The 72,089-nt window shown below is 30.1% G+C and overlaps 1 protein-coding gene and 2 long non-coding RNA genes across 3 annotated transcripts in view; 2 read left to right on the forward strand and 1 right to left on the reverse strand.

The window, feature by feature from the left end:
- Positions 1 to 528, reverse strand: part of LOC129309801 (uncharacterized) — a 1,509-nt gene extending 981 nt beyond the window's left edge. The window contains exon 1 of the long non-coding RNA XR_008592960.1: positions 1 to 528. This exon is cut by the window's left edge and continues 295 nt beyond it. This is a non-coding gene — a long non-coding RNA (uncharacterized LOC129309801).
- Positions 529 to 5,266: 4,738 nt separating this feature from the next.
- On the forward strand, positions 5,267 to 8,329 carry LOC129309922 (uncharacterized). The gene is made up of 2 exons (XM_054951681.1): positions 5,267 to 6,139; positions 8,061 to 8,329. Exons 1-2 carry the CDS (start codon positions 5,911 to 5,913, stop codon positions 8,168 to 8,170), a joined length of 339 nt encoding a protein of 112 aa, XP_054807656.1. The 5' UTR covers positions 5,267 to 5,910; the 3' UTR covers positions 8,171 to 8,329.
- A 31,206-nt stretch (positions 8,330 to 39,535) lies between these two features.
- On the forward strand, positions 39,536 to 42,773 carry LOC129307678 (uncharacterized). Its single transcript, XR_008592468.1, has 3 exons — positions 39,536 to 39,665; positions 42,217 to 42,336; positions 42,428 to 42,773. It is a non-coding gene; the product is annotated as an uncharacterized LOC129307678 (long non-coding RNA).
- Positions 42,774 to 72,089: the final 29,316 nt, after the last annotated feature.

Below are 72,089 nucleotides of genomic sequence, written 5' to 3' on the forward strand. Positions count from 1 at the left end.
AACAAGCTGCAAATTTACCATGCCAATCCAACACAAATAGTCTATACTAACGTATAAGCTATAAAATCTATACGACATGTTCTATAGACAAATACTCAGCCATTTGTATCGGAAAAACCACCATAGCTATTGAAGTCAAATTTCAAGATTATACCTTGCACTTAAAAAACAGAGAGACGAAGCTATTTTTGGTGTAAGAATAAAGTGTCTTCTTAGACGAAGCCTATCGCAAAATCCCTTGTTGTGTTCCAGCCTATCGTACAATAGTCCTGTCGTAGACGAAGAAGCTAGATCGCTCAGTCAAGATCGCATAATGACCCTGTCGCTTCTTGTTGAATGAAGATCGAGTTGAAGCTTGCATGCATCTTATTGCGTTCTGTCAAATCTCCCTAATCGCATCAGGTCCTCTTCTAGCTCGCGTGCGTTCCATCTCAAAGTTTCAGAGATAACTCTGTCTCCTCCTCTGTAAGCCCTTGTGGCGATTTTCAATTGCAGAGGGCGTAACGTGGATAACGGTAGAAAATTGAAGGAGGGAATTTTTTTTTTTTTAAATTACAGGTACCAAACTAAAATTGAGGAAAATTATAGGTATTAACAAAATGGTCTTCCCAAAACCTAGTTATAACTAAAACAACATAAAAGTAGCTTTTTCAAAACTAAGAATTAGAAAATAGTTTGACGTAATTATTATTTTTTGCCTAATATGAAAATTTAAGTTAACTTCTCCAGTTGAATTAGTAAAATTTTAAATTAGTATTTTAATTAAGTTAATAAAATATTTTATTTATAGTCAGTTTGATCATGATTTAATTACAGTTTTGATCATCAATTTTTGAATCAGTATGTTGACTGATTTAATGATCGGTTCAATTTTTAGTGCCTCAATTTTTTATAATAATTAATTATGTATTATCGACTGTCTTCCAATTTTTTCCCTCAAAATACTAAGCAAAGGCCTTGTAATTTTTCAGGTGGGATGATGGCTGGTATAGTGAAGGGAGATAAAATGTGCTCTGATTAGAAGTTTTGTGATGATAGTTGTGGCAAGTGGCGTAAGAAAAATCACAAAGATGGGCAAAGCCACTACTGCTTTAATGAGTGGGTTTGTGATTATCCCTGTGGGCCCCATTCGACAGTCCCAACATGGATTTAACTGTGGGCTTTGGGCTTTGCAATGTGTAAATTCAATCTGGATTCTCGGCTTTTGTTAAAACGACACTGCTATGACCTTTTGAAATTGTCATATGCCCTGTTATTTCCAAATAAATAACAACACTAATGATATGCAAAGTTTTCTGTTCTTGTTTGTTTGTTTGTTTTAAACAATTTTCAGTTATGACTTATGAAGTAATTTCCACGAATGCCATCAATATTTTTAGGAGTAAAAGAGACAAAGAAAATAGTCAAAAAGGCATAAATACTTATTGGTGATATATCAATGGAAATTGAAAACAATAATAATAATAATAAATATATATAAACATCGAGGTTGAGGTTAATAAGGTTTAGATTACCTAATTAGGTGTTGATACAGCACGCATGCCCAGCTCAGCTCGAAGAAAAATTGGGCATGTTTGGGCCAGGTTGGGCATTGAACTAGATATATTGCCTTGCCCAAAGTGTATGTACCTTTTCCAATATATTTACAAATTATATGTATATAATATTTATTGATACATGCCGTTTGAATCTTATGACTTATGAGACAAAGGCAAAGCGAGCTTTTAAAACAATCAAATCTTTTTCATTCCAATTATTTTATATTCAATTGTGGATATTGTGTTAAAATTTACGGTAAAATTTGTATTTCAAGCTAGAAACTTATAATTTTTTATCACATAATAATTAAAGTTAACTTTTAATTAATGATAAGAGAAATGTTTGCATTATTTTCAAAAGTTAAAAAAAAAACATTACATTATAAATAAGTTTAAATTTTAGGGTCTCACACACTTCTTTATATATAGTTTAAGAATAAAATTATTTTTACAAAAAAGTCACACTATTTGTAACTTATAGACTTCTTATTTTATATTTTGTAGTTTTCATTGTAAACAGGTATCAATATATCATACAATAGAATAAAAAGAAACCAATTATTACTGTGCGAATACTGTTTATTTAATTTGAAATTAATATTTCAATTAAACAATTGTTTATTTATACAAATATATATATATTCATTGATATATTTATAAATATTCAACAATTAATGCCTAAGATAATTTTTGTGATATGACCGAGATTCTATCATAAATTTTAATTACAATTACAATTACAATTATTTTAAAAAAAGAGACAGTGAAACAAGAAAGGAAAATATGAAAAGAAGCTTTCTAGAATCAAAGCAAAAAAGGTAATTCACAAATAATTGTGGATTTCCAAAATCCAAAACAATTAAGTCTTAATATGGAATATGAATGAATGGAATTAACCTCTCAGGGCTTTTACTTATTTAACAAAACCACGATAAAATTATATATATAGCTCATGACCAACCAGTTTCATCACAAAGTCCTAATAATTTGGCTCGGAAATTGCATATAAATGGCATCCTTTCTGAATCTTTCTCGTCTCTTCGTGCTCCTACTTCTTGTTTCAACAGGTTTGACCTTTCCTTTTACTTACTTTCAATTTATTCTGTACAAATGAAGTGATTAAACAATCTTTACACGTCATTAGTTTTGTAAAGGGATCGACATAAAACATGCAATGTTGAGTGAATTTCACTCAAATATATGTTTGAACTGTGTATGTATGTATGGATAATATGTTTTCACCTTAAACTTTGATAAGGAGCTTTCCTAAACTCTCGAGGTTGTGCATATAATCTCTTGCAGTCAATTATTTAGTTATTTCACTGACAAAGCATGTATCATTCACCATACATGTCTATTTATACTTTATCTATGTAAACTGCTTCTCATACTTTGTGTCGAAACACTAAATCTTGTGTAGAATAAAGCACTGTCATATTACATTCCATTAGTGAAATAAAGGACAGATTAACAACAGAGGAGTTATATATGTGCGCGCTCGCGTGCATAAATATACGAATATAGGTTTTTTTTTTTTTTATGGTAAACTTCTAAAAGAAAAGGAGGCTACTTCACGTAACTCAAAATTAAGAAGTTATACAACCTAAAACTTAGATCTTTTAAAAATAGGAGAGTTATCGATACACCTGGACCTAATTGAGTATGGAAACATTTAAATTTAAGGAAAAATAATAACAAAATCTCTCCGAATTATGTAAATGATATTTATTCTCTCAAAATGCCATAACACCAATGAGATTTTTAAGGGTTTCTTTATCAATAATTTTTTTTAGAGAAAATACCATTTTATTTTTATTGACAAATTATGATTTCTTGTTCAATTCTTGTAATTTTTTAAAAAAAAGTTATAATTTTTTAAATAATAGTTGTGAATAGAGTTTATTATTTTGAAAACTTATTTTTCAATAATAAAAATTACACTTAACAAATTATAATTTTTTGTTCAACTCTTACTATTTATGGAACAAAAGTTATTGTTCTTTAAATAAAAGTTGTGCTTAAGGCTTTTTTTTTTAATAACAAGAATTACACTTGATAAATTATGATTTCTAATTTAACTCTTTCAATTTACAAAATAAAAGTTCTGATTCTTTAAATAAAAGTTGTAATTGAGTCTTGTTATTTTTAATAAGGGTAAAATAATATTTTTTTAAAAAAGTTATTGACAAAGGTATTATAATATTTTAAGAGACTAAATTATTATTTATATAATTTAAAAAAATTATTGTCATTTTTTCTAAATATTAAATAATTATATATACAATCTTATTTACTGTATGTTTGGAAATTTGTTTGTTTTGGTCAAAACCTAGTTTTAACTAAAATAATGTGAAAGTAGCTTTGTCTTGAAAATTGCAAAATTTGTTCCAGCTTTGAGACTAAGAATTTGAAAACATTTCCTTCAGGCTCCTTCTTGAAAGATCCTTTAATCTTTGTATAAGATACTTGGTAGGATATAAATTATATTATTTTAATATTATCTTTATTTAAACTCATTAACTATGGGAGAGGATATAATATAAATTTAAAATTTTTTTATTTATGTGGGAATATAATTTGAAAAACTCAATGTGCTAAGTAAAAGCATTGTTATTATTTCACAGGTGGAATGATGGTAGAAATAGTGGAGGCAGATAAAATATGCTCTGATTTTATGACTGGCTGTGGTGACCCTTGTGACGAGTGGTGCAAGAAAAATCACAAAGGTGGCCAAACCCATTGTACCTCCAATGTTTGCACCTGTGCTTATCCCTGTGGGCCCCCACTTGACAGGGCTAAAATGCCTTGAACTTTGGGCTTGGGCTTGGGCTTGGGCTTGGGCTTGGGCTTGGGCATGGGCTCTGCAATCTAGATTCCGGGCTTTTCTCGCAACGACACTGCTGCCAGCTTGTGCATGCAATTGACGTACGCCAGTCAACAACAATAATGATATCCAAAGTTTTCTTTTTCTTTTTTTCTTTAACAATTCTCAGCTATTAATTAATTTCCACGAATGCCGTCGATATTTTTAGGAGGAAAACAGACAAAGAAAGAAAATAGTCAAAATGCCATCAATATTTATTATTGGAGAGATATCACAATGAAAATTGGAAACAATAATAAATGTAGATATAGATAATACTAAAAATGATATGGGAAGTTTTTTTAACACTTCACAGATATGAATTAATTTCCACGAATTATATACTTATTTTTAGGGTAAAAAAGAGAGAGAAAGAAATGCAATATCATCAACACCAATAAAGTTAAATCTAGTGAAATGAATTAATCTTTTATAATGTAATGAATTAAAATTTAAATGTATTTATATCAAATTATTAAAAAGTGTAGAACTTCAGCTCCCTAATTTATTTATTTTTATTAAAATTCTAAAGCAACCATTGTTTTTAGATAAAAGTAAAATTTTATAGTAGTAGAAGTAGTAATAATAATTTTAAAATAGGGTAATGAGTTTGGAGCAATGCCAAATTCTATAATATTCACGATAAAAATAAGATGTTAACAATAAAAAAAAAAGGTTAAGATGCATTTTGATTCTTGAATTATTCTATGATGAGCATCTAATATCATAAATTATTTGTGTCATAATAATTTTGCATTTAAAATAATTAAAATGTAGTAAAAAATGTACTTTAACTTGCATCTGCTTATTATGATATGCAGTGTTTTTGATTAAATTTCAATTCTTGTTAATATTTTTAATAGTCAATGCTGAGGTATTTAACATCAAAAGCAAATATACGATATTTTAATTATTTTAAAGATAAAATTATTACGACAAATAACTTATAATGTTGAGTTGCAAAAATAGTTTGATAAAAATGCAACTTAATCCAATAAAAAACCTTTCATTGATCCCACCATTAGAAATACAGGCAACAACCACCAGTTGGTCCTGTCAGCAATCCGCTAGGCTGCGTACTGTAACACAAATCCAACAAAGAAGGGACCACCAGAGTCTCACACGAGAAGCCGAGAACCAAATGTAGCCACAGGATTGACTCGCCGGGAAATCAATTCCCACCAGATCGATGCAAGCTTCTATTCACGAGCTTGCTTCGCCGGCAAGTCATCCTTGGCTCCATTCCACTCTCCTCCTCTTCATGAAAAACTCTGCGACCTTGTATTAACCTCAAATGGAGGTCTCTTCACCATTCTTTTCTCCTTCTCACATCTATCTCCCTGCCTCATGCTATATCTAGCTCGATTGACGCCACTGTATATATAGGCCTTGGAGCTAGTGGGAGAACATAACTGATTCTTGTGGATGGTCTGGTATCATTCTCAATTTGACTCGCTGTTCGAAAATCCGTCAGCTCGCAAGTGAGTCTTATTCCTGTAAAGGGCAATTATGAATTCTGCATTGTATCTGTTCGATGAAATGCGCCCCTTTTTGTGTGATGTGTTCGGATCTCTTACGTGTGGGTCTCCACTCTCCACCTGTCCTCTTTGTTATGGGCTTCAATGCTGGATTATATTCCTCTTTTGTGGGCATAGAATTTTTCACAGAGATGAAGAGCTGTCACCTTGGCTCGCCCATGCTTTTTTGTTTTGTGACTGTTGGCCGTGTCAAAGCTCAGGTATGATCAATCTGACTCTGGGAATTTCCTTTTCATTTGATGCATTTGCAAATGGCAGTGTTTATGATTTATTTTCTGGAGCACTACACATGAATTGTCCATGATGATATCTTAAAATGAATCTGGAATATCAAAATTCAGATGTGCTCCAGAAAGGCAATAAGGTGTAGAAGGATGGGAGACCTCTTTTATAGTAGATTGCTAAGAATGTGATACCGTTGGGAAAAAAAGGGTTGAAAGGGAGGTTCACTACGTTGCAGATTAAAACGTTTTGTCAATAAATCAATCTTTCAGAATCCTACGGCAGAACTTTAGCTTTAAATAGAAGCATCATATTTGATGCATATCTGACTCAAACATGGCCCTACACTTTAACTACACTGAAGCACTGTATCACGTTGTCATGTTGCAGTATCATGGCTGTATTGTGTCTCTAATCCGCATCAGTCTCCGTGTTTCTAAAACTTTATAATAAATTGAACGTACTGCGAGTTGAGAAATCTATTTTCATAAATAATGATCAGGACGATTATACCTGAAACGGAACGACAGCAGTGAATGGAAAAACCGGACGTCCGTTTATGTCCGTTCCGGCACCACCATTAATGAAAATAAAATGCATTTGTAACTTGCCATTTATTTCTAATTATCAGTTTAAGCATCAGAGTAGTATAAATAGGGATCCTCATTTCCTTGTAAACATCTAAGTTTGAAGCAATAAATCAGAGTTTCCTTTTTCATTCGGTTTCTGAACCAATACCTTTCTTTCATTGGGCATAGGACACGATGGTGTATTTTTACTTTCCGGGCTAATATGACTATGCGATTGAAAGTTGATCGTCAGCTCTCGGGGAATTTAGAATTGAATTTCAATGCTAATCAATATGATGAGATTTAAATCATTTAAATTTTAATTTGAATGATTCAAATTTAAAATATTATTCTATTTTATATTTATTAAAATAAAAATTATAAAATAATTTTTTTTATTTTCAATATGATATAAATTTAATTTGGAGTGTCTAATTTAACATTAAAATTTTTATAATTGTTATATTTTAACTATCCAAATATATTATGCATAGCTCATATTTAAAATCCATTAGTTAAAAGGGCAACATCGCTATAATTTTAACAAAAATTATTAAATCATTAAATTATTTTATAAATTTTATTTTAATAAATATAAAATAAAAATATAAATATTACTATAAATTTAGACCATTTAGATTAAAATTTAAATGGTTTAAATCTTATTACATGGGCGCCACCAAAGATGAGCTCGGGAATTTAATTTCCTTGACTATACTTATATATGACTTAACAGGGCCTGAACAGATAAATAATTGTCAGGATAACCAATAATCATAGCAGACCTTCAATGAATTGCATCATATTTTTAGTGAGACAGGTGGCGTATTTTTCCATCCAAGATGGAAAGGACAATATGCATTATGAAATGATGAACAAAAAGACTATTCTGTCATCTGTTAATCACTCATGTAGTTAAAGGTAAGGGCAATCTAATCTGTTCACTTTATCTGATTTTCATTTTTTCTCTACTTCTATTATACAAACATATCACGGGGTGAGATGCATACTAAACTTAATTTTCCATGTTTATTTTCTTGGTTAAAGGTTATTTTTGCCCTCACTTATTTCTACAAGAAAATTGGTTATCTTAAATTATTCATTAGGATAATGTTATTCTTTAAGTGTAAAAATTATTGCAACGTTGTCCTTTAACTAATAGATAGTAACATTGATTGTCAGCTCTAGAAAGAAAAACAGGGTACAAATATTTCACATTTTGACATATCATATTCTCTCCTGCCGAACATTTATCGGTTACTATATTTTCTTAATTCTCATCATCATCGATCATTCTTTTTGGTTTTGTTGTGATTTCATGTATTTGAAGATAGAGTTAGTGAAGTACTTTCCCTCAGGCTGCCGATATCCATGATGAGCTTCGCTCGGGTCTGCGCAATCGCAGCACCAGATTTTGAGCTTTACCTTGTTTTCAATTAAACGTTGGAGAAGTATGTAAGAACTTGGAACATGCTTCATTTGAGACTCCACAACAGCTTTTAATTTTTGTTCCATTAGAACGAAAACACAAAGAGGCATTGTTCCACTTCATTATTATATTTAATTTCCATAAGTAGGAAACATGTTCAATGTTGTCAATTTGAGAATAATATGAAGTTTATCATTTATGCATATAAAAATAAAAAATAAGAATGCTCTTTCTTGTGTTTCTGAACGTAGAAAAAACCAGACATTCCATCGTGTCTACATATTGTCAACTAATTTATAATTTTTTTAAAAATTAATTGAAACTTTAATCTTTTAAAAAATTGTATATCTTGTTAATTATATTCTAATTAAGTGTCTGATATAAGTGTTTTAGTAATGACAATTGGAATTTCCATAAATCATTCTTTCAAATAAATGAAATAGGGATATAGTTAAAAAAAAAAATCGATCTAATATCCTATATTTTGAGTCAAATGAAGTTTCTAGAAAATGTCTTTTGATAAAAGATAAAATTAAATGCACAACCAAATAAAAGGGAAGAATCGTGAAAGTTCATGATTAGTTATTCTCTACTTATTTCCTAACCAATTGTCATGCCATGTTTTCAAGAAATAAACATATTACTTCTAATCCTTATTATAAAACATCTCTAGTTACTTTAATAAAATCAATGAGATGTGGTTAATTAGTTATTAACTTTATTTGAAAATAGAATAAATTTTTAAATTTACCCCTATTTAAATAAAAAATTAAAATTTGCATTATATTCTATTTTATAATTGATAAATTTAAATAGATATAATATTAAAAAATATAATTAATATTCTATCAAGTGTTTTATATTAATAATCAAAAAATACTTATAGAAAGCATCCTATAATAAAGACAGAAGGGAGTATACATATTACGTATCTACCACAATTGATTATTCCTGATAGTCTAGCTGGTACATTCTTTCTATGTCAACAAATTGCTTTTAATTTTTTTTAAATCACATTGCTGCTAGTTATTGGATACATTATAGAACTTTATTTCTACGTGCAAGTAAAACATTCACACATCATTCTTATTCGCCAGGGTAAAGAAAAAACACCTTTAATTCCACAGCTAACAATTATATTAAAATCATTCAAATGGAAATTACAATACTATTCCATAAGTAGATTCAGTATAATTGATCCTAGCAGAAAAGACTGACCTTTTAACATCCAGGAAAATTTAAAATAATAAAAATGATACATATAATTATATAAATAAATTATAAGTTTAAAATTTGAATTTTTAGTAATTAACTTTTTATTTTAAAATTATGCATCTCTTTTATACTTATAAATTTTGTGATAATATTATGTGTTTTTTATGGCTTGTTTGACGTTTAGTAGATATATTTATTTAAGAGGATCAGATAATAGAATATTTTAATAAAATTATTAATGCTAAAATATATATGATATTTTTATGCAGTTCTTAATAATAAATAGTAATAAGTAAGTTTTTAAATGATGATGATGATGATGATGATAAAACAGCTATAAATAAATTTGTATGAGTGGTCATAAAGAGGATATTTTCTTTAAGAGAAAGACAACATTTATCACATGTGACATAATAGTAGTTTCTTTTGGGAGTAGCCAAGCCCAATTAAATGGATATTGATAAGAATGTCACATATGATGACTTATCCTTTAAAAATTCCTAACCCCTTTCTCAAGCCAACAACGCTGTATATATCCCTCACTCTTATAGTGTAAGCGCATGAATAAAAAGGAATGGGAGGAAAGAGAGAGATGGAGAGAAAGAATGTGAGAGTGAGATTAGATGATAGAGAAGAAGAGAGAGAGAGAGGAAGAAGAAAATGGCAAGAGAGATAATATTAAGAAATAAATGTAGAGAAAATGTAAGAGAATGGATAAAAAAATGATAGAAATTGAGAGAAAAACATGCTAGAAAAAAAATAAGAAAGAAAGCTTTGGATAAATATTAGAGAGAGTCAATATTATCAAATAAAAAAATTAATATAAGGTAAGATTCTTATCTTATTGAAATTTACAGTTTTTTTATTTAAATATGAATATTTTCTCCTAATTTTATTTCTAGCTAATTTATCTTAAAAATATTCTATTACTAAGTTTTATTTCTAGCTAATTATAAATGTTCTATGATTATTTATTGACATCTTAGAATGCAGTCTTTTGTATAAAATCCTTAATAGTTTTAATTTTATAGATGACATGATTTTGGGAGTTATCTACTTTTGGCAATCTAGTGCTTTTGTATTTTGTGGTCTAGTAATCATAAATTTTATTTCATTATAATCCCTTTGAACTTACAATTTCACACATAAAAAAGTTAATAGTTTTATGTAGATTTTTATTTATACTATTTATTTAGATTTATGATGCTTGAACAAATAATTCAAGCACGTTTTGAACTATCATATTTATTTAGGCTTATCATCTTTCAACATATAATTCACAAATGTTTTAAATGAGAAGTATTTCTCCAAATGTTTGGAATTTCTTTATAAGTATTTATATCCAAAAGATTTTGGTTTAATAAATTATATGGAAATATGCAAAATAAAATTATATTATTGTGTACCAATATCCTTTAGATAACCCCTATCTAAGTGAAAATGGGGTGAGATTTATTATGTGGATACACACTGGGGGACGCTCTGGTTATGCTTAATGCTATGTGTTGGATGCTTATAATTTTCAAATGCATAATCACATATAATAATCAAGGGAAGATGGTCTAATTTACTAGAATATTGTAAGATCTTTTATTAATTTTTATAAACACCTATCATGAGTACTTGAATCTATTTTTATATGAATTTCAGTATAGGCAAGAGTGAGAAAATTGTTTTCTGCACATAAGGCGGCTGGACTATTATTAGCTCAAACTTGATTTATCTTATCAAGAAATTTTGTAATTCTCACCTTGTTTTTTTTTTCATAATGTGTCCAAATGTCAATTGCCCAATGTACACTGGTACAAAAATAACTTTTTACAGCGGTTAAAAATAATTTTTTATAGCGGTTAAAGAGGCGATGTTATTTCAGAGGATGTAAAAAGTCCCATCTTTCTACATCGATTATAAATCCGATGTAAAAATTAATTTTTACATTAGTTATAAAGCCGATATTTAAAATTATATATAAGAAAATAAAAAAAATTATTTAAAATTTTAACATCGGTTGGACTTCCACTTGATGTTAAAACTAGACTTTTTACATCAGTTGGTAATCCAACTGATGTAAAAAGTATAGATTTTACATCAGTTATTATCATAATCGATGTAAAAAAATATTATATTCTACAACGGTTATGGCAATAATTGGTGTAAAAAGTATTTAATTTTTTTATACAATATTTATTTTATTAATTTTACCCATTCTTGTGCATAAAAATTGCCAAAGCCAAATCAAACAGCTCAATTAATTTACAATTATTTATCAAGTATTTATCAACTATACAAAACTATTTAACTATTAAAAAAACTAACAATTGTTTAAATTATGTTAACTATCAAAATTAAAACTTGTCTAAAACTAATAAAAAACCTCACAAGTTTTCCAAAAAATAGGTTGCCCGATGTATGCGGATGTCTTCAATTTTAGCTTTAGGAAATGCATTCGAATTGTCGAACATCTAAAATTTGATTCACAAAATAGGCATATTAATCAATCTCAAATAACATAATAAAATAAAACTTTTAAAAATATATTTACATCCTTTGTAAATTCGGTCATGTCCAATGTGATGATATTGAGCATATGTTTCATGACATATAGACCACACAAGTTCGTCCTCACCGATTGTCTATGACTCTGTATAAGAACAAATCATAAGAAATAAGTTAGAAATCTTAATAATTGAACATATTAATAAAGTATAGCATCACTTTGGCTCGATCCATGTGGGATCCTTGAGCTCATGTCCATGCTTTTGTAAGACTACATTTTGATATGTTCTCATTGCCCTATGATCAAAATCACCAAGTTAATAAATAATATATTAAAAAAATTAAATTAAATAATTTAGTAAAAGTATTCTTACAAGTTTATCATCTTCTTCATTTCTTTCCCAAGTTTGTAATAAAGGGAGCATAAAAAGACGACAATATTTTTCTTCATTGAAAGAACAAATAACTGCCAATAGTCCTTGCTAAATATGATATAAGTTAAAGTAAATCCATATTAAAAAAATCATTAATTACAAATTGATCCTAACGAGTGCACATATGGAGCCATAAAAGGTCCTTTTTGACTTCATATATTCTCTATTAAAGGTACTTAGCTCTTAACTCTGGAGTATTACCTTTCTCTATCATGTGATAAGGGCAAAGGAATCTAAACGTATCACCTTTGCCTGATGTAATGTACAAATGATGAAGGTACCTATAACAATACAATTATATTAAAGAAAAACATGCTTATATCATAAATAGTTCAATGTGTGGTGTGGTAAGCTGATTATTCGATAGAATTCAAACCAAATCTTTCCGTTCAATTGTCACTATCATGTCTTTCTTATCCACAACCTCTAGATTCATTTCTAAATTCTTGAATTTGAATGATAAATCATATGCCATTAAGATCATTCACTAATGTAAAGTTAACAAGGGTTGTGGAAGTTTTGGGAGATTCGGTGAGGAAAACTTTTACGTAATAAAAAGGTAAGAAATAGCTAATAAAAAACATATATTAGGAAGCTTCTACATAATAAAAATTCATGAAATTTCATATCATAGCTTGAACTAGATTCACAAGTCTCTGGGCCATAGGATAAAATTGCCAATAGCTTCAACCATAGTCTTTACCTCATCAGTAGAGAATGAAACTAATGCATTTAGCACTTTTAGATCTGCAACCACCATCTCACTTGATCATCTTGAATTTGCTTGTGGTGGATGGTTGACCTCAAGCTGTAGATGCTACTAAGAGCAACCAAGCGTTTATCATGATCTCCCAGAAATATCTCACATAGTTCACCAATGTTGTCACTAAAAGGACCTTCTAACACACGCTCAAGAACTACTCCCTTTTGTATTATGAAATCCAGGAGATGTATGAACTGGTTCGGTAGTTGTCTCTTATTGTGAGCTCATTATGCTCATCATCTCCTCCTTCATTTTCTCTTTTATTTATAGAAGTCGAGCTGTAAATGAAGCTTTAAACTTATCCTTAGTGTGCTGCCTCACAGTGAATATCAATGTATCAAGCTCTTTTCTAGTCACCACACCTCCTGAATTAGGACGTGCACGTGCTCCAAAGTGTCCTTAATGCCCACACTATATCTAACACCCCTTAGATGACCCGGATGCTCTGGTTTTCCTATAGCAACTGCTAAGATATCATTTCTGCCCTTTGGAATGAAGCTTCCTTGGGCTTGTTGCTCCTTAAGAGCATCCTGTAACATAAAAATAATAATATTAATTAATAATATATACAACTGTAAAGAAATTTAAATGAACAAGGAATAATAATTTTACTTACAATCCTCTCAACAATCTCATGTGCTGTCTCACTTGTATAGCCTTCTTTCTTATACTGATGTCTATATCTCCATTTCTTCTCTTGAGAGACAGGTGATGGTAGAGAAAGGAGTATGGAAGGATCAGACTTAACTTCTTCTTCTCTCTTCTTCTATTTCTCTGCCATCAATATATCATCAACTCTAATATAACCTCCACGAGATAGGGTGTGGGGGCATTGATTTTGCTAAGCAATTTTTCACTCATTAGCTCATTTTTCCTATTAATAAATTGAATTTTAGATTTTATAATTTAAGTAAATCTAAATAAAACTTAAATCAATTAAAAATCAACAGACCAAAGCTTTTTCAGAAGTCTGAATCCTGACAAATTCTTCTCAAGTATTTTCATCAAGGAACTGGTATGTATCAAGAGGATTTGGACGAGCTTGACCCTCTGGCACCTCGACAAAGATATATCTTCTAGCAAGATCAGTCTTAAAATTTGTCTAACGTGTTCCACAGTAAGAAATCAACTTGTGTCGACAATCTTGATTAGATGGAATATCGTATGTGAGCTATAATAAAGACATAAGATAATAATTAGTAACTACCCAATAATATATAACCATAAAAAAATTTTAATTTTTAATTATTTACCTAAATACTTTCTCAAATCTGTTCCTTCATACGTTTTGGCATATCAAGCCAGTCCTTAAACACAATAGGAGGCTTGGTACACGATAGGAGGCTAAGAAAACTAATAAACTTGGCTTTATGTGGCCCTATCGGATTCCATCTCTGATCAAATTGAGTTGGTAACCTATGTCCAGTACTCTTACTTAAAGTCAGATCTCTCAATCGTGTGCCACGCCTCCCTCTCCTCACAGACTGGCTCTAACTCCGCTCCTCACTAGGTGCAACATCACCAATTGATTGGCTTGTAGTGGGCTAGCTCTGAGTGTTATCACCTTGATTCTCCATATTCATATTAATTCAAAGAAATGAAGTTAATTAAAAAATAATCAAAGATAAGAATATTAAGAAAAACAATCCCACAATATAAATTTAATTGAACTAAATTAACATACTTTAATTTCAAAACTAAACTCATATAGGGATATTCTCTCATATCCCTTCATTGTGATCACTTCTTATAGCATGTTCATCATCTATTTCATTTACCACATCCAAAATTGGTAGCCCACTTGAGAAGTTAAGAGTTTCAGAAATATCAAAATTTAATTCAAGATCGTCATCACTATCAATCACCCTTTTTCCTTTAAGTGCTATTGACTAATTTTTATTTGCTAGATCTGTGACATAGAAAACTTGTTTAGCTTGGTTTGCCTTTCACTACTGTCAACATCATTTTCATTTGCAAATTCCAAAAAATTCTTTCACCCTATTATCATACTTGTCACTCGTTTGTCTAGCATGTATCCAACTACGATCCATGTGTCACCTCCTAAAGAATATAACTAATGTTATTACTTTCAAAACTATTTCAAGAAACTAAATTCCTAATTAACTTAAGATTTGAAAAAATTTCGACAGAGTCTCCCCTGAAAATTAGATCTCTTAAGACTTTAAAAAAAATTACAAGAGAAAATTGACAATTTTAAACCAAATAAATAATCACATGCAACAACTTGAGGCCTTACGAAGCCATTCAGCACTCCCAACAACAATCAATATCATTAAAAACTAAATTTAAGCAATTTAGAGGAAAGAATGAATTCAAATAAAAATTCGATAGAGTCTTCCCTGAAAATTAGATCTCTTAAGACTTAAAAAAAAATTATAAGAGAAAATTAATAATTTTAAACTAAATAAATGATCACATGCAATAACTTAAGGCCTTATAAAGCTACTAACAGCACTCCTAACAATAATCAATACTATGAAAATTTAAATTTAAGTATTATAAAATCTAAAAATTCATATTCAAAACATACCTGGGTGGTGGCAGTTGTAATAACGGTTTAACATTAAGAGAGTAAGGAAGGGAGAAGGAGTGGTGGTAGATAGATAGACAGAGGTATTGAGGAAGGGGAGGGGGAGGGGGGCTGGGATGGGGAGGGGGCGGCGAGAGGGTAGGGGGAGGGGGTGGTGAGTGAGTGAGAGGGAAGGGGAGAGGGAGGGGCAAGGTGGATGGTGAGAGGCAAGAGGGAGGGGGAGGGGGAAGGGGAGGACGGGTGACGAGGAGGAGAGGGAGAGGGAGGGCGCGCGGGCAATGAGAGGGAGGAGGGGGAGGAAATATTGAAGGAGCAAATGAGAGAAAGGGAGGGGGTCGAAGCAGAATAAATGAAGGGAAAGGAAACTATGTAAGTTTGTGCGGGAGGAAAAGGGAGGGTAATTTAAAAAATTTTTTACACTGGGTGAAGGGTCATCCGATGTAGAAAATCCGCTTTCTACATCGGGTGGACCCTTGCCCAGTGTAGAAAACTGACTTTCTACACCGGGTGGCATCACCCAATGTAGAAAGTTTAATTTCTACACCGGGTGAAGGTCCACCCGATGTAGAAAGTGGATTTCTACACCAAGTGATGCCACTTGGTGTAGAAAGTCAGTTTTCTACACCGGGTAAGGGTCCACCCGATGTAAAAATTGTCAAATACTTCAACATAATTATAAAAATAACACCGCCTTAACTTTTTACATTATTTGCCTTCTAACTGATGTAAAAAATATCCCGTAAATTTTATATTTTGTACTAGTAATATCGTCAATAACATAGCTTGTTAGGGATATTAGTAGTGCAGGTCATGCTTGTATCAAGATCTATTGCATTATGTGTATATCATACAAGGATAGTTACATCAAGAGTTCAATTATTGAAGAAAGCAATTGTAAATTTTTTATGAAATTTAGTGAAAATATATGTAATATTCAATAAGACTTTTTCTTCTTATATTTAGTAATATTCATGAAATGGAAAGAAAAGTTTTGTGGCTCTCTCTCACTTCAAGATTAAATTTTTAGCTTTAATTTCTATACACCAATCAAATATTAATTAATTATATTTAAAATTAAGGTGTTATAGACTTGGCTAGCGACACATGATTAGGGCCAATTATAAACAGGACAAAGTCATGTAAATAAAAGAAAGATAAGGAAAGAATGAAGAAAACTCAATATGAAGTTTAAATCATCAACCCAAGACCTCCAGCACTTTCTCCAGCCTCTCCAATTAATGAAAATGCCGCTTTCTCATATCTACTCTCTATCCTCCACCCCTCTTAGAGGTTCATATGTATAGCACTTAAGAACCCAGAAAAAGTTTCCTGAATAGTAATATCTAGAATCAGCTAATTAAGGAAAATATAAAAATATACAAAATATGGAATAAATCCTAAATAAAACTAAATATAAAAGTCGTATTTTAGGAAAAAAGAAAACGAGATCAAACTACCTGATATCCGGAAGTTACATTAGACTTGAGATGCTTTGCTTCACAATGCTTTGAATCTTCCAAAAAAAAGCCACAACAATAGTTTTAGATGATAAGCTCAAGAGGTCATAACATGGGTGTAAGTATATAGATCATGAACCACACAGATCATGGATTAGGCATCAAGATTAAGATCAAAATAAAATTTACTTCCAAGTAACAACTTTGAAAGTATTATCAGTATTTCAAAGATTAGAGGCTGTAAACAAGGCCCTTTGAGATGGACCTGATATGAAAAAGCTCTTTCAGAGTCTCATATGAGAGAGGAAAGGGAGTAAATATGAACCAAGAAGACCCCCCAGCAACAGCCAAAACTGGGAAATTTTGGCATTGATTAATTAAGCAGAATTAGCCGGCAAGTCATTCTTGGCTCAAATATACTCTCCACGTTCTTCATGCGAGACAACTTGAGCCAACCATATATATTTTACAATGATATCCTCTTCTGCGTTGTCATATATGAGCTCTCACACATTATTTCTCTGCATGCTTGCATTTTGATACTTTGCTGTTATTTATAGGCAGGGCATATATAAGCCAATGGGAGGAACCCACATCATGAAATTGCCTCCAGAATTAATTCTTTTTCCCGCTTCATTATTTATAGGAATCCCTCATTTTCTACTTTTGATATATATATATATATATATATCTCTATATATATATATATGCTTCTTATCCATCACCACCCAAAGTGGAAAGTTTACCTTTTTCGGCAGAATCTTGTGCTTAAGTCTTATAAAAGTTTATGATATATGAATAATCATCGATCATTATCAAACATTTATGTTTCAATTATATATATGTAGATAATATTTACTACATATATAGCTAATTTCCTACTAAAATTCCGTTTGATTTTGATATGCAGCACTGTTCTTCTAATGAAGTGAAAATAAAAAAGAATCTTGTGATTTATGAAAGAGCTTGATCAAAACCTCCCAAAAAAATAGTCCTTCTCATAGCATTACCTCTATACAAATTGATCTATTTGTAAAGCACGTGGAACTACTTTTAGCTACAGTTCCGACGATCAATGTTCATAATTAATTATGAATATAGCCATCTTATTATAAGTAGATCGACATCCTACTTGGTTGAATTTATTTTACGTGATCTAAATACAAAAAGGTGATCTCAAATTATATTTTAACAAATGATAACATGTAATTAAATATATAATCAAACTAATAAATTTTTAATTTTACACAAAATTTAAATTGGTTCCCCTATATATATATATATATATTTGATTAGAGGATGACGCTAAAAAATATAATTGTATATGAGAGGTTCACATTTCATTACTACACTCATTTGTTTATTTATTCTATGCACTACCACATAAATGAGATTTAGTAGCAATAAAAAATAAAATGCTATTAATATTAAAGTTAAAGTAGAGATGTGGCATTTTTTATTTCAAATGCTACCACTTATAAATTATTTTTTATTTATAATTTTAATAAATAACAAAAAGTGGTGTTTTAAGAGTGGCAAAACGTGACCTCTATTTTTTATTAAATTAATATTTTGTTCATGTAAAAAGTAGAGAAGTGGCATTTTTCAATTGAAAATATCATCTCTCTACTTTGTTAATGATTTAACATTTTATTTTATTAAATTAAATAATTATTTTATTATAATTTATTTAATTAAAAATTTTAATTAATATTTCTATTATTTAAAAAAATAAATGAAGAGAGGTGGCATTTTTAAACTTGGAAAGCCGCATGTCTTCTTCATTCAATATTTAATTAGTTTTTTATAAGATAAAGTATTATTTTATTAATTTTTATTTAGTTAATATTAATTATTAATATATATATTATTATTTAATAATTTAAAAGTAGAGAGGTGGCATTTCTTGGGTTTGAAAATGCCACCTCTTTGCCCTGTTATTGATTTAATATTTTTTTATCAGATTAAATAATTATTTTATTATAACTTATTGAATTAATAATTTTAATTAGTATAACATATTATTAATAAATAAAATCAGTGAGGTGGTATTTTTTGAGCTTTGAAATGTCATATTTATACTCTCGTACTAGTTTAAAATTTTGTTTATCATATTAAATAATTATTTTATTATAATTTATTTATTTAGTATTTATAATTAATATGTCATATTTAATAAACAAATAAAGAGAGGTGGCATCTCCAAACCTGAAAATGCCACCTCTCTCATTCATTCAATATTTAATTATTTTTTATAAGATAAAATATTATTTTATTAATTTTTATTTAGTAAATATTAATTATTAATATATATTATTATTTTTTAATTAAAAAGTAGAGAAGTGGCATTTTCTAGACATAGAAATGCCACCTCTCTGCTCTATTATTGTTTAATATCTTTTATCATATTAAATAATTATTTTATTATAATTTATTTAATTGATAATTTTGATTAGTATAACATATTATTTAATAAATAAAATTAGAGAGGTGGTGTTTTTTGAGTTTCAAAATGTCATATCTATACTCTATTATTAGTTTAAAATTTTGATTTATCATATTAAATAATTATTTTATTATAATTATTTATTTAGTATTTATAATTAATATTTAATAATATTTAATAAATAAATAAAGAGAGATGGTATTTTCAAACTTGGAAACGTCACCTCTTTCTTTCATTCAATATTTAATTAGTTTTTTATAAAATAAAATATTATTTTATTATAATTTATTTAGTTAATATTAATTTTTAATATATTATTATTTAATAATTAAAAAGTAGAAAGGTGGCATTTTTTGGGCTTGAAAACACCACTTCTTTTCCATGTTATTAATTTATTATTTTTATCATATTAAGTAATTATTTTATCATAATTTTTTAATTGATAATTTTAATTAATACATCATATTATTTAAAAAATAAAATCAGAGAGGTGTTATTTGCTGAGCTTAAAAATGCCACATCTATACTTTCTTATTGATTTAAAATTTTATTTTATTATATTAAATAATTATTTTATTATAATTTATTTATTTATTATTTATAATTAATATATAATAATATTTAATAAATGAATGAAGAGAGGTGACATTTTCAAACTTGGAAATGCCACCTCTCTTCTTCATTCAATATTTAATTATTTTTTATAAGATAAAATATTATTTTGTAATAATTTATTTAGTTAATATTAATTATCAATATATATTATTACTTAATAATTAAAAAGTAGAGAGGTGACATTTTTTAGGTTTGAAAATGCCATCTCTCTACCCTATTATTAATTGTTTTTAAAAGTTAGAGATAGTTTTTAACTATTCTTGAAATTTCTAAATCCTAATCTCCTGGTCTTTGTCATTTTTTTTTGTCCAATCATTTGCTCTTCTTTCTTGTAACTTAAGAGTTATCTATTCTCTAATTTCTGAAGTTGTTCCTATCGTCTTCTCTAGCTAAAGTCACTTGTACGAGTATAGTATAACATGTTTCTTTTTTTCATTTTTCTTACCTCTTATCTACTATCTATATATACATATATATATATATATATATATATCTGGATCTTCACAATTTTTCTTTTATTTTTATGTAATTGATAGTTTTTCTTTTCACAATCTTGAATGGTTTGTTATTTTAATTTGCCAATTGGCATATTTATTGGTGAAACAATTCTCTGAATACAAAGCTTTATTGAGATATAAAAAACAGACAGTGAAATCTTCAATCTTCATGCTTTTAGTGATAAATGTATTGTTTTTGTCAAGTTTTAGACTTTTAAGAAGGTAATGATGATAATCTCTATTAATTATTGAGGAAGAAATTTATTTTTGATTTAGAATCTGCTCACTTTTTTTGATATGTATTTTTCAATGTTGAAAGATAGCCAAAAATTGTGTAGCCAGATGATAGCTTATCTTTTCTTCATAGTTTATGTAAATTGCTTTATTTAATCTCTGTTAAACATTAGTCATAATTTTTTTAAATTTATTGTTTATTATTGATAAACCTTATTATATCTCTTAGTTAATATTTAATTTATGTTTTTTTATCCTTAATTTTTTATGACCTTGCTAAATTTATTGTAAGTTTGTATAGTATAAAATTGATTATTTATTTTTGTTAATTGTATAAATAAAGTTTATTATGTAAATTAATTTGTATATTTACTAAAAAAATTACGTATATAAATTGGTGGATATATAAGATATTATATGTGATGCTTTTTAATTTTTTTAAAAAAATAAAATGAGATAGGTAGCATTCACCTATCTCTTTTTATTTTTAAAAAAGTAAGTTGAGAGGTTGTGTTTCCTACAAAAAACACCACTTATCTTCCTTTTATTTTTAAAAAATAAGTAAAAAAGTGGTGTTTCATCAAGGAAATGCAACTGCTGTTGTTAGTTTATTGTGGCATTTCATTAATTAATGAAACATCATCTAATATTTAAGATAGCATTAAATCTTATAACGTTTTATAAATATCACGAAATTAAAATTTTAAATGTCACCACTAAAACTCATTTCCGTAGTTGTGATGCCTCCCTAAGCACCATATATATCTATATATATTTTTCACTTTTGTGGATATAAAAGATGCAGAAAGTTAGGATATTAAAAAATAAGGAAAAAAGAAAACCAAAAAGGAAAACGAAAAAAATAAGGAAAAAGGAAAAAGGAAAAGGAAAACCAGTTCATCAAATGGCGGGACGAGATTGATCTGCTTCTGAGTCAAATAATGACCTCACAGTTTGAAGCAAATTGGGTTGAAGTACCAACTTCTGATTCTTATGGGATTTGAACTTTGAAAAATTAAGTTTGAAGAGGTTGGTGGGAATTAACGTGGAGTAGCCACGCCGGCTTTTGATTAAGAGTTCAAAAAGTACAGTAAGAAGACGACCTGGTATTCCATCCATACTGATCATGTCTGCCTATAAATACAGAAGGGATTGAGAAGGAGTGAGATCGGAAGATGAGAAAGTTATTTAGGTATATCTAAAGAGTGGATCGTTGATAGAAATAATTGGCCTGCTCGTATGATGATTCATATAAAGCCAACGCTTCCTGATGTTGCACATATATTGTTTGGTGAAGCATCTGGCATGAAGGAGAAGAGAGTGAATTTGAGTCAAGGATGACTTGCCTGCATCATCTTTTCCAATTTGGATGTCATTGCTGGCAGTTATCCTACACTCAAGTTTGTTCTTTCTCCTTGCTTTATATATGTATATGTATGTGCATATATAGGATCCATCTTGGGTTCTCATTAGGGTGATACAATCTGGATCATTCAGATTTTTAATTTAGATGGTCCAAATTTAAAAAATTAATTTAATATTTTTATTTTATATTTTTTAAAATAGAAATTTGTAAAAATTATTTAAAAAGTTTTAATAAATCTTTTCATGAATAATCTAATCTATATTTAATATGAAAATTCCAATTTAATACTAAAATTTTTATATTTTTTATATATTGACTTTTTAGATGTATTCTGTATAGTTCAAATTAAAAATTTTAACTTGTAATATTTTTAAAAAAATTATCGCTAAAATATTATATATTTTATTTTTTAATATTGTATTCATCAAAATAAAAATAAAAACTTTAAATCTAGACCTTGTAGATAAAAATTTAATATTGAATTTGGATTGTTCAGGGTACATATAGATAGTCAATTTAAAAAAATTATAATATTAAATTAGACCACCCAAATTAGATCAGCATTATCCAAATTTATGATGAACGTATTTATAAAAAATTATAAATTTTTATTTTAATATAAATATAAATATAAATTTAAATTTAAAAAAAATGGCTGGCCTATTTTTTTTTTTGACTGATGAGCACTGAAGATAGACCTATATATTAATATATCAAACTCTCGTTAGCATATGAAGGACACATGCCCTTGTAGACATAGCTTTTTATGTCATTTTTGGAGAATTTTTTAATAGAAAAATAACAATTAAGGATTCCATAAGATCATTAATTACAATTAGAGACTTTGAGTTATTTAAATTTCAATTATAAATCATGGTTCTTACTTGAAATTAAAAACATATGTGAGTTTATAAAATTGCCTTCAAGTATTGAAATTACTGTTATGAGTTGGAATTATTGTTAATCTCAATTGAGAAAGCTAGAATTTACGCTTGGAAATGGAATTAATTATAGTTCTACTTTCCAACTCATAATAGTAATTTCAATAGTCTTAACCTGTAACAGTTAGGATCCTGATTTTTTCAATTGAAATTAACAATAGTCTCAACCCATGATAATAATATCAATAGTGTCTTTTTTTTTCCCTAAATGGTTTACTTATATATTGAGAAGTATAAAAATTCATAAGTGATTGGCTCTATATTCAAAAGTAGTTTTTGATAAATTTTTAAGTGACTATCATATATTTATAAGTGCCTTTCAAAAGTTTTATAATTAAATTTTAGTTTCATATTGGAAAACAGCCCATTCCTAGGTGTAGATGATGGTTTTCCTAACTAAAATTAACAATAGTCCCAATTCATCATAGTAAGATCAATAGTGTCTTTTTTTTTTATTTTCCAAGTGAGAGAAATTTTATAAACTCATATATGCTTTTAATTTCAAGTAAGGACAATGGTCCATTATTGGGATTTCAATAATTTGGCATCTTTAATTGTAATTAATGGTCTTATGAGGTTCTTAATTACAGTGCTATTAAGAGGGGCATAATTCATCATGTAGTGTAAAGTTGGATTATTTTCATTTTTAAAATGATGTAAATGTATAAGAGTAACTACATCATTTTTTGTCTTTCTATGTCACATTTTATTTTTTTAAGAGAATTAAGGTTCAATTTTATCCCTGTATTTTATTTCTAAGAGTACTAGGCACCTGATACTCTTAAGTAGGGAAGTTTCCCCCTGAATTATTTTATAAGGGAGCAAAAATCCTCTTTCATCAATTGGATATTAATTCTCTCATTTTCTAGTGACTTGTCATTATATGGGGCTTAGGAAATATGACTTGGCTTCCAATTTGTGAATGTCGACATTTTAACCATCCAAGCACATAACATGCCCACACAACTTCCCCCCTCTCTCTTTCTCTCTTGTTGTTTGAAATTTGAAGTCTAAACAACTACGGATGCTTTGAAAGACAAATCCTTAGGATGCTACTCTTTCACACTTTTTGTAACATTCTTGATTTTAAATCGAATTAATTAAGCCTAGTTAGATTAATTAAGCGTATATCGAGGTGTGTGGCTAGAGAGGCCTAACGAGCGTGTTTAGTTTCAATTTCAGCCCTAAACGTGGGCCCAAAAGAGAATCAGGTCACCTGAGAATGAAAGAGGAAGAATTTTTAAAAGAGAAGATTCTGTGTCACGCACTGTGGCTTGTGCATAAGCCGCTGTGACGCATGTGTGGCAACATGCTTGGGAGGTACTCTCTGTACTGCAGCGTATAGTCACATTGTTACTGTTATAAGTTTACAAAATGAAGCAAAAAATAGAGAAAGAACAAAGAAATATGAGAGAGCAACCCAAAAGTAGTGCTAGGGCATGAAGAATTTAAGTATTAAGAGTATTTTGGAGTTAATAAACACTAAGGTTAAGCTTCTTAACCTAAATCCTTCTCTTTTCTTCCATTTTCTTAATGGTAAAAGTTAGGGTTTTGTTAATAATGGTGATTTTCGGTCTATGTAAGCTATAGGTTCAAACCTATTGACTTAAATAGAGTTAATAGGACTAGATTGAGTTAATAAAACTTAATATTTATAGAGATATGATGATTAGTAGTTGAGGGGCACTAAATATCTAAAAATTCCCTATTAATGTGTTAGTTAGAACAATGTATTTCTATTAATGACCATTAAAGAGCTCAATGATGTTAATGAGGGTTAAAGAAAGCTAAGAAACCTTATGTGTACTTTTATATGAGTTAAGAATGAATCTTGAGCATTAAAAAGTATTGAATTATTAGTAAAAATTAGCCATAATGTGGATATTGATGAGTTGCATTATAAATGCTTGTACAATGACTATCCTTGGCGTCATTCAAGCTTCTTGAAAGCTTTAAAAGTGAGTATTTGAGGGGTAAAACCTTTAACTTCTCAAAGGTTTGAGGTAACCGGAGAAATTCTATCTTATACTTTTGTGTGTTGATTAGTTTAGTGAATAATATTTAATAATTGAATTGTGTGAAATTGACTAAAATGCAAATGTGGCTTACTTTGTTTGAAAAGCCTACTATGAAGTGGTGATTTAATGTAATTCAATGATTTTAAAATTATGAAGTTCAATGATTCTCAAAGTGTGAGGTACCCTGATTATAAAAATAGGAGTTCAATGATTTGAGTTGATAGGAGTTCAATAATTTTGAAATTTATGGAGTTCAATAATGGTGAATGTGTGAGGTACAATGATTATGATAAATTTAGAGTTCAATGACTTGTTTGATTTGTAGTTTAATGAAAATATGTTTAGAGAGTACCATGATTTCTTGTCAATGACATTTTGTAAGTATATGTATTATAAGAGTTCAATGATTTGTAAAATGATGGAATTCAATAAAATTGGTTATGTGGAGTTCTATCAAACATGTTAATTGTGAGTTATTGCATGAATATGCATTGCATGATCTTGAAAAATAGGAGTTCGCCTAGGAAGAGAAGTAGAGAATTAAATCCACATAGTAGGGCTCCTATCTGAGTTGATGGCTTGTCCAAATTGTTTATATACCTATCATCCCACTTGTTTAATAAGAGACTGTCCTACTAGTTCAACGAGGGACTTAAACCTGACTAGCTATCTACTGGTTTAACAAGAAAGCTAGTTTAGGGAGTATGACACCTTATAGTGTGATAAAATGGGAAAAATCATGTTTTATAAGTAAGTTATGTAAGTCTTGGCTAGGAAATCCCCTCACAAGTGTTTAGGCTAGGAAAGTCCAAGATTATAGACTATCTTAGTATACCATAGCCCACGATTTCATGTTAAATGAATAAGGAGGATATAAGGGAAGTGTAATCATGCATATAGTAATTAAAGGCATATAGTTGTTTGTAATGTGATTCTAATGGTAATACTCATGAATTGAGTCTTAATCACTTTTGAGTTTATGTCATTTGATTGTGTGACTTTATACTCTTAAATGTTAACTTTATACTCTTAAATGTTTTATATGGTTTGGAGAATTGATTATATTTGCCACTTGTATTTAAATTAATTAACATGTATTAGTATAAGTTAACTGGACCTTAGTTACTGAGTAGTTGTACTCACCCCACTATCTTCAATATTACAGGAAATAGTTCAAGAGGATTAGATAGAGGAAAGCAACCAGAGGCTTAGGACTGTGATTTTATTTAGTAGGTCTCTTTATTTTTGAGTCATTATAGGTATGTAACAATTGAAATTGCCAACTAGGAATAGTCCATTTGATCCTTACTTGCATTATGTATTTTGTGAGTTGTAAGTGTATTTTGGGCCCCAGGGAGTAATTTTATGAAATGTGATATTTATGATAGGGTAAAATACTAATACAAGTAAGAGTTGGGCATAATCTGTGATGACTATGATTTATTTGATGAAAAAGTTACTTGAACTCCCTCTTATATGTTTTTGAGATTAAGGGGCTAAGTAGTGAAATTGTGATCTACAAGTGTTTAATATGATGTGGTATGTTCTACAAGCTAGTTTTATTGTATTGCATGTGGTTTAAGTGATATCAGTGGCTATTGGCTTTTGGTGAATGAGTTGGACACTTAATTTTGAAAAAAATGTTGAAAAAGTGTAAGTTTTGAAAAAAGTGTTCAAATTTTTCATTGTGTAATAATTTAATTATGAAACTAAGACCATTAGTTAGAGCTTGGAAAGAGCTTTCTATAGACACCTAATTCAGATCAATCGAACATTGAATGAAGGAATGAGATGTGTTGAAAGTTGCCCTAGAAGTTGTCATTTGATAGCAAAAAGTTATTGTCATGATATGTGCAATGCGCTGATGCACATGATGCAACAAGCTGCGGTGCACGCCCTAAATTTCTACAGAAGTACTTTTTTTTTCAAATTCTTTTACTAATGCACTAATATTTGAAATGATCTCATGCTTTTACATAATCATGAACTCTGATTTGTCTATTTTAAAGCCTTTGAAAATGATGTTACTTTTTGAAAACTTGAGATCCTAACTTTTTCACCTAATTGTAGCTGGGTATTATGTTAATTACTTGAATCTAATCTCTTAATTAATTTAGATTTAAAGTTAATCAGGGTTAGAAGAAGGAGGATATTACACTTTTCCCCCTTTTTACACTGGAATTTCAATGAGCTCCATTTAACTCCTTTCTTTTCTTCTTGATGAGATTCCTACTGTTGTTAACTTTAAGGGTAAATGGTCTTTAATTAGAGCTAAAGTCTTTGATCTCCAAACTTAGCTCACTGATTTCTTCTCTAAGTTTCTTAATTACTCGTTCAATTCTTTATCACCTGAGCTACTTTAGTTACATCACTTTACCATTTGGTTATGGCCTTAGTTGGTACTCGTGTTGGTAAACATCATAATGTTGTGAGTTCTCAAATTGTTGTTGCTATTTCTTCTTCTCATTAGTATTTTAGTTTAAGCTGTTTTTCATTTTTCTCTCTACAAGTCATTATGTTGTATGTTTTGCTCCCATTTTCTTCTCGCATTATGAGTGACGTTTTAATAGCATATGTCCTTCTCTAAATAAGATGCCAACTCATATGGTCAAAATGTCAACCTTCACATATTAGAAGCCAATTTAGATTTTCCTAGGCCCTATGCAATGACAAGTCACTACTTATTAGGAGAACAAATGGGCAATTGACAGAAGGAGATTTTTGCTCTCTTAAAAAATAACTCAGGAAAAATTTACCCTACTTCAAAAAAAAATATAGAAATAAAATTGGACCTTAATATTTCAAAAATAATGAATCTCTCTTTAGTTATATAATCATGACATCATAAAGAGAGAAAGAGAGTAATGTAAGATAATTTGATTGGGAGGAAATACTTAGGTAGATGTATCACATCATTTTTAGTTTGTCCAATTAAAATGCTTTAAATAATCTAAATAAAATCTTGTGTGGCATTTTTTAATTGATTGATTTTATTCTTATAACAGAATTCACATTTGATTTTTTGCTTTTATCTCTCTACTGTTATTAATATTATAATCAATTTATATTTAAAGACATCTAAATGTCATATTTTTATTGGGTAGATTATAAATGATGTGGCATACCTAATCTATCTAAAAATTTCTAATGATTCATATCAGTAAATTTCACTCTTGTCTTTTCTTTTCTAAGTTTTGATATTTGTTTTAATCCTTAATACTACTATCGAATAGTATCAAAATTAATAAAACTAGATTTTATAGCAATGCACAACTTAAGTTGTCTCCCTAAGAATCAATAGAGTAACTATTTAAATTGTAATTATGAAAATGCAAATAATAAGGGGATTTTTTATGATGAAAATAATTTTAAAAAAATAAATTAAAATTAAATAAATAAAGGAAATTCAATCAAGAAAATTATCAAAAACAAGCAGCGCAATTGATCACAACTCAATCATCTAAATTTAATCTTTCTCGTCTACTAAATAAATTAATTTTATTTAACTTTATTATTTTGATTTTATTATATGTTTTCCCAAATTATTTATTTAAGAATTAAATTAATAATTAATTTTAATATAGATTAATTGAAATCTCCCATAATCCATAACCTAACAACTATTTTATGTTAACCACACAAAAATAAAGCATCAATAATCACCCAAGCAAGCTCTTATGCTATTCTATCAATCGATTATAGCAAGTAAAACCTCAAATAAAATTTATAACTCAAAAATTATGCAACAAAATTATTCTAATCAATAATAGCAATTAAAACATAAATTTAAAAGTAGAGAGAAGAAGAGAAAATTTAAATAAAGCTAGAATAAAATCTTTCTTAAATATCAAATACTCTAATTAAAGTTTATGATCATTGTTTGTGATTGATCACACCAGAAAATTAGTTTTGTATGGAACTAAAAATTGAACAAGAAATCTGCACAAATCAAATAAAACAAAATAAAAACTGTGTAAAAATATTAAAGATATCATTTATATTTTAAAATTAAATATTTAGTTAGTTAAAATCTAAAAGTAGAAGATTAGCTAATAAAAATTAAATAATATCTAGTTAAACTCAATTAGCCTTAAATAAATGTTTAAAAGTCTAAATTAAAAGGATAAAAATATATAAAATTATCATTTATCATTCCTATATCTTGTTTTTGCCAAAGCAAGATTAGGAACAAGGTTAGGCAGAGCTAGGTGCCTTAAGTAGGAACTTTAATGGCTTGACCCCTTCAGACACTCTTATGGCTAACTTAATATCCAAGGTTTGGCTGAGTAAGAACAAGTTAAGGTTACTTCCAAGGAAGTTGCTAGTGAAGACCCTAAGAAAATGGCTAGGAAAGCCCTAGAAAAAAGCCTCAAGTCCTTAAAAAAGGAGGCTTTAGGATGACAGTGAGTAGAAGGTTGAGGAAAAGAGGAAAAGGGAACTCAGCCTCTTGCTCCATTCTCTTCGCCTCATTCAACTATTACTCAACACATCCTTAAGGAGCTTGTGACTGATAACAAGAGTGATCACTATACTTGAGTCCTTATTCTTATTGAGGATTTTGATGATGAAAAGCAAGACCTTTCATTATTAGCTTTCCTTAGCTAGGCTTCTATCTCCTTAAGATGAGAATCCTCTTATTCCTTTAGAGTCTTTGGACGCTCTAGAGGAAGAAAGGATTGCTACAGCCAAGTCCCCCCTCTGCATGTACTCAACTTGGGGCCTTAGAGATTACTTAACTCATGGTTCTAAAGCTAACTTAGCTTGTGACCCCAGAAGCTGCTCAGCTTGTCATGGTGTTTCAAACAGAAGTAACAGTCTCTACCTCTTTGACAATTGAGCCTTCCATCATTAAAGATCTGTGGACAATCAAGCCGTAAGCTGATGAAACAATTGAGACCTCGAAGGTAGGAGCCTAGCTATTATTGGATAAAGGCAAGGCTGTTATTGTGGCTGACCCTCCTTTGGTATGTTCTTTTATTTTAGCCATGAAATTCTTTTATATATTATGCATTTCTTCTTCTTATTCTTTGACTTCTTCATGCAAGCCCCCTCCTTCTTTGAACTCCCCCAGTGCTTACTTTATAGAACTCGAGATCCCTGTAGACTCAACTATTGATGATGTGAAGGATCTTTTCTAAATTTACTTGAAGAAAGATATAAAGGAATCTCTGCTTTTCATTTTGAAGACATATTCAAGGCCTTAAGGATCCATGCAGAGATGAGTCTATTAACTTAAGTGGATCTCCTCTACGATAAGCTCCTTCTTTATTATCACTAGGTCTAGGAATGTATGACTATGTTGCCAACATTGGAGAACATTAACACGTCAAGCAAGAGTACATTAATCTATTTCCTTAGATAAAGGAAATGAATAGCAAGGTCATGAAGATGTCTACTAGGGTTTAATACATCCTACTCTAAAGGCTAAAGAGGCCGAGTTAGAACAACAATTGGTTGCTGTTTGGAGAGAATTGAAGCAAGCTCAACAATGTGTATGGAGTTTGTAGAGGTTGAAAAGGAGTTGGCCAAGTTATAGGCTGAGTTAGAAGAAAAGGTTTAGGGGTCGTTGAATTAGACAAAGTCAAGCCTCAGTATAAAGCCTTAAAAGATAAACTTAACTGGGCTCTAGGGACTTAGAAGACCTTACAGGAAGCCAAGCTCAACTAATAGTGGCATCCTTCTTTTGTTTATATAGATAATGTTTTATTTTATTTTATTTTTATACATGTACATATGTCAACATTTATTAATATATACATTTTTTTCTTCATTGTTTTAGTGTACACTCTACCTAAGGCTACTCTAAGCCTTGGGTTTATTTATTGCTCATGTTTCAATGACGACTAATATTTCTTTAAGTGTTTTCCATTTATGGCCCATACGTGAGGTTTCCCATTGAGACTTGCTAACTAGTAAGTGTTCCTTTTGAGTAATTGATGTATTTTGAATGATCCTTAATTCGATGTGGTGATATAAGCTTCTGCACAAGCTCGAGCAACTAAAATTGTTTCTTTCTAATTTGTTTGTTGTAGCTTCCAGAAACTTTCTTCTTTTGGGAAATCATGTGTTCCAAAGCTTGTAGTTTTAGCTAGTCTGATTAAATTAACTCATTTATTATAGCTTCATTGTACTCTTTCAAGCTCAATCCTAAACTCTTAGATACTCACAAGGAAGGAACGACTACTTCTAAATGTAGTACAGCTTCATGCCCGTAAGTTAGTAAGTACATGTTTATGCTAGTAGATTCCTTTTGGATACTTGATAGGCCTATAATGCCTTTGAAAGTTGTTCATGCCATTTCTTAGGATTATCTTCTATCATTTCCTCAAGATCCCTGGATCACTTTATTAGATGCTTCAACCTGCGTGTTTGCTTGGGCACACTATGGCATCGATATTAGTAACTTACTGTCACTTTCTTGATCTATCATGATTGTCTAAGGGATCTTATATTAAAACAAGATCTTTTATCGTACGAAGTTTATCATGTTATCTTACTCAACGATCCTCATGTGGTTAGCCTTTACCTATTTGATGAAGTAATCTATGGCTACTAAGATGAATAAGTGGCCTTTGGAAGATGCCAGGTATATCTTTACTATTCTATTTATGGCCTAACCTTAAAAAGTTCATGGCTTGACTATTGGGTTTATGTTTGAGGCTATTGCTCATTGGATTGCTTTGTACACTTGACATTTTCTACATCTCTTTGTGTATCCAATGCAATCCTTAATCATAGATGGCTAATAATATCTATGTCTGTGTATAACCCATTGCATCTTTAGCCTAAACTAATGAGCCCCATACAACCTTTTGTGCACCTGCCTCAAAACTTTCATGCATTATGTGAACGCCAACTATCTTAGTAATAACCCATTTGGTCTCTTTTTATACAACTCATCTCTAATAAGTCTGAAATGGTTACCATTAGCTAGGATTCTGTAAGTAGTTCATGAACACATCCAACTAGTCTCATGCTAACCCTTGTAAGATTATGTCATCCTGTACCATCATACCTTGCTAGAATATAAAAGGATGTTCTATTTTTTCAACCAAGATCAATTTCTTGGTGAGTTCTGGTGAAAGCCTTAGCCTTGAAGCTGTTTATGCTAGCTTATTAGCCTCCTAATTTTAGGCTCGAGGATCTTTCTTAACTCTTGAAGTATCTTTAGCTCAATCAATAATACTTCAGCTTAATTGTTAGTATATTCAAAATCTAGATGTAGTGAATGTATAGTCTTTATAAGTGTTGGAGATACTATCACAATCCTAGCCCTGAGAGCCTTCTTTATACTAGAACCATTAAATTTGAGCATCTAAGGGCCTAGGTTCACTAAGTTTACATGGAGTTCCCCATTATCTTCCAATGCTTTGGCTGAAGGATGATTAGCCAAGAAGTTTGCTAATACTTAGCCTTTAACTGACTTCTAAGATAGGAATATCAATTTTGGTTAAAGGATTATCAATCAAGAAGTTTGCTAATGCTTAGCCTTTAATTGACTTCTGAGATAGGAATACCAATGAGAATTTAGCTAAGGCTAAGCGTCATTTTTCAATATGGCCTATCATGATAGGTTGATTTAACATATATTTGACTAAATGAAATTAAGACACTATAAACATAACTAAATTTGTTATGTAATGCCTTAACTTGGTACAAGAGTAATACAAAGCCAAACAAGATATTTCAATAGAAGTAACTAGGAGTTCTATTGTTGCATACTCAAATCGCAAAAATGATTTTTATTCCAATTATTAATAAGGTTAAGAGAAAGTATCCTGAAAGAAAGGGTATTTAAGTATGGCTGGTAGAACCCTCATGATAAAAGCTGTTTTATTAGTTATTCCTACTTATATAATGCAAACTATACTCTTACCTAACGGTATTCTGTAAGAATTGGAAAAGATAAGCAGGAACTTTTTATGAAATCATCATGAGACAATGGAGAGGATGCATGTAATCTCATAGGAAATAGAGAAGAAGCCAAAGAGTGTAAGTGGCTTAGGAATTAAAGATCTTATCAACAAAATACCACTTTTATTATGAAATTGTGTTAGGGTTTAGTTATGATTGAGGAGATGTTGTGGGTTAAATATTTAAATAAAAAATATAGGTGTAGTAATGAAGAATGGCTGATAGTTAATAAGAAAAGTTTCTCTTATAAGACTTAGCAAGCAATCGCTACTATCTAGGAATAGTTCTCCAAGGGCATAGGGAAGAAACTGGTGAGTGATTGAAACATTAATTTTTTTCTAGTGTGATGGCATAATTTGGAGTTTCCTTTATTACATTATACAGATATCTCAGTTTAACCCATCTAAGTTAATAGAAGAGCATATATTACTAAATGGCTAATGGAATGTACACAGTATTGGCAAAATATGCTGCCACGTTAGGTTATTAATTCTCTTCTTCAGATGAAACCTCCTATCAGATATAGAAATGACAAAATTTAGTGGAAGCAAGCTTGTGATGGAATATTTAATGTAAAAAAATGCATATAACTTCATTACTAACCTGGCACATAAATCTAATGAATGTTTATGGATGAAATTATGGAAATGGCCACTTTTGAAAAAAGTGAAATTCTTCATATGGCAAGTGATCACTCATGAGAGACTCTTAGCCAACACATTCAGGGCTAGTTATGGGGTTACCAGAAATGCAAACTATTTGTTGAACTATCATTGTGAGGAGAGTGTTATACACATTATTCGAGATCGTGAAGCAGCTAAAAGAGGTAGGAGAAAAATATATCTATAAAAATTTTTTTGATTTTTTTAATGATAATTTACAAGTCACAACATAATCCATGTTAGAGAAAGTTTGAACGATGGCCATGGCCAAATTTTTTTTTTGGTTATACTTTCTTGTTATTATGGAAAGCTAGTTGTAGCAAATTACTTGAAGGACAAGTTTCTACACATGAGGACATTCTTCATTAATGTTTATATCTTACCATGGAAGAGGCATTAGGGCATACATTCCCTCATGCAGTTTTCTAAGAGTTAACAAAGGAGATAACCACCTAAATCCTATCACTTACAAACTTTATCCGAGTTGATGTGGATGCTTTGATCAAGCATGTAGGTCAGGTTACTTGTAAAGGCATTATTAGAGTCTCTATGAGTAATTGGCTTATGGGATTTCAATTGAAGATAGGCACTGCATCAATAAGTGAAGCTAAACTTGGTGCCATCAAAATAGGGTTTGAATTATGTTACAATGAACATTTTAGTAATGTGCAGTTGTTTTCAGATTCATTGAAAGCCTTAAATCTCATTATCGCAGCCTCATCATGACTTTCCTAGATACGAAAGATTGATAGGTTTAGAAAAATGAGAGTCACCACTAAAGTTCTCAAGAAGCTTAGAAAATTGTATAATATAAAGGATGATTTACAAAAAGGTTTGGAAGTCAATTGTGTGTAAGGAAAGTATTAGACACTCCACTATACCTGTTTATAAGAACAATTATCCTAAGTTGATTGCATACAATTAATTGGCCTTTGAATAATTCTTAATTACCTTTTAATCACATGCAAAAATAAAGATAAAAAATAAAAAATTAATGAAAATAAATTATTTATTTACATAGGTGGATTTGACTTAGGATCAAAGCATAAGGCTCACATACCTTGCAATGGAAATCAAAGTCCACATGGTTTGAGACATTATTATTTAATTAAAAATTTTAATTATTTTTTGAAAAGAATTTTATTTTGGGTATATATAATTTTATTTATTTTTTAAATAAAAATTTGTTTTAAGAAAGCACCTTTAGGTAAGAGAAAAAAAATTAGTATTGGAATCTATGATAATTTAGTATCACTAGAGTCCATTAATTGATACTCTAAATGCACATGATGATTTAGTATTACTCATGACAAATCTTAAAAGAATTTTCAAACTAAATTTTCTATAAAATAATTTAATTATAAAATTTTAATGCAAAATTTGGTATCTAGAATGAATTAGTGTCATTTATAGTATTTCATTAGATGCTTTTAGGCATCTACAATAACTTAATATCACTCATGGTATAGCCTAAAATATCAATAATTTTATTGTTTTACCTATGATAACTTAGTGTTATTCACAGTAAATTATTATGAGGACTCACAGTGATTTGATATCACTCATGGTTATTGAGCAACACTTTGTACTCTCAAAGAGACTTATTTTCTCTCATGAAGGACTCTAAAGTAAAGGAAATTAAAATAAAAGGAAGGAATATGAAAAGAAGAGATAAATGTGAATGTGTGCATCTAGCAGGTACAATCAAATTAATCTTATTACATTTATATGTGAGCACGTAAAAAAATAATCATAATACACATATACACAAATCTCAAATACCCACCACAATTTCTCCTTTATTTTCTTCCATTAGTTACCGTAAGGCTCTTTATTCGATACACAAACAATAGGTTTCTTGTGTTTCTAGAACATAAGAAAAAACGAATAGTAGAGATTTTCATTCAAACAAAGTCGGAATGCAATTATCTTGATGTTCTATTCTAAATTTAAAGCATATACACAAAACTTAGTGATTATACAATCAACCACTTGGAAGTGTGTCGTTGAAGCCATGTACATGCAGTAGACCTAAGTGGTCTCTCATGACTAGATCACATAACAAAAGCTAACTCATATTCCCACCAAGGGCCTCCGCGTTATTAATATGATGCAGTATAAAAGAAAGGCCACCACACATATAATGAATAATAAGGTACAAAGTCATTAATCTCAAATTACCCAACATGACAAAACACAATGTAGTTCTCATTCTTAATAGGCTATTATTATTAGCTCGTCATTGTTGTTCCTCCTTGCTCCATCAATCTTACATCTTCCCTAGTCCGGCGGTCTCTCTTTCTCCATATTTTTCTCCCCTTCTTTTCCCTTTCTCAAAGTTTCTCTTTCCCCCACCCTTTTCCTCCTCTTCCTATCCCTTTTGTAGACCCAACTAGGGTTTATTCTCATCAATGACCCAATCTTATCAAATCAAAACCTTTTGCTTTCATTATTTCTGATTCAAATCAAAGAATTTAATTTGATAGAATCATAATTATGGGGACTTGGAGATTCCAGAAAAGGAAAATATTTTTTAATTTGATTTATGAAGATATTTTTTATGTTTTATCATTAAAAAACCCATTCTTCCATTCTTCCATTTTATCCATTTAAGTTTATTATATTTTTTTATTTTATTTTCAATTTACATCTAAAAAACCCAGACAAATCATATTAAGAGAGTTACTCTATAAGGTATTCACCAAGGGATATAATTCGATGTGCAGACTACTTAGCACAACAGGCTCATGGTGCTGGAATTGGAATCCAACTAATTCGTTCAAATCCCCCAAGCTTGACCAATATGGTCATGAGTGATGGAGTTATTCATAAGTAATTGTTTTGGCTTTTTGCTTTTGATATTCAAGCTTCGACCTGCCTTGTAAACACACACACACACACACACACACGAAAGAAAAATAAAAAATAAAAGAATGTAGGCCAACGGGATATATATGAGCTTGTTAGTTCACTGTAAGCCCAACAAATATTTACTAAGCTAGGCTCTATATCTTCTAATCCTATTTATAAATTAATTTAAATATATTTTATCAAAAAATTTAAAACTTATTAACTCAAGCTCTACTTTTTAATAGACTTAGATGAGATTTCGTTAAGTTAACCTAGGTTTAGTGAGTTTTATGAGCCATCTCATACATCAACTAACTAATCATATCCTTTTATACGACCAATTTAGTCTCTTGTATGATTCTGATCAATCAATGAAACTTTTTGATAACTAAAAACTTAATTTTACATTGAATTGTGATACTTTCTCTATTTTAAATTATATGACACTTTTAGACAACATCATATATATTAATAAAGCTTATTATATACACTTTACATCTTATTTTTTCAAGACAAAAATATAAACTTTCAAAAATGCTTTTCATTTAATACTCAATTTGTACAAAAGCATTAAAGAAAGAGAATATATAAAAAATAATATTAAAAATATCATTAATAAAATCTTATTTTATCAAAATGTTTTATATTTTAAGATGTCAAATCTCTCCTAAAAGTATCTTATAATTTAAAACAAAGTAATATCATTTTATTATAATGATAGGCTAGCTAGTTGTTATGCAAAACATACCTTTGTTCTTGATAACAAGTACATCAATCAATTACATGACAAAACCAGAAGTTTAGGTTGACATATTATAAATTCAGCGAGTGGAAATAGTGATGATAAACATACATGAATTAGCATATGGGAATAATAATACATAATTAACTACAACTATACACAAGCTACAGCTCCAACCAACAAAAAGATATTTTGATATTACAAAAAAACAAAAAACAAAAAAGGGCTGGGCCACTTATACACAGGTTAAATGGGCTAGATCAAAATTTTTGGCAACTCAACTTTTTAGTTTTGGGTTAACTGGACTGGCCCAGAGGCCCAACTCATATTCTTGATTTGCGCTTTTTTTTTTTTAATCAAACTCATGTTCTTGGTTCTGATTACAAAAATTTGAAAAGATGACATGTAAAATAACCCCATTATTTTCACACCATCACATATGTTTTCTTTAATTTTTTTAAATTAAGATTAAAGTATATATTTAATTCTTTAACTTTATACAATATTCATTTTGGTCTCATAATTTTATAAGGTGTCATTTTAATCATTTAATACTAAACTTGTTAGTTTTATCCTAATAAATTTTGTATTGAACTTTCAAATATTAACAAAATATTCTTAAATATTGATATATTAAGTTTAATTTTTTTAAAATAATAATGACTAATATAAAAAATAATCATTTAAAAGTAAAGTAATTATGATTAAATAATTAAAAAGATACTTTACATAATTAAATGTTTAAATTAAAACCTTAAATAAAATTAAAAGACTAAAAGTATACTTTATTCAAAAATCAAGTTCTTGTTTTAAAATTTTACACTTAACCTTTTTTTACAAGAGGAAGGCTCATGCATGTACGCACGCACACAAATATATTGACAATATGTTTAAACTTGGAATCTCATTGAAAACAATCAAATCAATTTCTTTTTAGGATCTCATGGAAAAAAACATGGGAAAATTATTACCTAAATATTATTAGCCTCTTGTTCCACATTCTGGTGCCAATTATTTCATCCTTCACCATCTTGTCTTATTTCATTACTCCTACATACAAGATTTGATGTTTACAAGATATATGGAATATACTTTTTTTTTTGGAGCAAAAATATGGAATATACATTTGATTTAACCCATTTTATACCATATTTAAATTAAACTGAATCATGGACTACATACTTTACACAAAAGCTAAAATAAAAACGTATTGCTAATCATTTTATGAATAACGTGGCTTCTCTCATGTTCCATATAAATGGTTTAATTTAAAAACAATAATAAAACTTGTCTAAACCTTATATAGCATAATGACACTATAAAAAATGGCAATGATTTTATTTTTTTTAAAGTAAGTTTAGCAACAATATTAACATTTGTCATGACACAATTATTATTTTCATTTTAGTTTTAATTATGATTAGTTATTAGAACACTTCATGATTAGCAGCTTTCGTGCATTTTACAATTATGATGCTATATTTTGCCTAGGTACTGTAAAAGACTGATACTTGATACTCGATGACCATAACATTAAAAGCACTTCAAAACTAGATCATGACCTTTCATCACCATTAGACTTTGTAATGCTGATTGATCTGACCAAGCAAAATACAAGCAATTGCCACTACTTGGTCCTCTGATTCTGTTCCTTGCATCTTTCTCTGACGTCTGTAGAAAATCCAACAAACAAGAAGGGATCATCAGAGTCTCACATGAGAAGAAGAAAGCCAAACGTAGCCACAGGATTGACTTGCCGGGAAATCAATTCCCACCGGATCAATGCAAGCTTCTATTATGAGCTTGCTTCGCCGGCAAGTCATCCTTGGCTCCATTCCACTCTCCTCCTCTTCATGAAAAACTCGCCGACCACACATTAACCTCAAATGGTGGTTTCTTCACAATTCTTTTGTCCTTCTCACATCTATCTCTCTGTCTCATGCTATATCTTGCTTGATTGACGCCACGGTATATATTGGCAGTGGAGCTAGTGGGAAATAATTAGTGATTCTCTTGGAGGGTCCCCAATATTCTCAATTCGACCCACCATTCAAAAATTAGTCGGAAGAGGCGAGTGGCTATTGTTTCTTTTAAAAAGGCAATCATGAATACTGCATTCTATCTGTTCGATGAAAAGCATCACTTTTGTCGACGTATTCCGATTTCTTCTGGGGTCTTCACTCGCCACCCGTCGTTTACTCATCGGGCTTCATTGCTGGATTCCCCTGTTGTGGGCATAGAATCTTGCAAAAGATGAGTGGTCACCTTAGAATGCCCATAATATTTGGATAGGTCAAAGGCTCAGGTAAGAGGGAACGGACACTCGGAATTTCCTTTCCTGTTTTTTTTTTGAAGCATTTGCAAATGGTAGGGTTTATGGCCTATTTCCAGAAGCACTATTCATGAATTGTCCATGATGATATCTTAGAATGTATCTGCAGTATCAGTATTCAAATGTTCTTCAACATAGGCAAAAAGGGTAGGAAGAGATGGGAGACCTCTTTCTCTAGCATCGACACGTTAAGCAGACATGAGATTGCTTAGAATGCGATACTATTACACTATTACATTTACAGAATAACTTTATCTATAAAACATTGGTTCAGAACAAAGTTAAAAGGGAGATCGTTACAGTTGCTGGCTGGTGCATTTTGTGAAGAAACAAATCTGTTAATGTAGCATCTTGGCAAAACTTTAGATATGAATATGTAGTGATGATTAAAAAACGAATCAGTTTTAAATTCGATGCCTTGATTATAATTTAAATCAGCATGACACTACATTTCGAATTAGAATAGAAGTATGGTGGACTGCTTGTCTTGACTATGAGACGAGAATTGTTCTATTTCACAAATATTTAATATTATGATTGTATCTCCAAGTTTCAGCAACAAATTATTTCATTTATTATTATACTGTCAACAAACATGTTTAGTAACCCTGTTTATTGCTTCGTCTGCTATCAATCTCCCCAAAATTGTGGAATGATATCGACGTCTTTATTTACCGATTCATCCTCAATTCAAATAATTGTTTGAAAAATGTCATTAAAATTTCATACTGTTTTATTGTTTCTAGGTTTTAATGATTTTCAAAACATTGCGCGATGATGTGCAACAGAGCATGGTTATTTGTATTGGCCAGCTAGATGGGTTATGCTTTATTTTTTAAATGAATTTGAAGTGGTTCTGAGTGTTACATCAAGTCTCAGAGATAGCCGTGCTATTCATAACTTAGGGATAGTATGGCTTCCTATATTATATATATAGACAGAATTGAAAAGATAAGATAATTTTACATTATATAGTATGATCTTAAACAATATTAGATGCTGTAGCAATATTGACAAGAGGCTTTAACACCATTCAATCTATATACTAAAAAATTTATTGCTTTCTGGTTCTGAATCCAACTGCATTTGAAATTTGGAGTCCAAAGGAGGAGTATATAATTTGCCACAATTTTCAGAATTTCCCAAACATAGTATCTGGAGATCCATTTGAGTTCACAAAACTCTCACTGAATGCCCTTTTCATTCATCCTCGCTTTGGTTTGACTTAAGCCCTTAGAAGCAAATGATAGTCTGAAATCTGGAAGCGACAGTTTTTTCAATTTGTTCAAGACTTCAATAGATTAAATTATTGCAGTACTTTATCTCATGGGAATGGAACTACAAAACAAGATTCAGGCTTGACCTTGTATTTCAGTTCTGTTTGGCAAAATCCTTTTTTTTTTTTTGGAGGGGTGGGGGGACTCATATATTTGGCCTATTATTAGGGGCCAAAAAGAAATTGTTCTAGTTGATGTTTGTCTACCATTGAAATTTAGTTTTCAAAGGTAGGCAAATTGCTTAATACTGTCAACTCTGAAAATAAGAAATCTCTTTCTTGTATAAAAGACGAACCATAATTCTACAAGTAATGGTCATTATAATTTATAGGAACATTTGAGGAACTCTTCTGGGCAAGCTATGTTCAATATTAATGTATGTTGTCATCCCAATCTAGATTAGCATGATACTAAAAACTGACCAGTGCAGCTAACTAAAAGAAAAAATGACTAGTGCAGCTTGAAAAGAGAAAAAGGGAAGAAAGAAATAAAGATGGCCCCGTGGTTATTGGTTCTCATAATTTTTTTTAATCTCTTCATATTAGATAAACCAGGTACTAAAATTATGCTTTTGTGCATTATTCTGTTACTGTCTTCCTCTCTTAATCTATACTGTTTATGAAACTCAAAGGCATTCAACTAGCTGTGATGAAGCTCTGACATTGACACATTTACAGGGCACAACACACAAATATGTTGCACTGTAAGTTTTAGTTATCTAACACGTATGTCAGATATGAATCATGCAGGATATGACTCAGACAAGAAGGGCAAAGAACAAGCTCTTTGAGAGTCTCATATGACAGAGGAAAGGGGGCAAACTTGAGCCAGGACGACACCGGCAGAAGCCAGAGATGGCAAAGTTTGCTATTTAATTAGCAGATGCCGGCAAGTCATCCTTGGCTCAAATATACTCTCTCCCTCTTCGTGTGAGGCTCTAAGAGCAAATATCATTGATATTCTTGACCATTTCCATAAGCTTTTAGATTTTCTCTACATGCACTTTGAGCATTATACTAATTCTATTTATAGCAGGAGCAGATGTCAACGGGTGGAATTCCCCGTCTGATAAAGATAATTGATTTGGCTCAATAATATTCTTTTGTACATGATTTTCTACATATGATATGCTTCTTATCCAGAACCTCCCTTATTTGGAATCAATGTCCATATTGGGACGTTTATCTGTTTGGTACAAGCAAGAGTTGACGACACAAGGACACATAATCCACTTCTTTCTCATGTAGATGGTATGGCTCCCACGTCTCGTTAGCTTTGAATTTTGAATCATGCAGAGTCTAAATTCAGTGAGAAGTTACAAGGGAAAGTGACTGAAGCAGCCACAAGACTGTGATGGGAATTAGAAGGTATGTACGCTGGTATTACACCACACCGATGTCCATGATGGTATCTTAAAATGTAACTGCAATGTCAAAATTCAAATTTTCTTCAAAACAGGCGAAAAGGGTAAGAAGATATGGGAGACCTCTTTCTAGAATTGACACGTTAAGGAGGCATGAGATTGCTAAGAATGTGATACTGTTACAGAATAACTTTATCCAGAAAACGGTGGTTCAGAACAAAGTAAAGAAGGGAGATCATTGTTATTGCTGCTTGTGGCTGGTGCATTTTGTCCAGAAACAGATCTCTCAGAATAATGTAGCATCTTATGGGCAAAACTTTAGATATGAATATGTATTGATAATTGAAATATGAATTACTAATATATTCGATGCGTTGACTGCAATTTATATCAGCATGACATGACACTACATTTTGAATAAGAATAACCGCACTTGCTTTACTATGTGGCAGTGTCATAATTGTATTTTATTTGTATCAATTTTTATTCCTTTAAAACTATAATGGATGGAATGTATTGACATTGAGCTAAGATTTATTCTTTTTCACAAATATTTAATAGTATGGTTGAATTTCCAAGTTCCAGCAGTAAATCATTCCATTTAACATTTTCACTGTCAACAACTATGTTTATTAACGTTGTTTATTAATTCATCTGCTATCCACGTCTCCCCAATTGTGGAATGATATCAAAATCTTTATCTACAGATTCATTCCCAATTCAAGTATTTGTTTGAACAATGTCATCAAAATTTAAAAATTGTTTCATTATTTCCAGGTTTAATGAGTTTCAATACATTGTGTGATGACTTGCAACAGGACATGGCCGTTTATATTGGCAAACTAGATGTGATATCTTTGATTTTTGACTGTATTAGATTAGATGTGGGTCATATGTATTGCATGTAATTTAATAAATGACACATTGCTCATGATTAGAAATAGTGCGATTTCCTATAGATTATATATATATATATATATATATATTGATAGAAGCAAAAAGAACCTTCTAAAATTAGCATGAATGATAAAGGCTTTCATTACTTAAACAAATAGTTGGGGGTTCGAACCATAATCATTATGTATGTAGCAATTTAGTTGGAATGGGTTTATTCATTGTTCTCAATTTCTCAATATCTTGGAGGAGGTATTCTCTACTCTCATTGGAGCCTGCTCCTTATACTTACACAAAAAAAAAAAGAGAAAAAAAAAAGAATCGAAAATATAAGATTCTATAGCTTTCTGGTTCTGAATCCAATTGCATTTGAAATTTGGAGTCTCAAAGGATGAGTATATAATCTGCCCCAATTTTTCAGAATTTCCCCCGATAGCATATGGAGATCTATATGACTTCGTCAAACTCTCACTAAATGCTCCCATCATTCATCTTTGCTTTGGTTTCACTCAGGCTCAGAAATCTGGAAGTGACTATAATTTGTTGAAGACTTTGTTAGCATTGAAGAACTTTATCTCATGGGAATGGAATTGTAAAATGTGGCTTTGCATTGTTTTTCAGTTCTGCGCTGCAAAATCATTGAAGGAATGTGTCAGAACTCAGAATATGCTTTACTTTATCCACAACAGCTTTTAATATTTGGCCTATTATGGGCAAATAATCGTTTCAGTGGACGTTTGATGAGTATCATTGAAAATTTTTGTGTTCAAATGTGGCTAATTAAATAGTTAATGCTGTCAACTCTTGAATAAGAAAGCTTTTTGTGTTTCTTGAACATATAAAGGACTAAACATATATAGTCATGCAAGTGATGGTCATTATAGGACTAATGAACTTTGCCAGCTGGTGATTTTCAATACTGATACAATAAGGCATTCTTTATGCTAATATTGGTACTCCATAATTTTCATAAATCAACAATTCGGCTTGAAAACTCATTCTAATTCTCTTTTTCATACCAGCAGATTCGATCAATCCAAGAATCAAAGTAAAATTAAGTGAGATTCTGGAAGGATTAAGAAACTGAAAATTAAAAAGAAGCAAAAACATAAAAATAATGAAGGATGCAAACAAAATTTAACATGGAAAAACCCGTAGTATGAGGGAGAAAAAACACATGGGCAACAAATAAAAAAAAAAATCGATAATGCAAGATCAAGATTACAATGAATCTACTATCTGATCTTTGATAAATAAAAAAAAATGAATTTAAGTTTCTAAACTGGATTTTGTTATATGAATCCTGCAAATAATATCATGACAATCATGGACATGATAGATATCATACTAAAATAAACTTGTCAACAAGCATGACCATAAAATAATCATACTATGATAGAAATTTGAGGCACAAATTCTAACATGTATCACATCCACTACTCTGTCATCCTCTCTCAAACAATCTATGTTCAAGAAACTCAATGTAACATTTGAAAATTGAAATGAAAGTAGTCAGAAGTGTTAGTAGTATTTGACACGATACGATATAATAACTCAAATTTTGAAGTATGAGTAATACTTCAAGCTCTGATAGTCTCATATGAGAGGAAAGTGAGCAAATTTGAGCCAAGAACAACTGCCGGAAAGACCCAGAACTTGGAAATTTTGCCATTAATTTGGCAGATTCCGGCAAGTCATTCTTGGCTCAGATATACTCTCTAACCTCTTCATGCGAGGCACCTGAGCCAACAACGTAACGTTAATGAGCTTCTTCTTCTTCCTCCATATATTCGCAAGCTCTCATATTTCTGTCATATCTGCATGCATTTTGAGCATTATTTCGACGTTATTTATAGGAAGAGAGTAGACGTAAGGTGAATGGGTCAAAGATGCTTCTAATCCAGAACCATCCTTGTTTGGAATCGATTTCTTTGTGGATTCGTTTAACCTTTTGGATTGGCTAAGAGCTGCCTCAATCCACTTCCTAGCAGCCAATTGATCATGGTTGACTCATCTGATCTGATATGTTTCCTTCTACAATTCAACCAAGGTTAAAAGTATACACATTAAGTTAATAATTTTACAAATTAATTAAATTTAGTTAATACCTTGAAAATTTTAAAATTATCTTCGATGAAGTTCATTAATTAGAGGAGGTTGTCTAGTTAGTTGGTTAAAGAATATTGAGACGAAGGATATTTACGAAAAAAATTATACCAATAGAAGGTATAATATAATATTACGAACTAGATGAAAAAAAATTTACAATAAGAATTGAACGGAGTATATATCTAATGTTGGTAAGAAATATGATACCATACATGTATATATGTCACTTAGTCATGATACTATACATGTACATATTTAAGATAAATGGGGTTTCCTAACCTCAAAATGTTTAATTTTTAGCATGGGAAAGGTATTTCTTGACCCAAGTGTTACTCTCGCTCTATTCATTTAAAATTTCTCATTCTTTTCATGTTTATCTTTATTTTTTGCTATCATTCATGTTTATCTTTATTTAATAAGTTATCTTAATTTATACAATCTTATTAATTACAATTCTAATTAAGGGTTTTTTAAAAAAATCATATTAATTATATATTGAAAGACTCAAAATACTCTATATTTTTAAACATGATACTTCAAAAAAGTGCTCTATAATACTGAATGGAGAGAATATTACATTTAGGTGATCAATGGTGCCCATAATATTCATGTCATGCAAAAGATATTCTCATATCCTATATTATATATATGATGTTTCTCATGACTTCCTTAGGATATCTTCTAAAGGTATGAGCGTTCATTTCCGTAAATTTACAGCAAGGATCCTCACACACACACACACACACACACACACACATTTATTTATTTATTTTTGAAAAAGATAATAAAATTGACTTTGAGAATAATGTTCATGTGATGATTTCAAAGTATAATCCAGCTAGTATATAAACAATCTGTATTTCTGACAAATAATATGCATATGTTCATATTAATTTGCGAAGTAAGGAACTCAGCTGATGGTAATAGATTATTAAACTAATTGTAGTGACATCGGAGGTTTATGCGTAAGTTTTGAACTTTGAAACCATGTGCTTTTGTTGGACAAAACAAGCTTAACAAGATTTCATTATTTTGAAATATGGTACCTCCATTACATATTCCTTATCCATAAGTCATATATAGTTTTATTTTTAGTTTTATTTTTGGGTAGTTATGACAGAGAGAGAGGGTTGAAAGAGATTAAAATTTGCATTTAATTAAAAATGTTTGTGAAAAGATTAGGGTAGCTTGAAAATAACAAGCTAACTTTTTTTTTATTTTGTATGAATTAGTTAAGAATTATTATATAAATAAAAAAATAGGTATCAGGTTCACTTGTCGCATATCAGTATATATATATATATAGTTAGTTTGTTAGTGATAATTCGATATGGAATTATTGAAGTCTTACTCTTTCGCCTAATGGTTGACCATTTTTAAGCTGCAAGTTGTTTTTTCATTCCTGTTGCTTTTCAGGGCTGTCAATCACGAACTTGGCTTGGGTCTATGGGCAATCCAATAACCAAATCTTAACTTAGTCGATAAATTAATATGGCCTAAAATGATAAATTAAAAATCATAATACGTAATAGGAGTTTGAGGCAATAATATTGTTAATTTGTAAATATACTACCTGTTTTCCTCTTCCTCTCTCAACATATACAGTTCATGTGCACGAAAGCATTGTATAAGTCCTGAGAAGCTTTATGGACAGTAATTGAAGAAACAACACATAAGGTACATATAACATATTGGAATATTGAATGTAATTAATTATGAGTCAAAACAACTGCCGGCGATTCCAGCAAGTCATTCTTGGCTTAGATATGCTTTCTGATCCCTTCATGAGAGCCAATTTGAGCCAATAATGTTAATGCATTTTTGAGTGTTATTTTTAGCGTTATTTAGAGACGTACAGAACCATCCTTGTTTTGGAATCAAATTTCCATAATTGCCAGATTAGATTCGAATATATTGTATAGTTAGTCCAATTGATGAGAGTAGCTCTCTTATTAATAAAAGAGTTTTTTATATTCATACATACTAAAATTTAAAATTTCGTACTCAAGAGTCCTTTCTACGTCTAGGACTATAGTAAATCAAATTTTCATTTTAATTTGTTTTTAAGAAAGGTTAAAGGGCATTTTTACTCTTCAATTATTCTCTTAGAAGCATTTAGTATTTTAAACTTTTATATGGTACAATTTTGCTATTAAACATTTGAAAATGGTCACCCTGCCTGTAAAAATTAATTTACTTCTAAAGATGTAAAAATTATATAAAAGGATCACAAAAATTACAAAAAAGATTATAAAATTATATATAAGTACCCTACAATAAAATTAATATAAATTAAGTCCCCTAAATTACATATAAATAACAAGATATAAATGTTATTTATTACCCATGTAAAAGGCCAAAATATGATTTTGACCAATTATTATTTTAGAAGCTTAGTCAATATTAATTTACTTCTAGGGTACTTATTTGCAATTTTATGGTTTATTTTTTGTATTTTGTTAGGCCTTTTCTTATAATTTTTTTAAGTAAACTAATAGTTAAAGTTAACTTTTGTAAAAGTAAGGTGTCTAATGCAATATTTTCAAATCTTGAAAGGCAAAATTGCATCATATAAAAGTTTAGAATCTCATATGTTGCTAAGTGAATAGTAGTTGAGAGATAAAAATGTCATTTAACACTTTTAAGAATGAGAAATAGTGATAGAATAGGTTCAGTTAGAAACCAATTACATTCAACTAAAGTTAAACGTGCAACTAATTGAACCTGCCATGGAAATATTTAGGGAGATCATGAAGGGATCAAAATGTTTTGCTTCATAACTGAGAGCCCAAGTTTGTAACGATTTATGGTATTCTGAATATGGTATTAATTAGTATTAACATTATAGCTCTTAGACATTTAGGTTGTAATATTTTTGTTGGGTTATCCACCCTTAGTGAATTAGGCCCATATAAAAGCCCAAATTAAGGAATGTGGTTCTTGTCAAAATTATGAGAAATGTTTGGATTCAATGTGCAATTTATTCAGGGCCTTAAATGTAATTTTCTTTAACCTTTGAATTTTAAGAAGGAACGATTAAGAAATTGAATTTGCCACACGTTCCCATAAGTGATCGGTTATGGGTGCAATTCTCACTAGTTTTTTCCTAAGGGAAAAAAACAAAATGCTTTCATTTTTCTTGGCTTCTCATTCTCTCTGTGTGTGCATTTGTTGTGTGTATCCAAACGAAGTTCAACTAGCGTAGTTTTGTTCCCACATACATCCGTGCAATTCAACGACTCAAGGTATGCTTTCCTCCTCAGATTCTTATATTGGTATTAAAGCTTTCATTTTTCCTAGGCTGTGTTTCCTATGTTTGAAGAACCTATAATGATTTTCTTAACCATATACATACAAATCTATAAGTTTAGTTTTTTTTTGTTTTCTTATTGTGTTTTCACATGAATCTGCCTCTGTCTGTCTTTATGATTATTATTATCAAAATGAGCATGTTTATATGCTTCTTGGTCTTCTTCGTTGATATGAGTGTTCCATATAATGCTATACACGTTCTGCATGCAATCAATAGTGACAAATATAATGACCAAAACAAACTAAATAATGGGTGTTTGAAAAATGAGTTTTTTGAACAAAAGGATTATATAAACATGTAGAACTCAAAAAAACAAAGAAAAAAAAACTAAGAACGCATAAAATAGAGACCGGACAGAGGAGATATGGCCTTCAAAAGTTTTGGGTTGATGGACCCGACCCGCCTGAGGAATTGAGTCAAGTTAACCAGGTTGGAGGTAGACGATGACAAAAATGATGTGCCATTTCTATCCTCATCAAAACAACACATTGTTTTGATGTGTCATTCTTAAAAAAAACTGAAAAAGTTTTTTTTAGGTTAGGAGCTTAAAAGCCTTAAAAAAAGCAGTCTTGGGCTTCTAAGTCCAACCTAAAAATTTTTTTTTGTTTTGATTTATGGGTCCACAGGTCGGGTACATAAAACCTGACCCAAATTCAAAAAAAGTAAATAAAAAATATATTTAATTCAAATTTTAAAAAAAATAAAAAATATTTGGACATGTGGCGTTGGGAGATTCCATTGGCATGTGGTTGACCCCACCCTGAAGCTGTCGGCACATGGAGCATAACGGTCCAACGTGTGTTGTCACCGAATCACGATAAGGTAGCGCGTGTACAACACGCGCCTCCTTGAGAGTGGAATTTTTTTTGTTTTTCTAGAATTTCTTAATCCAAAATTATTCTTGGAGCGCGTACCCAAACATGTGGGACCAGATTGGGACACAGTTTTTCTTAAAAAATTTCTAAATTTGAGATCTTCATTTTGATATATAATTTGCATATTTTAGAGATAAAACAAGAATTTATTTTTGGAGTTATCTAGTGCATTTTATGAGTTTAAAAAGAAAAAAATCTAAATTTTTTCTCTTTTATTTTTTTAGGCAAATATGAAGCAAAAGGCTTCTAGCAGCACTGATAACTTAGAAAATTATTCTGTTAGCATTGAGTTTCTAGATAAACCAGATTATGAACCTCTTAGTGAGGATTTTGACCTAGAACCCTTCAAAGAGAAAAAGGAATTTTAACCTCAATGTGAGGATTTTGATTTTGATCCTGAAGAGGATCCTAATGTTAATCTCGAGAACATATTCAAGCTTCATAATAAAAGAAAAACAAGTTATGGTTGTAGGAGAAATTTTCAAACAACTTAAGAAAAAGCTTGCCCAACATAACAAGCGAAACAACTCGTACTTAGGAAATCCTCTACGGAATAGAGCCATCAAAAGGATGAAAGTACAAGAAAAATATAAAGACATAATTAAGAGTTGTCTTCTTAGGTTTGTACCTTAAGCATTGTTTTATTTTTTGTTTTTAGGTAAGTTATGTTGTATTAAGACCTTGATGATTTATGATATATATGAAGCATGTTGTTTTATTTTTTATTGCTTTATATATACTTTATTTGAGTGGGAGCTCTAAAGTGGTAAGTCATTTAAGAGCCATATATGATGATTATGAAAATATTTGTAAAACTCTTTATAAACGATAGTGATTTTGTTAGAATCAATGTGATGGGAGATACAAATGTAGCCTCCTGATCGTTGACCTAATAGAGTTGTTATCACTTTAATAAAGAATAATACAAATATAAGACATTATATATTTCTCATAAGTATTTTATTCTTGGTTTAATATAGAAAACTATTAATGTGGGATAGTTTCATCTTAGAACTAAGAATGGCAACAAAAAGCATTATCGCTGAATTAAATAAGGGCGAAAAATTAAATGGGGATAACTAGAATATCTGGCACTGTAAGGTGTCATATATTTTAGAAGAACAAGATGCTGTTGAGCCACTGATTATGCTTATGGCCAAGATTGAGGTAGGAAACTCAGCTCAACATTGGATAGACTAAGAGGCATTTGCGGCATAAAAATAAAAAAAATAGCATTGCACGAATAACACTTCTAAGTACTATGGCAGGCGATTTGATGTGCAAATTTGAGAAGTATTCCATTGCCCAAGTCATGTGGGTTGCTTGAAAAGAAAAGTTTAGTGGTACCTCAACTACCAAACTGAGAAGGCTTACAATTAAATTTGACACTTATAAACTAAAGCCAAATACTCCTATGTGGTAGCACCTTAGAGAGATGGCTAACATGATCCATGAACTTAAAGAAGCTTGGCACGATCTTTCTGATGAACAGCAGGTACTTGCTATAATCAAATCGCTTCCAACCAACTAGGAGTATATGAAAGTTAGCCTAACCCACAATAAAAATATCATTAACTTTAACAATATGGCTAAGCACTTGGAGCTAGAGACTAAATGCCTAGAGGCTTAAAAGTTATCTAGACAGGCTTATCTTGTCGAGAAAGGTGGTCCTTCAAATTCTAAGCCCAAGAGGGACAAGAAGTAACAAAAGAAGGGTAACAAGAGTAGCCCTAAAGTAAAGAAGGACAAATAACCTTTTAAGAAGAAGGGCAACAAGAGCGGCAAAAAGAGAATTAACCTTAAAAAGGTTAAATGTTTTGTCTGTTAAAAGATAGGCCATTTTACAAAGGATTGTCCTGAGCAAAGTGAAAATGATCAGATACTTGTGAATTATGTGAATTCATATTTTTCTTATGTTTCCAGTAATGTTTTTCTAATGAAAATTGTTTCCTCTTCTTAGATTGTAGACTTAGGCTCTCTAGACCACATAAGCAATGTAGAGTACCATCAGTTGTCGAGTCAAAGCAAGTGGCTTTATGTTGGCAACAATATAAAGATCAAGTAAAAGGCATAGGAACTTGCAAGCTGATCTTATGAGGTGAAAAAACCTTAATTCTTCATGATGTTTTACATGCACCAGACATCCGATAGAACTTAATTTCAATTGCTAGCCTTTTAAAATTTGGGTTTATAATTAATTTTTATGATAAGATTGTTGACATTATGTATAATTTAACTTTTTATAGTTATGCTTTTCTTTCAAAGAGGTTCTTTATTATGGATATTGTTGACAAAGTTTATTTTTATGATTGCTTTGCTACCTCTTCCAATAATGTTGATGTGAATATCTAGCATGCTAGACTAGGGCATATTAATCAAAATAGAATGATTAAGCTAGCTAAAGAAGGAATGCTAGGTCCAAGTACAAACATGAAAATGTCCTTATATGAAAATTGTCTAGCTGGTAAAGCAACGAGAAAACCTTTTGGTAAAGGTGTCAGTGCTAAAAATCCATTGTAATTAATCCATTTGATATATGTGGTCCTATGAGTATAAAGGCAAAACACAGAGCTTAGTATTTTATTACCTTTATTAATGATTTTTCACGTTTTGGTCATGTCTATTTGATATCAGAAAAGTTTGAAACTCTTGAGTGCTTTAGACGATACATTAATGAGGTTGAAAATCAAATGGACAATAAAATTAAAGCATTACGAATTGACCGAAGATGTGAATACTTGTCTTATCAATTTAAAGAACTCTATGAAGAAAAAGGAACAATTTGACAACTAACCATTCTGGGCACTTTACAACAGAATGAAGTTGCTGAAAGAAGAAATAAGACTCTTTTAGACATGATTAGGTCAATGATGGCATAAGCAAATCTTTCAATCTCATATTGGGGGGGCTCTTTGCTAACTGCAGCCTTCATACTTAATCATGTGCCCTCAAAATCAATTACTTTCACACCCCATGAGTTATAAAGAAAACGCAAATTGGATTTGAATATCCTAAGATCATGGGGGTCAGCTGCATATGTCCATGATGATTCTCATAAATATGAAAAATTAGGTCCAAGAGAAAAGAAATGTATCTTTATAGGATACTTTAAGCAATCAAAGGGTTATGTTTTCATTGGTAAAAATGATGACGAAATTGTAACTAAATTTGAATATCGGAATATCACATTTTTAGAAAATGAGTTTCTTAGTAAGAGAGAAATTGATTAAACTATATCTCTTTATGAGACATAGGAGCAACATAATATAGAACAAATAGATAGGCCTAAATCATTACAAAATGTTGATCTAAGTAGGAGCTCTAAAAGGTTTGCCAGAAGACCTAAAAAGAATCAAAATCCATAAGAGACCCTACTTCGGAAAAGTAATAGAGAAAGTGTGCCAAAAAGACACTTCTAAATTGAAGGTGAAGCATTGATGGTAACTCCTCTAGATGATGATGAGCCATGTTCTGTAAATGAAGCTTTATCAGGGCCTGCTAAGGATAAGTGAAAGAAAGCAATGGATGAAGAAATGGATTCCATAAGGACCAACTAAATATAGGAATTAGTTAATTTATCATGTGGCCAAAAAGCTATTGGGAACAAGTGGGTTCTCAAAATCAAAAAAAAGTAAATGAATCAATTGATAAATACAAGACTCGCTTAGTAGTAAAAGGGTATACACAATAAGAGAGAACAGATTATGAGGATACATTTTCTCCTGTTGTACACTTCAATTCTATCAGACTAATTCTGACAATAGTAAATAGCCTGGACTTAGAGTTGCACCACATGGATGTAAAAACCACTTTTCTAAATGGTGATCTGGATGAAGAAATTTATATACAACAGCCTTTAGGTTTTATTCAAAAAGGAAAAGAAGATAAAGTACATAAAATAAATGGATCAATTTATGGACTAAAACAGTCATCCAAATAGTGATATTTGAGGTTTCACATAGCAATAACCTCATATGACTTCCAAATGATTAAGGAAGACCACTATGTTTACATCAAGAGGTTCAACAAGAACTTTGTAATATTATCTCTTTATGTAGATGATATTTTACTAGCTAGAAATAGTCTGGATTCAATAATCACTATTAAAGAATGGCTTTCAATAAATTTTGAAATGAAAGACATGGGTGAAGCAGAACATATTCTTGGAGTTAAAATTCAAAGAAATCTCTCTAAGAAGCTTTTTTCTCTATCACAAGAGAATTATATAAAAAAAATTCTTGAGCATTTTAATATGAAAGATTGTAAATCTATAGATACCCTAGTAACTTCAGGTGTGAACTTTAGTCTTGATATGGGTCCTAAAACTAAGATAGCCAAAAGGAAAATGGAAAGAGTTCCATATGCCAGTGCAGTCTGAAGTTTGATGTACGCAATGATGTGTACAAGACCAGATATTTGTTATACTGTAGGACTTGTGAGTCACTACCAATCCAACCCCGGAGAAGGACATTGAAAGGTTATAAAGAGGAGATACTTAAAGGGTATTGTTGACTGTGCACTGTATTATCAAGGGAGTGACCTACGCCTAACAGGATACTTCAACATGGATTTACGCAAAGATGAAGATGAAAGAAAATTAACTTTAGGCTATACTTTCTTACTAAACAATAGGGCCACTTGTTAGAGCAATAAGAAGCAAACATGCATTTCCTTACACTTTATAGAAGTTGAGTTTGTAGCATGTACTGTAGCAGTGCAAGAGGCTATATGGCTTAAGAGATTTTTAGAACATCTTAGGTTTAGAAATGAAAGTGCAAATCTAGTGTTAATTCATTGTGACAATACTGCAGCCATCGCCTATACCAAAGATCCTAATTATCATAGCAAAACTAAACACATAGACATTAAGTATAATTTTGTAAGGGATTATATAACACAAAACATTATCACTGTTCAATACATTTTTACAAAATGTATGATAGTAGATCCCCTAACAAAACCTATAGCCAAGGAGATATTTGAGAAATATGTAAGGGCTCTTAGCATGGCTAGGTTGACTTGATGTAATATATTGGTTATATTAATGAGAATCTTCATTACTTTCATATATGTACAATCGAGAATATACAATGTCTAGTATGTCATACAGGTTGATAAGGTTGACTCTCTCACACGAACAATTGCCTTTGACATTCAAATCAAAGATGAGACATTTGTGTTCACCAGCAAGGCAACAAAAATATTGATATAGTAGAGAAGAAACACAAATCATATGTCACCTCGATGAAAGAGAAAGTCAAGATAAGATCCGTAAGCATACTTAGATTGAGTCATGGATCCCCGTATCCATAATACCTGTAGCCAAACAATAAATTCTTTTAAATTGACGTCATGTGAGATCAATAGAAAAGAAGAATTCGGGTTTAGGTACAGTGAATATTTGAACTTAAGTTTATATGATGTTAATAATAAATGAAAACGATGTATACTCTTACAAGAAAAAGTAACACCATAACATGTGTTTCATACCACATGTGCTTAACAATCGCAATGGGAAGTAAGTGAATAAATCCCTACTTTATTGCTGTGTGAGTCCCAGAAAGAAAAAATCCTTTCAATGATGTCCTTTGACTTTGACATTATCATGGAGATATGTTACAGTGTCTGCTACTTTAACATACATCTTATGGTTATGATTGATGCGACCTAGAGGTTTCATGTTAGAAAAGTGACTATTTCCTATCAAAGTGGTATATGGGTGAAAGGAAGGTTATCTTAAATATGCACGTCTATGCTCATATTCAAGACATGTCCCTTATGAAATAATTTGTGAATTCATAAGTGTGGATACTGCGCATATAAGAGAGACTATCTAAGTTTTGGAATGACTTAAGAGGGCTCAGATTAGTCATAATTAGAAAAAGTATATATTGATAAATCTAGGACATTAAGGCACGAATTCAATTAAGAATAAATTCAACTTTAAGGTTATTTGTGTTAGTACTTAATAGGATTTACTAGTACGAACAACCGAAATGAAGACGTCAAGCCTATGCAGTCATGACAAAGCACCTTATAGGAAGAGAGGAAAAAGAAAGAGATAGGATTGACATTATTTTCTCCACCAAGTGTGAGTAGGAGATGTTAGGTTATCCACCCTTGGTAGATCAAGCCCATATAAAAGCTCAAATTGAAGAATGGGGTTCTTGTCATAATTATGAGAAATGTTTGGGTTTAATGTGCAATTTACTCAAGGCCTCAAATGTAATTTTCTCCAACCTTTGAATTTTAAGAGGGAATAGTTAAGAAACTGAATCTGCCACACATTCCCATACGTGATTGGTTATGGGTGCAGTTCTCGCCAGTTTTTTCCTAAGGGAAAAGACTAGAGTGCTTTCATTTTTCCTGGCTTCTCATTCTCTCTGTGTGTGCATTTGCTATGTGTATCTGAACGAAGTTCAACCGGTGTAGTTCCCATATACGTCCATACAATTTAACAACTCAAGGTATGCTTTCCTCCTCAAATTCTTATAATTTCCAATTAAGATAAAATAAAAATATCCATTTTTATTGCTGTAATTTCTTTAATTTAATTAGTATTTAATTTATAGAATTATTTTTCTTCAATATGATATCACACAGCTGATAAATATTTTTTTAATTTTAATGGTAGATTATTGTATTTTTTATTTCGTTCCTTACAAATAATTAATATCTCTATTTTTACCTTCAATAAATATCTCTAAATGTAGTTGTTTAGAAATAAAATCATTATCAATAATGATGTTCTATCAATCTATCTTATATAAATAAAATTAATATGTGGTAGATTTATTGAAAAATATTATTTATAACTTATAAAAATATAATAATTGATTTTGTCGGATTGAAGTCACCGACTCAAAGTATTAGTCTTTATTACTATATGTTCATCATGGACTTAATCAATATCCACATGCTTTTGTTAAACTTCCTAAAGTGAATATTCAATTATATATATATTACGGGTGTTGAGTGCAATGGAAAAACTTAGTTCCTTACAATGTAATGAACTATGATTTGAATCATTGTTGAAAAGAATGTTCACATTTAGTTCTCAACTGTGCGTCAATTAGGATTATATATTACAGGTGATTTCAATAAATACACTCATACACAATTGTTCAGTTTAATGTTACTTTTTTGTACAAAAAAGTTCATTTTAGTTAATTGACTTTTATTGGATCGACAGGTACGGTTAGATTTAGATTAATTCCATTGTGAACAAAATCCTCCCTAATTAATTAACCTGTTAAACTCTTTAACTTGATCAAGATATATCAAGCTTTTTACTTTTATTTTTTTTCTTAATATTAAATCTTTTAAAGATAGCATGCTCTTAATAAAAATATAATTACCCATTTATGCAAATAATAGTTGTTTCCAAGTAATGTTTGATCGATTACGTATTAATCAATATTTGATTGACTAGTCTGAGGTTATTGACAAAAAATATTTCTCTAAGTCACTTTGTTTCTTTTTTGTCCAACTTATTACTTATTTTTTTGTCCAAGTTTCTTCTCTTTTTGTCTAACTCGCTTCCTTTTTACTTTGTGAGTTTTGGATTCAAGATCCATATTTATGAATTTGAAAGTCTGAATGATCAACTTTGCAATCAGTTGTTAAAATCAATAGGTCTTTAGATCGTTCATTTGAAAAAAATGAAAACTCTTATTGGATACCATGATACTTCCCAAAAATCAAAATTCTTGATCAGTGGAGGAATAATATCACCATTTTTGTTCAATAAAATACCAAAGTGGATGATTGACTCCATATTATAAAGAATCGCAGAAAATCTTTTGATAACACAGATTCCTATTTCATGTTATCATATGTTTGTACGTACAGGCGCGTATATATTCAGTTATAACTCGTGTTGTTATATATGTTTTATCCCAATAATAAAGAATCAAATGCATGTGACATAAGCCATCAAACAAAGTTGTTAGCTAATTAATTAGACATGTTTTTTTTTTAAATATTGCAGGAAGTTTCAAAAGTAAATTATACTCTTCAAAATTTGTAAATAATACAATTTATTATAAATGTCATTATATAATATATTGATATTGTTCGCTGCATGATACCATATCTTCATGTTCAAGGACTAATCTCTGTCTTTTTAAAGTTATTCTTTCTTTAAAATGTCACACAAAAGCTTTTAGAAATGTCTTATCGCTAGGCCAGATTTGATATAAAGGTTTCCACATCAGTTAATTTTCGTTTTAGTATTTTAATTTTTAGTGCTGTCGCGCTGTGTCTTGAAAGGAATTTTAATTTTTTTAATTATATATATGATTGCTTACCATAATCAATCTCAATTATTTTGAAGATATTAACGTATTTTATCTTTAGTATATAGTTACATGAAGTGATTTACAACACTGATAATGCTAAGTTGCTGACTACTAAAAGAAGATCATCCGATGATAGTGGGACTTTGTTCTCTTAACTAATGCGGAAAGAATTTAATTTAATTTAAATTACACGGAGTGGGGCTATTTTTTTAATTAAGAATTAATTCTATCTGTATATGAATGGCTCACATTAATCCCTGAAATCGAAGTTTGGATTTCTCCACTAATTAAAGTTGGATGATTTGCTTCATGTTCTCTGGTTCTTATAAAAATTTTAGGAATCTATTTTAAATCTTACATTTCAATCTGGTCCGATTGACCATCAACAACCACATGCATGCATGCATGCATATACATACATGTATATATATGATTTTTTTTATTCCCTAAATCTTTGATATGTTGGAGAATTTCAAGTGAAAATGTGTTGAAGAACTCATATAGACGGAATATATAACCCAATAATTAAACTCATTGCTAAAAGATTTTTTTTTTTTGGTTGCCCAAAAGGGGAGATATATTATAACAAGAACCAAAACAGAGTCAACAAGCTACCAAAGTCAGCAAACCAGAAATTGAAACAGCAAGAACAAGGAAATAACAACGAACACCATAAACAAAACAAAAGCAAAGATATAAAGGAGAAAAAGAAGCAAAAATCCTAGCTTTAACCAAGTACTAACTAGAGCTAAAAACTTTTCTAAGAAAGAAGGGGGTTGAAACACCCACTCTTTCGAGCACTTCTCCTTATGAGTAGCTTAAGAACATCAATCATCAGTTGCAATTTGAAGTTTGGGAACCTACTCATAATGATAAGAGCCAAGAGCTTTGTCAAGATTAGAAGAATCCACTAGAGCCAAGCAAATTCCTCTTGAGAAAAATGTAGCATTAAACATAGGCTACACCAAAAAAGCATCCGGAGCATGATTGTGTTCTTGGTGGCCATAAAAAGCTTTCTTCAATTTATAATAAGGGTGATTTCATTTAAGAAGCCTCCGATGGCCAAGGTAGTCTTCTTTTCATGTTGAAGTTGATGGTAGTTTGTGCCTTCTTTACAAATTGGACAAGCCTATAACCTTTCACATTGTAGCCGAAAAAATTTTCACATACAGGAAAATCATTTAAAGTACAAAAAATCACAGCACATAACTTAAAATTTTCCTTTTGATTTACGTCAAACAATTCCACACCTACCTCTCACAACTCTTTCAAGTGTTCAATAAGAAGTCTTAAGTAAATATCAATGTCATTTTTAGATTGTTTTGGTTTTGAAACTAACATGGATTGCATTATATACTTTCATTTCTTACACAGCTAAGGTGATAGGTTGTAAATCACTAAAAAAATAAGCCATGAACTATGTATATGCTAAGATTACTGTAAGGTTCATTCCATCGATAGAAAATCTGAGCCTAAGGTTCCTTGACTCATTGCTAAATTTAGGAAACAATTGATTAGTTTTCTTCCACCGAGAAGAATTTGTAACATCCCAAAAATTATTCCCTTGATTAATTAAGCTAATGAAGGGTAAATATATAAATTGAAGTATAAATAAGTTTGAGAATAACTAGAGATGACTATTGAGTTTTGCTTTAGCCTTTGGATTAGGTTTAAAAGTAAATTAGGTTACCCAAGCTCAAATTGTAGAAAAAAAATGAATTTTAGCCCAATGTATTATGCTGCAATATAAAAATTTATGCTGCAGTATAATTTTTAGAATCAATCTTTTTTAAAAACACAAAAAAGAGGAAAATGCCATAAAATAGAGGGAAGGCAATGGAGAGGGTATCAACTTTTAGGCATTTTGGAGGTGATTGAAACTTAATTTTGCATGGGTATGCCTTTCCTTATATCTTCTTCTCTCTACACATTTTAAAAGTGAGATTTGAGGTTGAGAAATGATGATTTTCAAACCTAAGCTTATAGGTCCAAATTCATTTGTCTAAATGAGACTAATAGAAGTTGTTTGAGTTATCTAAACCTAGATATAGTAGTTTTATGCATCAATGAGAGTATACTCTCAATTATAGATGAAATTATACTTTAAAGTGCCATAAAGGATAGTGGTTGAGATAAGTGGCTGTCATTGATGTTGATTAAAGATTTTGTTGGTGTTAGTAGGAGCTAATGAGAGTTAATAAACCTAATGTGTGATTGAACTCAATATTTGAGAGTTTGGGTTTAGTAAAGTATTGAAATTTGAGAGTTGGAAATGAGTAAGTTATAACATTGATAATGATTTGGGTTGTTAGATGATATATTAGTGATTATTTAAGTTGTTGAGAGTTAAATGAAATAAATGGGAGTTAAGAAACTCATTGGATGTGAGGTTGATCTTGTAGTTGAGAATTTGGTTAAAAGATTAAAATAATTATTAGATTATTAGATAAATGTTAATATAATTGTAGGCTAACCTCATGAAGCATCGGTGAGCTTGAATTTAGCTCAAAAAGTAAGTTGAGATTGAGGGGTAGTATTTGACCTCTCAAAGGTTTAAGATAACTGAAAAAAATTTAACTTGTACATTTGCTTGATTAATTAATTATATGCGAAAAGACTTATTTAAAAACCTTCATATATTGTAAAACTATATTTGATGCAAGTTGTGGCACTATGAATAAGTTTATAGGATGTGATGAAATTAATATGAATGACATTTGTGAGAAATATATGTTATATATGATTGTTGTGAATAGATATTAAAGTGTATAAGGGTGCCTAAAAAAAAAAGAAACTATGAATTGAGACTTGTGTTAAGCATGATTATATTCATAATATTGATAAGCATGATATGATGAGATTGATGTTAATAAAAGTTGCATGCTATTAGCGGGTATGAATTTGCATGCTATGTGTTGAACATTTATACATGGCATAATCATATGAGGCAAGAGTTTGCCTAGATGTTATAAATTCACATGGTATTGGTGACTTATCATTAGAATCGAAAGCTAGCCAAACTACTAATCGTTGGAATCAGGAGGTAGTCATTATCCCATTGTTGTATAGGGACTATCCTACTTATTCTTCAAGGAACTCAAACTTAACTAGTCTCCACCAATTTATGAGAAGGCCAGATTAAGGGTACAACACCCCATGCTTGTTAGCATTGGGAGAAAACTGTGTCACACAAGTAAGTGTAGTAACCTTAGTCGGGTAGCTCCTTACGAGCAAAAGGCTTAGAAAGGTCAAGTTCATGAACATAGCCCACAAAGTAGCTACTGATTTCATGTTAGATGCATTAGGAGGATATAAGGTTAGCATTAATTATATATATCATATTTCAGCCATATGGTTGTTATTATTATGGTCTGTCATAATTTGACAGGAGTACATAGTTGTTAGTATTGTGACCCTATATTTGTCTTGATGCATATCATTATATGGCCATATGATTTTATTTTTGTGGTTTTACATGTTTCATAAAGGGCATATGGTTGTTAGTATTGTAACCCTTGCATGTTAAATAATATAATGTCACATGATTGCCAGTTTTGTGACTAAATGAATTACCTAGTTTAATGCATAAACGTCCTTTATTTGACCATGCCACTTACATTACTATGATTAATTAACATGCATTTGTATAGGCTGAATTAACTTTAGTTACTGAATGATTGTACTCACCCCTCATTTAACATTTTACAAGCATTGGCTCTAGTCGGGACAAGGGAAAGGTATATGAGATTTAAGAATCAAATTTCCTACTGCAATGCCTTAATTGCTTTTGATTAATGTGTAATTGTCATGATATTGCCAACTAAAATGTTCATATTTTTGTTATACTTGCACCATTGAATATGGAATATTAAAATGTTTTTTTAAGCCCTAGTGCATGTGGTATCATTTTAGTTGAGATAGTTAAACAAGGCCAAAATATTTATTCAAGTAAGGAATGGGTATATTTATGAATGATGGTAATTTAGATGAGAAATTACATGATTTGGCTCCCCCTTATGTTTTTGTGGTCAAGGGGTTGAGCGGTGAAAATATGATGTGTATGTTGTTTGATTGTTATGGTATATTACACGAGTCCGTTATAGTTCATTGAGTATGGTCTAAGGATTGGTGTAAGTTTATGGCACTTAAATTGAGTTTTAAACAACCTAGTTATGTTCTGAAAGCATAAATGAGTGAGTTTACATTTTGGCGTCCAACTTTTGATTGAGAAATGATTTGAATGTGAAACCAATACCATTAGTTAGAGCTCAGAAAAAGCTTTCTGTTGATACTTAGATCATCTCAATTAGACATTGGACGGAGATTTGGTGCTTGTTGGAATTTTAGCAATAAAATCTGCCATGACAACATATATGTTGCTATCATGAGTTTTGCAATTTATACCATAGCATAAAATTTCATGCTACCATATAATTGTGCTAGAATCAAATTTTTGCTATTTTGACCCTAATTTGTCATTATCTTACCTTGTATGAAATCTATGCTTCTGTATACATGTTTTGCTTTGATTTTAGTTTTATTTAAATAATTTTATAGCATTTTAAGTTTTGAAAACTTAAGATCCCATTTATATAAATTTTACAAACTTGATAATTTATTTATTTCTGTGATTATCTCAAATTTTGGAGTTAATTGTGAATTACTAAGGAAGACCTTAAAAAATTGATTGGATGTTAAAGTTTTTCATTAGATATCCTCTCATTTGCATGGCACGTCAAGTTCTTTACATCATTATTATTTGCAAACAAGTACTTGAACCTTAGTATAATCAAAAAATACTATAAGACGTTTGTAGGAGACCTTTTGTCTTTGTACTGTGATACCCTATATTTTAGACACTTCTCTTCTACTTCAAGCTCTTTTTCGTACAACACGCAATTAATAAAGCATGCATGTATCTTTTTATACTTTATACCCATTAGACACAAGATCTTTTTGGCATCATAATAATAACTTGGTAGTGCATTGCTTTTCGGAATCATTATTTGGAGTAACCTTAGCAACCATGTAAAACTTTAGTCACTCCACCCAACTCTTGCCTTCAAAGTAGCCAATTTTAATGCCCTAAATAACAAACTGAAATCAATGTACCTTGGGTATAGAGGTTTCTCTACATCAGTGCATGAGTTATCATACACATGTGCTCATTCAAATGCTTCTTCTCCAACATCACAAATCATGTCCTCTAACCAATCTTCATCCATATATACTCCATTATTAAAATTATCAACTTTCACATATTGAAATGTATTACTATGATTTTTCAATCATTCACCATGCTAAATTCAAACCGTACAATTCTTGCAAATTCCATCACAAATTAATTGCTCTCTTATTTTGACAACACCTGTTCTCCTCTCATTCAAGCAATTAACACAAGGATAATAAAACCTTCACTATTGTTAACAATATTTTTCTTAGCAAATTTTAAAAACTCCTTCACCCCATTATTATACTCATCACTCGTTCATTTAGCATTCATCCAACTGTGATTCATATGTCACTTCCTAAAGAAGAATATAGCTAATGTGTATGCTATCACTTTCAAACTATTTCAAAATTCCTAATTAACCTAAAATTTGATGTAATTTAGGGAAAACAATGAAGTTGAGAAAATTTCAAAAGAGTTTTTCCTAAAAATTGGACATTCCAAGACTTTTAAAAAATTTTACACGAGAAAATTGAGAATTTTAAACAAAATAAATGATCACATACAACAACCTAAGACCTTATGAAGCTATTAACAATACTTCCAGAACAATCAATATCAATAACAATTAAACTTCAGGCAAGTTTTGGAAAAGAATGAATTTAAAAAAAAATTCAAGAGTCTCCCTTAAAAATAAGCAAAAAGTACATAATTTTATATCTAAATAATGTCAACAACAACTTGATCACAAGCATTAACCTAAGGCATTAACTAGACACTAACAACACTCTCAAAGCAATAATTATGTAATATTCAACTTTCAACACACACACACATATATAATAGCCACTAACTAATTAGAAGAAGTAATAAAAAAATACTACCAAATTAAACTAAAATTAAATTAAACAATCATATTATATATATATATATATATTAAAAATTCATATTTTAAAAAAATTATGAGAGCATACCTAAAAAATTCTTCAAGAGGAGGAGGGGGAGGGTGGAGGATGAAGGGCAGCATTAAGGAAGGGAAATGCAAAGATGAGGAGGATGACGGTGACAATGAGGAAGATAAGGAGGACGGAGGAGGATGAACATTGGTGCCAAAGATAACCGATGTAAAAAGGGGATTTTATTTTATTTTATTTTTAAAAGAAGAGCTTTCTAGATGGGGTAAAAAGCCTAGTTTCTACATTGAGTGCCATGCATTTGAACTCTATTCCCTTCCTAGAATTGTATCATGCTCCCTTAGTGTCACACAATTGGCACACACCAATATTACTATATAGAAGTTAATTGATTTTAATTGATCGCACATTTATATATTTGAACACTATTTGTTAAATAATTGTCTATCTATCATACTTTTTTTTAAAGCTTAAAATTTAAAAGAAAGAAGAAAATAATATAATAGACACTGGTACAAATTTTTTTTTAAAAAACTGATTAAAAAGGCATATCAAAATTGATTTTGAAACCAATTTAGATAAGGCTAGTTTAGAAAGTTTGGGACTTTCTAAACTAATTGTTTAACCAGTTTAGAAAATAAATTTCTAAATTAGTTGTTCATATGGCTTAGAAAGTTGTTCAAGAATGATGAAAAAAAATAAAAACATCTTATAAACTAGTTGTGTAAGGATAAATGATTTAGAAAATTCATCTTTTAAATTGGTTAAGGTCACAACTAGTTTAGTAAGTTGTACTTTCTAAACTAGTTTTATCATTAATCAGTTTAGAATCTAATGCTTTCAGTTTTGACATTAACCAATTTAGAAGATGAACTTTTTAAACCAATTGATGTTATAACCATTTTAGAAAGTAACTTTTCCTAAAAAAATATTTTTGTTTGTTTTATTTAGAACCCCATATTTTCCAATGCAAATTTTTCATGTAACCTACAAATAAAAACAAGCCAGTCTAGTCTAGTATAATAATCTAATATAATCAAATAACTAATATAAATGAAATTCAAATATGTAACTTATATAAACTCTAAACTATGTATGTACAATTTGATCAAATTAATTAAACTATGTACAATTGCAACAAACTAATCAAACTATATCAATGGCTTTCTGACCAAAAAAAAACTATAACAATTGCTTTATAAAAAAAATTTATACAAACTATGTATTACCCCATATGAAGCTTTATAAAAAAACTTCATCCACTATTGCTTGACCTCATTAATCTCCTCTTTAGGGAATGGTTCAATAAGCTTGAACATTTGCAAAGAAAATCAAAGTATTAGTAAATTCTGAAGGAAGAAAAAACCAAAGTAGATGAACAAAAAAAAAATCAAAGTAATATATTTACCTCTTAGGTGAATAAAGTCATGCCATGCTTGATGATGTTGAAAATGTGCCGCATGACACATAAGCCACATAATTGAGATTTCTTCAACTATCTATAACTCTGTAAATGGATAGTAAAATTGGTTTTTTTAAAAAATCAAGTAGGTTAATCTCAAAAGAAATATGATTTTACCTTTGTTGTGATCCATACAGGATATTTAATCCTATGGGTGTGCTTCCCAACTTGGCATGTTGGTATGTTCTCATTACCTTATCAACAAAATTACAAAGTCAAAAACCAGTAATTAAATATGACAAATGATGTTTTATAGTAAAGGGATATTTACTGGTCCACTGTCTTCTTGAAGTCCTTCCCCACTTTATAGTAAAGGGAGCACAAGAAGAGAATGATGTTTCTCTTCACAATAAAGAGTGTCAACTGCCAGTGGCCACTATAGAAAAACATTAATAGGAGTTAGAGAAAGTAAATTTAAAATATAATCATAATGAAAGACAGTTTTTCTTATTCATGAATATATAGTACGATGTAGCACTCCTTCCCTTCAGAGAACCTCTTAGATGTATATTCATGTCTCAGTTCAGGAGTGTTCTCAAACTCTTACGTGTGAATCGAGCAAAGTAATCTACACTTATGATATTTGCATGATGATACCAAATCATGATGAATATACCTACAATTTTAGATGCAAGTTAGCTAGATTGTTTAATTATACTAATTTAAGAATAGATACTTACATTAACCTAAATTGCATGTGGGATAAGGTGGTGTGACATCTATGCCTTTTTTCCCAACAACCGCTGCATCTATTGGAAAAATTGCTATTTCAAAGGTTTTATCATATGTTATTAGAATATATTGCTGCATCCAAGTTAACTGTGGCTGGGGTTAGGGCTATGGCTGAGGAACCACTTGACACTACAAAAAAATGGCGGATGGATTGATGATAGAATTTAGCTAATTTTGTCATTATTCTGCCATTAATCAGTCAAAAATAATTTAACAATGAAAAATTCTATCGCTAATTTCAAAGATATCTCATTCCAATTTAGTGATGGAATTTATGACAGAAAATTTCATCACAAAACTTTCTATCATAATTCCTTCATTAATTCCATCACAAATTATTTTTAGTTTAATTTTATTATTTGTGATATATATTTATATATAATTTATTATTATGCTATAAATAAATAATTTAAAAATTATAATTTAAAATAATTTATTATTTTAAATTATTTTTATATTATTAATAATAATTTAAATTTTATATTTAATTATTCTTATTTAAAAATAAAAATAAAATAACATAATTAAAAATTAAAAATTAAAAATATTTTATATATATAGATACAAATTATAATATAATATATAATGATGATAAAATACTTTTCAATTTAATATTAAATTTATTATCAAAAATAATATTTTTAAATAAAACATAATACAAATAATTTTTATATGTAAATTAATTTTTTCATATTAATAAATAAATATAATGTTAAAAAATAAGTAAATTTAGATCCTATACTTAATAATAATTTAAATAATATATTTATTAATATATGAGTGTGTGGTTAAGTATTATATATTTAATTTATTAATTAAGAATGAAGATTTCTTTTAGCTCAACTGGTAACAAGGTAGATACAAAAATATTAGGGAGTATGAGGTTGAGAGTTCGAGCTTGGCCAAAGCACAATTGAAAGTAATAATATTTGATGTGGCGATGAGGTGACAGTGATATGATAGTGAGGTGGCATTGCTCCACTGGGTGACATGGCAATGATGTTTTGATTCACCTAATAATTAATGACGGAATTAGCCTATTGGAAATTTGTGACAGATTAGCGACGGACTCAAAATCAGAATAGTTTACTCTTATTTAGTAATAAAAAATTTCCATCACTATTCTGTCACTAATTCATTAGTGATAGTGTTTTTACTAATGAAAATATTCTATCACTAACCCATTTAGCGATGAAAAATTTCATTGCTAATTAACTATTTTTTTCTAGTGTTTTCATCGCTAATTAGCTTTTTTTTGTAATATGGTTGGAGGGAGCAATCTGCAAAATAATTCAACTCAATAAAAAATATTTAAAAGTAAAAAATCCAAGTTGAAAAATGTAATTACACTTACCTTGGTTACAATCATGTGAACAAGCCTCTTTGGCCAAAGGATAAATGTCTTTTCTGCTTTACCAACAATCTTGACCTCTTTAGTGGGAAGTGGAATAAGGACATCAGCAACTATAACCTCCTCAATGACCACTATGACTTGATCATTTTGTATTGGCATGTAATGGATGGTTGCCTTAAGTTTTGGATGCAGCATGTGCAACTAAATATCTGTTAGGATCCTCCACATATAGTTCATAAGGATCACCTAAGGCAAGACTTGCAGTGCCCTCTGATAGACTTCCAATAACCCAACAACTCCCTTTTGTGCTTTGATGAGTTGTAGGAGAATTGGTCTGTAGTTCAAATGTATACTATCTTGAACTCAAGATATTTATAATCTTCTCCTTTATTTGCTTCATCCTAGCATCTAGCATAGCATCAAATGATGCTTCTACCTCCACCCTCACCTCTACCCTCATAATGGTTAACATCACCTCTAAATCCTCCCTAGTAATTGTTCCTTAGCCATATTGAGCAAGTACTGCACCGAAGATGGCATTTATGCCTACCCCACCCAACCCCCAACTACCTTAACATGATCAGGATGCTCTTGTTTTCTCAAAGCAATAGTAAAGATGTCATTCATTTCATCTAGAATAAATGCTCCTTTGGCTTGCTTGTTTTTAAGTTCAACCTGTAACATCAAACCACAAACATTTGTAATGATTATTTAACTGAAGCAAATAAAATAAGAAATAATAATATTCACAATCTTTTCACCAATTATATAAGCCTTGTCATATGTGTAGAACCCACTCCTTTTTTGGGTATGCATATTTCATTTATCTTCATGACACATTGAAGATAGTGGAGAAAGAAGAGCAAAAAGGTCAGACTCAGCTAATTCATCTAACGTCTTCCTCTTCTGTGCTATCAGTCTTGGTCAACTTTAGCATATCCAACACAAGACATTATGTGGAGGCAATTATTCCTCTTATCATTTACTAGTCCCCTTGCTCGTTTTACTTGTAAAAAAAGACAACATAATAAACGAGTCAGAATCAATAAAAAAATTAAAAATATAATTGAAATCACTCAGAATAATCTAAAATGAATTAACTTATTAAAGCTTTTAGTGTAATCCGAAACCTATAGAATTGTTCCCAAATATCTTCATCAATAAATGGATATTTGGAACATGGATTAGGATGCGACTTGCCTTCTTTCACCTTGATGTACACATACTAGTGAGCTAAGGTAGTCTTGAATGACCTCTAACAGTTTTAACATTTTTTTTAGTATCGCCCTCCTCAACCCTTCATAATTAGGCACATCGTATGTGAGCTAAAATGCCATATTCAAATAGTTAGTAACAAAATATAGTGATAATAGTTATTGAAATATAATAGTAATAATAGTGACTTGTTACCATCATATACCTAGATAGAATCCCAAATATGGTTCTTCACTTGCTCTAGTATATCTGCCCACTTAAGTATCAATATGTTAGGCTTGTTACATGAGAGTAGGCAGATAAAGTTAGTATATTTGACTTTATTCAGCCCAATTGGTCATAACACTCATAAATTCAATTGATATCTTGTCCTTACTAGGAAGCTCAGAGTACCCACTCTAACTCCCAATAGCTGGTTCGCTCGGAGTCCTAATAACAAGCTCGCTCTAAGTACTACTAAGAAGCTCGGCTTGAGAGATATCATCAGGGTTACTCTAATTAACACTTCGATCCTCCATTTCATGTTGTTTAGACAAATAAAACAATATATTAGTTTAGATGACATAAATAAAATAAAATAATAAAACAAATAAGATAAATAAAACAAATGTCATAAAATAATATTATAACTAACTTGTAAAATAGTTTTACTTTGGAATATTCTCCCATAGCCCTTCATGATGATCATTTTTGTGCACCATGTTCATCATCTAGATCGTCTTCTATATTCAATTTAGGTAAATCCCTCGAAAAAGAAGGAGTCTCATTAAGACCTAAATTTGAACTAACCCAATCATTATTATCAATAACCCTTTTTCCTTTGAGAGTGATGAACCAACTTTTATTTGCTGAATTGGTTACATAAAACACTCGTTTCGGTTGGTTTACCATAATAAAAGGTTCATCCTCAAATTTTAGAGTATTGAGATGAACCAATACAAATCCTAACCAATCAAATTGAATGCCTTTAATAATACCAACCCACTTGCATTTGAAAATGGACTCTTTAAATTTAATATAATTAACCTCCCAAATCTCTTCAACAACCCTATAATAAGGCATGGATGCTAATTTAGGCCTCTAGTCTTTCGTATTGGAGAAGTGAACCCCTTTCACTATTAACATAACACTATTATTTTGCATAGTACTCTTATCATCCAAGGACTTTATATAGAAGGAATACCCATTTATACCATATGCTGTCCAACTGATCATATGATACTTGGGACCTCAAGCCAACCACCTAATTGTATCAAAAACACACTCTTGCTTCTCAAGCTTTCATTTGAACTAAGCTACAAAAGTCTTGATATGCTTCCTAATCCATTTTTGCTCAGTCATTTGACTATTTTCTTTCCTTACAAGATCTTAATGAGCATATTTGTACTATTAAACTTTATCAATATTATTCAAGACGTACAAGTGAACTTGTTGCAATTGATCATGACCTACACTCTTTATTGTAACCTCATGTTTATCTCCATCTTCATCATGAGAGATATTAAGCTCAATAGGTCATACTTTATTCAAATAATCTTGAAAAAATTCAATCGGTTTTTCAAAAACATATTTTTGAACAATGAATGTTTCAAGACGATGTTGATTCTTCATGTAACCTTTTAAGACTTTCATTGTTCTTTTAATAGGATACATCCATCACAAGTAAACAGAGCCACACAACTTTATTTTCCTTACTAAATGAATAATTAGACGTACCATGATATCAAAAAAGGAAGGAAGAGCTTCTCAAGTTGGCATAAGATAAGATATGCCTCAATTTCTAGTCCATCCAATTTAATGGAATTAAGGACTTTACTTGGCATAAGATAAGATGTGCCTTAATCTCTAGAGATAGAATACAAACATATCAAAATCCCGTATCCCTTAGTATTTGAAATTAATTTTCTTATGAGGTTTTTAATTGTCATTTCCTCTATTTTGACTTGGGCAACTATGATAAAAAATGATGATAATGGATTCTCACTTACAAAGAGTAGTTTACATTGGAATCAAAAATTATGTCTAGCTAGAGAATGACAAGTAAGACCTCATATAAGAAAATTAATACTCCATTTAGTCATATTTATAAGACACTTTCTACAAGTAATTTTTGGTCTAAAATGTAGGACATCTTGTAATAATTAAACCACTTTTTCAAATTTACTATTTCTTGATTAGCGTGAAGGTATTTAATATAGTTATATCATTGTTTAAAGTTAATGGTAAAAATAAAAATATATCTCATTTCTTATGATATTAAGAAAAAAACTAACTTTTCTTAAGATATGTGAAACGATTGAAAGTGTCTTACAATAAACACTAAAGGAGTATCAAATAAAGTTTTTTTTTAAAATATTTTAGTATTGAAACATGTGGGAAAAGGAGTACTAAATTTGGAAACTTTAATTGTAAAGATATCCTTATTTGACATTAATGTTTTTAAGAGGTTCTTATTTGTCATTCTCTCATCAACATATATGGTTTACAATTTGTTGAGAGGCATTCCTTGTCTTCTCCACTTAGAATAGAGCTAGGATTTAAGTATAGGGGAATGAAGATTTAAAAGAAAAAAAAAAGAAAAACTCCTTCTAAATCACAACATAGGACATTCGTAGCTAATTTACGATTCTAAAAATGTTAGTTAAAACTTTAATTTTTTAAAAAATTATATCTTTTCAATTATACTCTCATTATATATATGCTCCCTCTAGTTCTATTTATAAATTAATTCCAGCATGTTTCACCAAAACCAAGGAAACCTTAAACCTCATTATAACTTTATCATAAATTTTACAAGTTTTCACTTTTACCTCTAGTAAATATTTCTAAATCTCATTATTGGTATTTTTATTCAAATCATTTAATGAAAAAAAAAATGTAAAGAGAAGTATTAAAAATTGACAAGTGCCTATCAATACAACAAATTTTTTCTGTGTGTGTGCATGCGCGCGTGCCTTATATTGGAATCTAGAAAGATTATATATATAACAAAAATTTCAAAAATCTCTCCACTATCCTTCTCTCACATAAATTAAGATTCCATTCCAATTAATTTGTCATAATAAAATAATATAAAAAACAATAAGGCATCTTTAATTATTCTGTTGAGGAGCTGTCCATCTCAAGTTGACCCACTATTTATTCAACCCCATGAGATAATTAATTTTAACCTCAAAAGCAGCAAGGAATTTATCATTTTTTTCACTATGTGGAGATATTTGATTAAAATAAACGATACTCCAATATGTAATACGAGATAATTCATTTTAAAATCAACTAGGATTATATAAACCATACACGTGATATGGCACTCACAACATTACTTAGCAATATAAGACTTAATTAAGGGCATTACTATTTACTAGCTCCTCTATATAAGCATTTGAGAATGCCTCATTCTGAAGCGTAATTAGTTTGGG

Source organism: Prosopis cineraria, unplaced genomic scaffold (assembly GCF_029017545.1).
Source record: "Prosopis cineraria cultivar Desert tree isolate PC_DT_omini unplaced genomic scaffold, ASM2901754v1 PC4, whole genome shotgun sequence".
NCBI classification, from domain to species: domain Eukaryota; kingdom Viridiplantae; phylum Streptophyta; class Magnoliopsida; order Fabales; family Fabaceae; genus Prosopis; species Prosopis cineraria.

What these genes read in the sequence shown, in the direction of transcription:
- LOC129309922 (XM_054951681.1), top strand. Translation starts at nt 5,911, where the DNA reads ATGAATTCTGCATTGTATCTGTTCGATGAAATGCGCCCCTTTTTGTGT. An exon ending in TTGGCCGTGTCAAAGCTCAG is followed by an intron (nt 6,140 to 8,060) that starts GTATGATCAATC and finishes ATGTATTTGAAG; the next exon opens with ATAGAGTTAGTGAAGTACTT.